The following is a 66,503-nucleotide window of genomic DNA, read 5'->3' on the forward strand; positions in this document are numbered from 1 at the left end:
TTATTTTTTTTTCATCCTATTTATTAATTAATTTATCAGAAACGATCGATTATATTTATTTCATTGTAATAAGTTTGATCCTTTTAGGAGGGACTTAAAGAAGTGAATATCTATTAACAACAATTTTTTGGAAAATGGTTCAAATGCCGTCATTAATATTTTCAACAAGGAAAAAAAATATTTGTATACCATCTTATTTATTGTTAGTGTACATGAGAAATTTACAAGTATTAATTCAGTTTCTTTTTTATTGCATATATGGATGTGTGAGGTTTTTTCGATATCACTCAGGATCGAATTCAGACATTTTCTCTATCGAAGAGATTTATTCAATAAATTTAGCAATGAGAGGAGCAAGCATACATACTTCTAGTTTTAGGAAAGGACTACAAGCATGTTAACGTGGGTTAATGAGATCCTACGACGATGGTATTGTCTTAACTACAAATCAAATAGTCATCATAGGCCCAAACATGTGATGTCTATGCTTCATCCCACATAAAAACATTTTTTTACCCAATGGTAGGTTGAATTAAACCATTAGCGTGCATAACTATGCACAAAAACTTCCTTAAAAAACAACACTTAAAAACCGATATCAGGAAAACGATCTTGCAACCTATAAGTTATGTATCCCAAATTGAGCCTTATCAATGACAAATTAGATCGATTATTCTGTGTGTGTGGGTGTGTGTGTATGTATGGTCGATTCGACCTATATATCATTAGATTCTAAATTTATTCTTACATGTGAGGTCCATGATTTTTTCATGAACACTACCGTGAGAATGGGTAAAGACTGTTGGATGCAAATACGTCTGGAAACTTCTTCGTATGATATCAATTTAAATTTAAATAAAAAAATAAGTATTATTTACAAAAATTATAAAATGTTCAATAAAAGTCATGTCTGGTTCGACCCTTTTCCAATAGGCTTGTCTGTCTGTATAAATGGAAAAAATTATTGCAATAGAATAGAAATTAGACAAAAACTTGTGTGAGACGGTCTTATGAGTCGTATTTTGTGAGACATATATTTTATTTGGGTCATCCATGAAAAAGAATTACTTTTTATGCTAATAATATTATTTTTTATTGTGAATATCGGTAAGATTAACCCGTCTCACAGATAAAGATTCGTGAGACCGTCTCACAAGAATCCTGCTCTAGAAATTATATATATGTGTGTGCAAAAATTTAAATTAGCTGTGGCCCGCCCTAGTTGTGCAAAAAACCTGGAAGCCGAAATATAAATAGATGAGAAGAAGATGACAACTTTGACTCACGGATCTTCAATCACCTTTGAATTCAAATTATTCACGAACCAAATTCAACTATCTTGCCTGCATATATGGACCACAACACGTGACCCAACCATGTAAGTTCAAATTTATTTTCTTGGATATTTCCGAGCGATTGGATCTCACATCAATCCTTGACAAATTTTCCGAGATTGAATTTATTTGAAATTCATTTATCAAGTATAATCTCAAACTAAGAGCATTCCCATCGGGAGCGGAGCTCCGGGGTGAGCTGTCAACGATGTCCTAAGTATCCGCAATATCCCATTCCTAGAGCTGCAACTTGCACGCAAAAGGGTTCACATGGCCGGCCTTTGTATATATAGATGATAAATGATTGTGAAAAACTTACACTTCAATTATCAGCTAACAGAGAGAGTCTAGATAGAGATGGGAATTTAGTTTCTTTTTCGATTTCTAACTACAAATCAACAATGTCTGAAATATCACCAGCTAGTACTTCTTGGCAGCTTAATTTCAAATCTTTGTTTCATGTTTTGATGGTCATATTGACATGGTCTTGTGTGGTTGGAGGTGATGAAATAGTGAGCACCAATGCAGCTAATCCCAGAGTGCAAGTTGGGAACATTTCAAAAGTGGAAGATGCTGCGTATCTGCGCATATACTATGGCCAAACTTTCAAAGTTATCAAGAACGGACTTGATGGCAGGAGTTACCTCCTCATCCAGGTACAACAATTCACGTTTTGATGGCGAAATTCGACGCTAAAACCGAACATTTTGATGTTATTTATGGTTTTGTGTAGAATAATTCGAGAATGGCTGCTAAAACAAAATATTGCACGCCACGGATAAACTCATTCGTCATTCCATTAGCTAACTTTTCAGTTGATACGCTAAATTTTCCAGGTATGCGATTTGATAATTTAATGGCATATATATCTTCCTTGATTACTAATTGTTTTTCTCTTCTTTTTTTCCCCCCTGCTATATGAGCAGTTTCTTTTTTCGAGGTGAGAATTTGCTATGCTGTTAAAGTAATTTTAAATTTTTTTTTGGGAAATTATTTTAGTTAACTTGGTTTATATTTGACACTGATTTAGCTGCTAGGCTTACTTGGAATTTTGAAGGGAATCACATCAGAATCTGTGGCTTCTGAATGCGTGCTGAAACTATACAACAATGGTCAACTTCAAATGATCAACAAAACTCAGCCTCTATCGCTCAACAAGTTTGTGGCTCACTTCATCAGCAACACCGATCAATCTCAATCTTGCAACTTCGCAACTTTTCTTCCAATGGGTGAGGAAACCCCTTTGCAGGTATGTGTGTGTGTGTGTGTGTTATGACCTTTATTTACATACACCATTTGATCAAGAAACACAGAAAACTTTCACTTAATGAAATGTGCAGCAAGCTGAGTGGATCAAGTACTTGGGAGTCTTTGCGAATTTAGAAACCAGGGCGAATCAAGTCTATGATGTGGTAATATATATGACTTGAATTTAATTTCCTGCAGGACTTGAAGAATATATTTATCATCAAAATCTTTAATTAATTTTACAGATCAAAAGCAATTACATGTGCCTGAGCAAAGCAGCAATGAACAAAAAAGCCTCGTTCAAACCCGTAGTCGCTTGGATGGACTACAACAACGTGAGCTCGTTGAATATATATGTTTTAATTATTTTTCTGTGAATTGGGTGTTATGTTTTATTTAATACTCGTTGTATTGGTGCAGGGCGTGTGGTCTTTTACAAGAGATAAATACAAGCTGAAGGTATATATAAATAATAAAATTGATATATATTGTATACTGTATGCATATTTTCATTTTATACTTATATTTCTAACTTGTTTTATTACTAATCTTCATGCATGCAGTATGTGGAGGATTCAGGAGGGGAGAATGTCGACGATTCGATCAATAAAGTTACATATAACATCTCTGTACCTGACGACTTAGACGTATTCAATGCCATCCTATGTGTCAGTAATTACATCAATGTCCTTGATTCTCATTTATTTTACTCAAATTACATATATTTGGAAATTAAAAATAATGCATATTATTTTGGAAGTTTTTTGAAATGAAAATTTAATTTTCTCTTTAAATCATTGATTAGACTATAGATGTGGTGTTAGATGAAACCAGTACGTCTGAAGCAGTGTCCTACACTGCCTCCACCTTTCTGCAAAATTTGAATGTGGAGGATCAATCTTGCTTCGCTTTCATGGCTTCACAAAGCCTGTGGAGATATGACAAAAGATATTATCAAAATTCCGTCGCGCTCGGTATTACCTACCTTCGACGACATTTTTTAGTATTTAGACGTCTCGATATATATATATGTGATAGTTGTTGATGTTTCGAATTTTCTACGCGCACGACGACGAAGATTGGTATGATGGAGCTATCTCTCAACCTCATCTAGTCTTGGCCGATCTCATTGAAGCTCTGTTTCCAACAGGAAATTACACTGGCACTTATTTCAGAAATATTGCCAAGGTAAGTGTTTCGGATATATGAGTTTTGGGTTAACTTATAAGTAACCTTAACTAGGAGGGAAGTTAATTTTTGAGGTTCATGATAAATTGTAACATTTTTCTGCAGGGAGAAGGAGTTGTCGACGTTGGCCCTGAAATGTGCAACAGAGAGAGCGATGTTGCGATGGAACCTGTGATTATAGATTGCGAATAGAAAAATAACGTTGATTCAAACTCGTGGATTCATCCTTCTTCAAACAACGTCCACCAACTTCTCCAAATGTATCGGTTTCTTAAATATGTGATATGTACATATTTGTAGAGTTTCCGACTATTTATTTTGTTCTTAAATGGTTTTAACCATCAATTATGATTCTTAAGAAAATATGCTTTTAGTCGTCGTAGATTTTTACTTATGATTAAAAGTATGTATAATCAATATATTCTTCAGCAACATAATTAATGAATAGCGTCACAACTTCTTCAAACATCGTGATATTTGTGATATCATTTTTATGTACTTTGTATCAATATTAGCAACCTATAGCTATAAGATAAATAATTTTTTTAGCAATTATTTTTCAATTACTATGAAGAAAAATACTTGAAAATCTCTTCAAATGACAATATCTTAGAACTATGTCATCGTTTAATTTGACGTAATTCAGGAAAGTCGTCTGGTTTATCATTTTTTTGAAGATTTGGAACAATAATTGCGTGCATCATACTATAAGGATGATATATTTTAATCTCATTTGTTGTCTCTCAGGCGTATAGTTTGTTTTATAATATTTTACATCTTGTGGAACGACATACAAAATTAATTATTGAATTTTAAAAATCTCGAGAATAGACAATGAATAACGTAGTTAAGGTATGCATATGAGATATCATTCAAATATATATCAAAGTATTTGTCTTATCCAATAGCTCGTCTAATAATACAATTGTTTAGATTTCACAAAAATTTTATGATAGTCAAAATTAATTTGATGAAATATTATATAATTATATTTGAATTTCACTATTTGGCTAAGTGAATTTATTTGGCGATGAGTTCTCTATGCTATTATACTATATCTTATGAATTAGCTAGTTAGTTACTTTAACCAAAAAAAGGACAAAAACAACCTCCACTTCGAAATATAACAAAATAATATTAGAGAAAATAAAGTGCAACTGACTCAATGTATCAATTTATTAAAAAATGCAAAAAATAGATTTATTGTGTCCACAAAGCTTTAGAATTGTTCTTGTGAAATTATAAATAGAATAAGAATTATGCACACATTGTATCTCATGTATTTCATTTATTTAAATGAGGAATTTTTTCTTTTGAAAAATAATTTTATTTTTTGAAAAATACAGACATTTTATATGACATCCATATGGCTCAAACCATGATTTCAAATATCTATAAATAATGTGTCTGAATTATATCATACACAAATGTGTCCGAGTCGTAATATTAATTTTTTAATGTATTATATTATGGTAGGGAATTTTGAAGACGTCAATGTATAAATTTAAGTAATTAAAAATAAATTTATAAAATTAAAACAATAATTTGCTTAATTGAGTTAAATACACTGTTAACAACTCTATTAAACTAACATAGAAAACGACTTAAATATATAAAACAAACCAAAAAGTAAAATATTAAGCTCACAAATAACCGATTCATCTCCCTTCATCTTCCAATTAGTACATTAATGTTATTGATATTAATATTTTTTTAATGTATAACATTATGATAGAGCTTTTTCATGAATTTTACTACAATATATCAATTTAAGTAATTAAAATTAAATTTAAAAAATAAAATTAAAATAATAATTAACTTGATTGAACTAATTATATTATTTAATAACCATATTAAACTAACATAAAAAAAATATAATGAACATGACAAATTAAAATACAAAAAAAAAAAAAATAACAAACTGACGTATAAAATTCATATATTTATAAGAGTAATAAAATAATAATAATTATATAGATATAATTATTGTCGCTCTACAACATAAATATATCGATTTTCAAAATAACAACATGTCATTGGGACATATGTTCTCTTGACCCTTGAGTCAATGATGACAGTTTCAGCTTAAGTTTATTAATTATTATCTATGCACATGGATTCGATGGCTATGTATGCACTAGCTTTTGGGCAAAATAACAATAAAAATTCATTTTCATACTATGTTCTTAACACAAATTGTTTTCTACTGTTTCCCTCACATTTCTGAACATGGCGAGTAAGGTGACAGTGGGCTATGGCAGAACCCAAGTTGGCATGTGGCCCATTGTGCCACTCCACTCATTATCCAGCCTTTTACCACTGTCATTTCTTGGTTCCAAGCGCATCGTCTTTCTGAAACTTTTCTGGTGTTGTGGGTCCATCGCTCCATGTGCTCCAGCTCCATTCTCAATGTTTATTTCCTTCTATCACGAGTTTTAATTCGCTTTCTTCGCTTGCTTCCTTCCACTAGAAGAATCCAATGCTCGTCTAAAATCTGCCAACTTTTGAAGCCTCCGCAGATTCTGCTTTTGTAGTGACAGAGTCGAGCGTCTGTGTTTTCCAAAAGAAGCCCAGAAAAGGCTCTCTCGTTCCTGTGTCCTTTAGTTTTCTCGAACGGAAAACAAAAGCCTGGATCTTTCAGAATGAAGCGCCTTTCTTGGCTAAAGATTCAAGGCTTTTCGTCAGTTCTATTTCTTGGTTTGCTTTCGTTTTCAGCATTTCTATGTACCGAGTCTCAAACCATTCCAGATGAAGCCTCAGCAATGTTGGCGCTCAAGAAAAGCCTCAACCCGCCCGATACGCTCGGGTGGTCCGATCCGAATTACTGCAAGTGGAAACACGTCGTGTGCTCTGAGAACCGGGTCACCCGGATTCAAATTGGGCACCAGAATCTCCAAGGTACACTACCTCCGGAGCTTTCTTCTCTAACTCATCTCGAACGCCTGGAGGTCCAGTGGAATAACATTTCTGGTCCTTTACCAAGCTTAAAAGGTTTGAGTTTACTGCAAGTCTTGATGCTTAGTAACAACCAGTTCAGTTTCATGCCTACGGAATTTTTCTCTGGCATGTCTTCTTTGCAGTCTGTTGAGATTGATGGCAATCCTTTTCTTGCTTGGGAAATCCCACAGACTCTTAGAAATGCCTCAACTCTTCAGAATTTCTCGGCTAATTCTGCTAATATTACTGGAAGGATTCCAGATTTTCTTGGCCCGGATGTGTTTCCGGGCTTGACAAACTTACATTTGGCTCTCAATAATTTGGAGGGTGAACTGCCGGTGGGTTTTAGTGGGTCCCAGATCGAGTCTTTGTGGGTAAATGGGCAGAAACTCAGTGGACAAATCGACGTTGTACAGAACATGACATTCTTGAAGGAGCTTTGGTTGCATTCTAATGTATTTTCCGGCCCCCTGCCTGATTTTTCGGGTTTGAAGAATCTGGAAACGTTGAGCTTGAGGGACAATTTGTTCACGGGGCCAGTTCCAATATCTTTGTTGAATCTCGAGTCATTAAAGGTTGTTAATTTGACAAATAACTTTCTGCAAGGGCCAACTCCACACTTTAACGAGTCTGTTTCTGTTGATATGTCGAATGATACTAATAGTTTTTGCTTACCAAAGCCCGGTGATTGTGATCCTAGAGTTGATTTGTTGCTCTCTATAGTGAAATCCATGGGTTACCCTGGAAAGTTTTCTGAGAATTGGAAAGGAAATAATCCATGCGCTGATTGGTTGGGTATCACTTGTAAGAAAGGGAACATCACCGTCATAAATTTTGAGAATATGGGGCTTACAGGTACCATTTCTCCAGATTATGCCGCGCTTAAATCGCTGCAGAGATTGGTTCTTGCTAAAAATAATCTTACTGGCGGTATCCCGGATCAGCTTGCCACTCTAACTGGGCTTATGGAATTTGACGTGTCTAATAATGAGCTTTCAGGCAAAATACCAGGTTTCAGAAGTAACGTGATTGTTAAAACTGATGGAAATCCAGATATCGGGAAGGATGAGAGAGATTTGAATTTAAATGGCTCAAGTTCCCCTGGTTCAGCTGGCTCATCAAATTCTGGATCTGACCGTGGGGGTAATTTGGAAAAGGGTCATGAGAGATCTCGAAATTGGATTGGAGTAGTTGTGTTTTCAGTGATTGGGGGAGTCTTTGTCATTTGTTTGGTTAGGTTAGCCACTTTCTGTCTGTACAAGAACAAACAGAAGCGATTCAGCAGAGTGCAAAGTCCAAATGCTACGGTGATACATCCTTGCCATTCAGGTTTGGATAACGAGAGTGTGAAGATCACAGTTGCTGGATCAAGTGTTGGTGACGGTGATAGTGAAATTCATACAGTTTCTGCCAGTGAAACGAGTGAGGTTCAAATGGTTGAAGCAGGAAACATGGTAATTTCCATTCAAGTACTGAAAAATGTGACAAACAATTTCAGTTCTGATAATATATTGGGTCAAGGAGGATTCGGAACAGTCTACAAAGGAGAACTACACGACGGGACAAAGATTGCAGTGAAAAGAATGGAGCATGGAGCGATCACTGGAAAAGGGTCTGCTGAGTTTAAGTCCGAAATTTCTGTTTTGTCTAAGGTTCGACACCGGCATCTTGTTGCCCTTCTTGGATACTGTCTTGATGGAAATGAAAAGCTTCTTGTTTATGAATACATGCCACAAGGCACACTAAGTGGGCATCTCTTCAACTGGGTTTGTGAAGGGTTGCAACCATTGGATTGGACGAGGAGATTGATTATTGCCTTAGATGTTGCTAGAGGTGTCGAATACCTCCATGGATTAGCCCATCAAAGCTTCATACACAGGGATCTGAAGCCTTCTAACATATTACTCGGGGATGATATGAGAGCTAAAGTTGCAGACTTTGGGCTTGTGCGTCTTGCTCCGGAAGGGAAGGCTTCCATTGAAACAAGAGTAGCTGGAACTTTCGGATACCTGGCACCAGAATATGCAGGTAAACTTGTTCCCCGTTTTATCCATGAAATTTCTAGCTTTGCAAAAATGTCGTCAGAATGTCTGACATGTGGACGATCGGAGATATTTTGAATCGACCTTGCATATTACTCAGTGATACATTGCATAAATCTCTAGATTTTAGTATTACCTTTGCCAGAATGTTTTCAAGAAGCTTAATCCCAATGAAATTGACCTAACACGAACTCAAGCACTCAACGCTTGCTCTCTGGCATTGTGAGTTGCAAACCAATCTTACTGTATATATCTTGTTTTTCTGTTGCATATCATTATTCTTACAATACAGGGTACTTTTTATCCCTCCCTACCAGATAATGAAATCCATCCCCCCTTCCTGTCTTATTCAAGAACTTAATTTGTAGCCATTTTTTCAAATATTCAAGCACAAGCCAAATGATTTCCTCTTGATATTTTCACATGTAACAGTGACGGGTAGGGTGACAACCAAAGTGGATGTATATAGTTTTGGTGTGATCTTGATGGAACTTATCTCGGGAAGGAAGGCACTAGACGAAAGCCAACCTGAAGAGAGCATGCACCTCGTAACATGGTTCCGCAGAATGCAACTCAACAAGGATATATTTCGTAAAGCCGTTGACCCCACAATCGACCTCACAGAGGAAACTCTAGCAAGCATCAGCACTGTCGCTGAGCTAGCCGGCCACTGCTGCGCAAGAGAGCCGTACCAGAGACCTGACATGGGCCATGCTGTAAATGTTCTTTCTCCTCTGGTTGAACTCTGGAAACCGTCGGATCAAAGCTCTGAAGATATACATGGGATCGACCTTGATATGTCACTTCCACAAGCACTTAAGATATGGCAGGCATTTGAGGGTAGAAGCCATATGGACTCCTCTTCTTCGTCCCATCTTCAGAGCTTGGATAACACGCAGACAAGCATACCTACGAGGCCATATGGATTTGCCGAGTCGTTCACATCTGCTGATGGCAGGTGAAAATTATAAAAACAAGGTTGGCTGGCTTTATCTCTGTTCTTTCTTGTGCAGTTCTTTGATGTAATTTAATTCTTGCCGACTCTCTGTGCCTTCATTCTTTTTGGTGCTCTAACTAATCGATCATGGAGTCTGGACTTTCTTTCAACTACTAGATGCAGATCAATGCTTGCAAAGGTTTCTTAAATCTTGATTAAATATGTGATATTAGTAGCTGCCATGAATGTACACGGTGATGTTGATCGGTTTCCAAATCTCGATTATGTGATATTAGTGTCAAATATATAAAGTAGCGTAGAAATAAATGCTAAAAAACCCCGAAAAACAAATTTAGGCTACAATACAGTAAAGACGTGTCTGTGTTGAGAATCAATTTATGATATTTCAATGGAGTCAATAATTTTGGAAATTTATAATTTTCAACAATGTGGCTAAGATCGTGCTAGTTAACAAGAGATTAATTTTGAAATTTTATAATAATCTTTTTTGAAATTTGAAGCTACGAAATTATTTGGTGTCACTAAATAGAAAAAAAAACATAAAAAATGGGTTTTAAAACTGTATAGGATTAAATCCCCCTATTTTCAAAGTAGTGTAAGCTGGATACCACAAAAGTCCTGCCTTTATACAAGACGGGAGTATTTGTCTGATGCTCTGTGAATTTGATTATCATTTAATTACCAAACAATCAAGTTTATTAAAACGAGTAAACAAAATTTATTTTTAATCCTACGGAAATTTCAACATGTCTTCTCTTTAAGTAGAAAATCCCAAAAATTACAACGATACAACAACATTTATATAATTAAAAATAAAGTCTAATACATCAAACCGAACTTCAATCACATGCAGAGCTAGTCAGGCTCGTTCACACCAAATAAAATCTAACACTCAAGTATACAAACATATAAATACACCATGTTCTCGGCAAATGACTCATTACATAATATAAATATCTAGAGAAAATATCTGGAGACTCCAAACTCAATGCAATTCAATTCACTGTGCTCAACTAGGAGATACTCTGCTAATTGTATCAAAACCACATGTATAACCTAATGTTGAATCACAAAATATACAACAGCAGGCCTGAAAGACTGGGTCAAACTCATGTACGAATATCAAACAAATTACAACACATATAAATAATATGTAATGTAATCAAAGCAATGCATTGCACTGGATCCAACAAATCAATATAAACAATTGTGGCCACATGTGCCTAGGATGTGACGTGTCAAATATGCCTTCGGCCCCGCACATATGAGTTAGGGGTGTCGGTATGTAGAACTGCTCGGTCCTTCCACTAGTCATCAGAGGTGTGACGCTAACACACACTCGGTTATGATGTCTAAATAACTCATCCAAGAGTAAACAGAAATCTCGGAAACAACGCAGTCGTGACTCGATATAAATGCGTGCTCAACTATGCATATAATCCACATCTTTTGCCAATATGTTTAAAAACCATGTTTTATTTTATGAAATGAAGAATAATCTTAAAATGCATTTCAATAACATAAAGAACACATAATTACATGATTCATAGAATCAGTCAATTCACATCATTAAATTATATCTTTGAGACGAAGTTATATGAAGTGGGGTTCGATGATCATATTCTTTAGTGTCCGGGTCTATGCCGTATGATAACACCCTGCTGAGCAAATCTGAATCACCTCTTGCAACCATAGAGCACAAGCAACTACCAGCATTAACTACTGCAATAACGCCCCTTCTCTGGAAAGCAAAGAAGCAACTCTGTCATGCCCGTTCTTGAAGGCTTCAAGTATTGGTGTACTTCAAAATTATCTATTCAGAAACAAACAAAAAATTAGTGTCTGCAGTATTCTGAGTACGAGTTTTACAAATATAATGCATCTGAAAAGTATCATTTCTGTAGTTTACCTGCAGAATTGATGTCCACACCTTCTTGCATGATGAATCTCTCAAGGAAAGCCTTATAAATTTTTTCAGCATTCGATAATGATCCGGAAAGAGATAAAGAACACAATTCAAAATCATACCAATGAGAAACAGGAAACAAGTTATTCTAAACATATTGTTTTTCTTTCAGCAATGAAAATCTTTATGTTCATTAACTATTGGAGTATATGAGAGTTTAATCTGCCTTGTGACAAAAGAATTTGCTGTTGACTAAGCGTTATACATCTGCGAACTAAATCGAGTAATTTACTCTAGAGAATAAATAAATCACAACAAATAATTTCCTTACCAAGGCTGATCTTCCATCATAATCTCTCTTGTTGGTATCAGCTCCAGCTCGTATCAGACTTTGTAGTTGATTCAGATCACCGAAATAAGCTGCACCATTGACTCTCCAAGCTAGCTCAGCCTCATGTTTTCCAACATGGAGTGTAATATCGGACTCCAGTTGCTTCACGCGAAGATTTGATTCTTTAAGCTGCATTAAAAAGAAATATCTTGTTGGACATTTTGGCTAAGTTCAAGCTTCTAAAGATATTTCTTCCCACGACATAAATGACAACAAAATGGAGAAAACATGTGTTGCTAGTGGGCAAGTGGACCAAGTTTAACTACCTCCAGCAAGTTCGTTAATATTTTTCGGCCATCATGAAAATATATCTCAAGAACACTCGAAAAAGATTGTTTATCAATACGCAAGAGTCTACACAGCTCACAAACTCGAACGGTATATGGCTGGGGGATGTTGCAAAGAATGGGAATCTCTCCGAACAAGCTGTCGGGCTTCAGAAGAGAGACTGAATCTTCTAACCCATCTGCTCCGATGCCAACTTCTACAGAGGAAATTTGGTATAGGGAAAAATTGGGAGGATTTCAAGAAATGTACCTGAACACCATCACAAACACAATATAGTTAGTTGATCAACAACATTTCCCTGTCTCATTATCACTTCAATACACGTGACTAAATTTATCAATATCAAAGTTACTCTTATTTTATTTAAATTGTTATTAAAAATATATATTATTGTAAATTTATAGACATACAAATCTATTTGAATCTTATACAAGTCTTGTCCAAATTCAAATTATATGTCATATATCATTTAAATAGAGTAAGTCTCCTTGTAAAACACTATATAAACGATGAAAAATGATATTTTTTCGAGAATCAAAAAATAATATTGTTTACCTTCATTGATATTTTTGATATAAAACCTACTATTTTTTACTGCTTCAAGAGCACCACGAGAGATTCTCGAATTTGAGGGGAAAAAGAAAAAAAGAAAGCCATCCGTGCATCATCCTCCGAATAGAAACGCTTCTCTTTTCCACCTCCCTGCACCGGCGTCAGCGATTCCAAGCATCACCACTCCTATGCAGGTGGCGCAATTCTATTCCTCCCTGTTGTTACCTCGTTTAAATCCCAACAATTTCCGCCACGACATTCATCTCCACCACCTCACTTCATCCTCCGCAATCATATTTTCAGTGCGCATATTTTCGATTAACAGACAAATGACCACCACTAGTCGTGCTGCTACTACTTATTCCTCCTCTAAACCTACCAATAACCCTGTTGGAGGTGCATTCACCACCCTTAAAGAGAGAGTCACATTCGAGAAAGAAATCAAGAAAAGCAAATTCATTGCCATTGCCGGGCCAGTTTCCGATGAACGATCCTCTTTCTCTTTTCTGTCCGAGGTAACTTCCCTTGTCTCTGGGTTTGGAACCTTCCCCCTTTTATGAGTAGGAGTGTAGGACGCTTAAATTTGATCTGTGGTGTTTGATACGTCTCCTGAAACTTGCTTAATCATTCTTCCCACGTTTCTCTTTGATGGGATATTTCTGTGTAGGTTCGCGATCCACGTGCTACTCATAATTGTTGGGCTTACCAGGTATTTAATTTCTTTGTATCTATATACATGGATAATAATTTCCAACACCTTTTGTGTAATTAGTGTAGTTGTGGAGCTTTTGCTTGTTAAAGGCCTTCAGTGCAACCCCAATGTGAATTATTCAAATAGTCTAATCTAGATTCAAATAAAGGAGGAAAGATCAAGACTTGAGACAGAGTTTGGTCATGAGTAATGAGTAGTGCGGAATGTGGTGGTTCACTCTTGGCACAGTTAGCTCACTCCTTTAATTTGATCGTCCTACTTTGCATCGGAATAAATTTTATGACTGGTTTCGCATCTTTTAGTGAATGCAATGGAAGATATATATTCTCATCAAAATGCAGAGATTTAATTGCAACACGAGAATTCTTCTTTGATTAATCATATTTTCATGCCTAGTTGTTCTCTCTCAATTTTTTTGTTTTTGGGTTTACAATTCCATTTTGCTAGATAATTGCTAGATAGCTTATACTTATCATCATTTTTATTTTCATGTACTTAAAATTTGTTAACTTGTTTGTGGAAAGCATAAAGTCTACTGAATCATTACGTGAAGGATAGATAATACGTTTGTTGGGGATATTAGCTGACGACTAACGTTTATTGTTATATTTCTTTTCTCGATTGACAATTCTTATGGTCTTAATTCTAGATTGGAGATCAATTTCGGAGTAATGACGATGGTGAACCATCTGGTACTGCTGGAAAGCCAATACAGTCCGCAATTGCCTCTTCAGGGATAGATAGAATTATGGTTGTTGTCATCAGGTATGAAATTATATTTTGCTCTGTCATTTTCTTTTCTATTTGAGTTCCATTTTTTAAAAGATGTCCTGGAACTGCTTTTGCATGTTTTGCCTGGCATTTAGACCCTATTTAAACTTCTTCTTGTTTTTTTTAAATATATATAAACAGCTGGCACTTCTACTTTGTCAGTTATTGGTTCCATAAAATCCTCTGGGATATAGGAGGAAGTCTGTCATATTGAATTTTTTATAAAAAAATTGATTATTGTTCTGATGGAGTATCTGCTGATTCTTGATTCAGATCATTTTCTCTCTGTACATTTAGGTATTTTGGAGGAATCAAACTAGGAACTGGAGGACTAGTTAGAGCTTATGGAGGGGTTGCTTCAGAATGCTTGAGAAATGCCCCAACTTGTGCAGTAAAATGCAAAGTATTTAACTATCCCTTTTTACTTTTGCACCTTAAATTTTCTGAAAAGTTATTGATGTTAGTATAATTTGCACATATCCATGCTTGTGGTTCAGTTTTTCAAGGATTCTTAAGAGGGTTGCATGTGTATGCAAAATCAAACTTCTTTTTCTTTTTTTATCTTTCTGTAGGTTCCAATGGGATTGGAGGTTTCGTTTGATCTTTTGGGAGTTCTGTACCATCAAGTAAGACCTGATCCATTGACTACTTTTTATAACTTGTTTTGCATTGTTTAGTTTTATTTTCCATCCATGTAAATCAAATCAAACATTAGCATCTCATTTCTACTCTTTTTCCTCCAAAACATATTTTCATCTTATTTTCACATTATGCAACATAATTTTAATTTGTAATTTAGCTTTTTCATCATGCCAAGAATGTTATATTAGATTCTAACTTAACTCTCCATGGTGTAAAAGTTTTAAAGAGACCCACTATTAAAATAACTGTGTTTATGATGTGGTATTACTTATTCATTAAATTCTTCAATGAGATTACATTTACATTAAAAGTATCTATTTTAGGAAAACAACACCTAACATATATCCATTATATAATACAATATCTCGAAGCATACTTTTGAAAATAATGTTCAGATATGTTGGATATGAAACCCAACCTTATCACAAGGAGATTTTGTAGTTTTGCAATAGTTAAAAAGGAAATGAAAGCACTAACTTCGCTCGAATAGCTGAGGCATGGACAAGAAGAAAATGTCATCTTTTACTGAGTAGATTTTCAATTTTTTTCATTTGTCCAGTTTTCTGATACTTTTGAACTTCTATGCGCTTACCTCTCCGTGAATGACTTTTTAAAATCTTCTTTAATTTGACTTGGCGATGCATGAGTGTGATATATGCCATCTAATTTGTGTTCTTCCAAGAAAACAGCAATTTTCTTGTTTTTGTGGGAGAATCCGCAACAGTGCCCATCATCCCTTGCTTTGAATTTGACTATTGATTACCTTTTTTGAATAAGAGCTTGATTCAAAATCTTTTAATTTTTCAAAAACCAACCTTCCATTAAGTTGTCATGTGCCTGCGCCTGCATTTTTATGATTCCCTGCAAAAGTTAGCCTTTAGATTTATCGACGACCTTATGAACATTCCGCTCCCTTCCCTTGCAGCTTCAGTTATTTCAAGTTGAGGACATCACGCAGGATTACGATACTGGAAAAGATAACATTACGATGGTAACTTTCAAGGTGGATTTTGACCGTGTACACAGTTTGGAAGAAGCTATAAAGTCCAGTTGTAGCCGTGACATTGTGTTCTACAAGAATTGAAATTTGAATCATACATGGCATACTAACATTTATATGGTACAGACAAAAGCTAATGCTATTTGTATTGTATATTGAGAAAGTAATACTTTTATTTTATTAAAAAAGTTCAGAGTCCATATGACATAAGATGATTGCTATTTGCAAATGATGTATCAAAATAGCACATTTATTCTCTCTCTGAACACGCAACAAAATTATATAATTAATAATAATATAAAATCCTACAAGTTTTAAAATTTTCCTATATACCAATACAGCCAAAGCATACTGTATAGATCACCAGCATTTATATTCTCGAATCTTCTTCTCTCACTGTTTTTTTAATTCTATCACGACTATTACAATATTGCAGTCATGAAAATAACTAATCATTCAAATGCATGATCAATATCCATCCGCAAGAAGGAAAGAGATCATCAGAAGTGATAGAAACGAGGTCTTTTATTCCCCGGCAGTATCTGATCCGAACCCGCCAACAAAGTGGACTTCTCAACCACCATTTTCAGCACTTGTCTTAATTTTCGCAAGCCTAAATCCCTTTCACTTCCGACATTTGATGAAACCAATTCCACCCACAAAATACTTTTGGTTCTACCTCCAATAGTGCACATTTCTGCTCGCATTACCTTCGCTTTGACCGAGTTCAGGGCCTGGATCAAGTCAAGTACCATCTCGGGCCTGTCTTCGCAGCATAATGTTGCCTTTATCAAGCCCGAGGCATCCTCGCAGGAACATACTTTGAGCTCGTCTGTTTCAGTGGGGAACATGGCGAAATCTAAGGTTGTTTTGTGTTTGGACTTAACGTCGTCGTTTGTGCGATCCATGGCCGTTAATTCTGCGGTTGCTTGTCTCAACTCCTTCACGCGACGGACTGCTTCTCCAAGCAAAGAAGCCTTGTCTGTCTACAATAAAAAGATTAAAGATGCATAGATACAATGCAGGCTTAATTTTATTTCATGAACTGAGAATTCATATCACCTTGTGAACATTTGGAAGAATGGCTTTGAGGGTGGCGATGTGGCCATTGATCCGCTTTCTTCTTCTTCTTTCAGCTTCCTTGTGGCTATTGCTTGCTGCAACTGCTTTCGCCTCGGCCATGGATTTTGGGCTAAGATTTTCATTCAGGTGATTGCCTTCTGTTAATGGTGTCGAAATACACAATGGTCTTTGAAGAATGTCGTAGGAATCCGAACAGTTTCCCAGTTCATAAAGACTTGGACTAACAGAAAACATCTCTACCCTTACAGGTTCAAGAAAATAGAATAAAACACGTACATTCACACACACTAACAAGAAACTAGCACCAATCACAAAGAGGAAGAGATCATCGAGGGACTTGTGTGTGTGCAAATTGCAATATATGCCGAATCTTGGGTTTTAAGAATATTTATATGGGCATTTAATGGATCAATAACTTAAAGGAATATGAAATACGTGGGTGAAGTTAAGGAGGATCGATTTGCTGATATGTTTGCATTATTTCTTAATTCTGAGCTTCTTGGGATTGTGTGTGACCAGCAAAATCAATTCACAGACGAGGAATCACTCAGATAAAGTCTTTCCTTTTATTTAACCATTTGCATACTGGGCTGCATGCCCTTTTATAGTACTGGCATGTATCCCTTGTTTATTTTCTAATACTGGTAGGACCTTTTTTAATAAAGCTGATGTATACATACACACACACACACACACATATATATACCAAATGTCATCTTGCATGTAAGGGAAGAAATTCTACGAATCTTGGTGTACATAATCAGGACTGTTGGTTATTGTTGATGATATGGGTTTTTAGAATATGTTAAAAATATTTATCTAAAGTTCTGATTTAACTTTTTATCACTGCTAACTAGAATCATACGTAACATTTTGATTTCACCCTTTTATTTCATAGAGTCGATTACCTTGTTAAATTTTTAGAAAACCTTAGCTTTTAAACTGAACAAGAAGCAATTAAATCAAAGGATAAAGAACAGAATCTATGTCTGTTTGACAAGAAAGAAGGAAAGCTTTTGGCAGTTGAATTTTAGTGGAGAAATTCAAAAGCGCAATCATTTTCCGGCTGGTGGACAAGACACCGTAATTTGTTTTAATAACAAGCACGGTTTGTTTTTCGGTTGTTTCTTCAGGATTCAGTATAGATTGAATCAGATAAACAATAGTTACATGCAATTAGATTTTTTATGCTAGCCTAGCTAGATGTTCAAGCTTGCTCGATTCGACGGTCGTCGCTTGGTTAACCCCTACGTGCCAATTGTCACAATCCTGTGTGTAGGCTCGTTAAAGGAGCATGCAATCCTGAAAAATTAGCGTCGCAGCGACTGTCTCACCTCATTTGGTTCAACACAAAACGGACCCCAGGCCTCATTCGTGCATCGAAAGTAACATATAACATACATAATCATTATTGTAAAAGTGTATTACTCTGCCTTGAAATTTGCATGCAGAAACAAGCCAAGGTCCCATGCCAAGAATGTTATTTAGATGAATATACACAGGGCGTTCCATGTTCTTTTGTTTGACGGAAAAATTCGAGTGTGTCGCATCCATCCGCCGGAAAATGATTGCGCCTTTTGAATTTCTCCACTAAAATTCTACTGCCAAAAGCTTCAACTCCTTGTATTCAAACACACACAGATTCCATTCTCTCACCTTTATTGTCCCCTCCTTCAGTTTGGGTTCCACTCTCCAGTATTCGTCAGGCTCTTTTAAATAAATTAAAATTAAAATTGTATATGATTATATATAGTGTTTACACTTTCAGCCATGACTACATGGAACATGATCGAGCTTTCATTTTTTTGTGTTTTCCATGCAATATTTACACGTTTTTTCATTTTTTGTTATGTTAGCATGCAGTTCACGTATTCTTGATCAACTAATGTGCACTTATTTTTCTCCAATTTCAGTCATTTCTCATTGACATGTTTACTTGACGTCGTAAAATGATGACATGATATCGAAAATTGCTAACATATCTCTATATATTGTTGACGTAAAATGAAAGAAACCTAAATTTGAAAACAAAATCAAATTTGATGACTAAATTGATGAAAAACAACAAAGTTACAAGGTTACAAATATGATCATCCCATCGATGCACCATATGAAAGTTTCATTTAACTAGTCATTGCTATCTTGCAGAGTTATAGGAGATAATATATTTTCCTTTAATTGTGTACATGGTGATCATGGTGCTGGTGCATCTGAGAGATTCCTCGTCTGTCAATTGATCATTTGGTTGATTTGTCGTCCACAATCCCAAGAAGCTCAGAACGAATATAGTTTTCATGAAACATATCTGCAAATGTAATAAAGAAAACATATGTAAAAATTAATTAATGCTCCTTAATTTCATCTCATTTGTCTCATATTCCTTAGAGTTGTTGATAAATGTCCGTATATTTTCCCCTTGGTTGGTAAAAAGAAACATTTTTCTCCTCTTCATATACATATAATTGAATTTATGGCCATTATGTTTGATCTTACTATCGTAACACTATACGAGCATTTTTTTATATGACGTTTACATATTGAATGCATAATTTTATGTCAATATCACATATGATTTGTCAAAAATAATTTATTTGATTATCGTGATTTGCAGTTAGTGTGTTATTCTGAAAGGTTATTTTATGTATACCAAATAGTAACGATTTGATTGTCTTTTAAAAAAAAAATATTAAACAAATTTGACGATTCTCAACTTATTAGTTTAAAAAACTAATGCCATTTTCCAGACCACAAATTTACATGAATTACCTTAATTAAACAACAAAAAAGCAGTGGGCTAGCTTAGCTCGGATTTGGGGAACCCTAGCCATGGACTCCACCACGATCCATTCCTCCGCTTCGAAACTTCCCATCAAACGCAAAACCCCACTCGACCCTAATCCAACGCTACTCCACCCCAATGAAAGCAGGGTGACGCCGTTCAAATTCCACCGCATTTGGACCGAACCGGATGAGATCCGGTTCTTGCAGGGCCTCGTAGACTGCTCCTCTCACAACTTAGCCTTTCCCAGAGACCTTGAGATCTTTTACTCCCGCTTCTCCAACACCATGTCGCAGCCTTACACCAAGTCCCAGCTTTCCGAGAAGCTCCGCCGGCTACGGAAGAAGTTTCGGGTCATCTCCACCAGGCTGTCTAAAGGTCTCCACCAATCGCAGTTGTCTCTCCACGATCGGTCTCTTTACGACTTGTCCAAGCAGTTATGGCATCCGGATTTTGCCTCCATTTCACCCTTCAAGGGATCAAGGGATTTGGGCTTCAATGATAGTGGCAGTAATAAGAATGACGACGGGATGGTTAAAAAATCCAATCTTGTCGGCGTTAAAGTCGACTTTTCACCTAATTTACCCGTCATTTCTCCCAGTGTCAATGATCAAGAGTTTGATTATAATCTGGAATTGGAGAGTTTCGATGATGAGAATGTGGATGAAGACAAACGTGGGGATGCTTTTCTTGGTAGTGAAAATGGCGAGGAGGTTAAATTAAGTGAGGTGAATGTGAAGTTTGAAGGGGAAGATGGGGTAATGGACAATAATGAGATTCACAGGCGCAACGTCGAGCTCGGGCATGTGAACTTTGGCCGTGAGGATACATTAGGTGAAGTGGTGGTGAAGGTGGTGCTGAATGTGTTTGATGAGTGTTGCAATGACTTGAGGACGATGTTCCTTGCAGGTGGGAGTGACGAAGTGCGGAATACGAGTTATCAGAGTTTACAATCACGCTGGCAGAAGCAAAGGATTGCTGAATTGGATGTGTTGGGACGCCGATTGAGGTTAGTTCTTGAGCATTCTCTTCAAAAGCAATGAATAAAAGTTTTAAGTTTTGTAGGTGGTTAACTAGTAGAGTAGATAGTTTGCAGTGTTACTTGGACAAATGTACAATTGAGAATGAAATATAAAGAATTTTTTGGTCTCACGTCTATATTTTTTTTCTAGTTTCTCTTTTATGTCGAGTGTCCTGGATTAAAGTTATATATTATCGAATATTTCTTTTCTTCGTTGCTTGTTTGATCTTTTGGCCTTATGGGATTGCATGGGAAGCGCAGTTTGAATATATTTTTGGTTTTGAGGATATATTTTATGTGGTCAACCTGTCTGTCATATGCATGTGTTGCTGTAGATATATAATGGTTTCCAGATCAATTACCAGAAGGCGGGCTTGGTCAATTGAAATGTGGTAGCAAACAAGTTTTGATGAAAACCCGAAAAACAGTTTATTGAATATGGCCGCAGCGTTATGTTACATTTAGCAGTAATAGAGAGCCTATAAAGAAACGAGAAAACGAAAATTTGAAGATCTCCTGTTATCATATTTATTTTGAAAATGCATTAAATGTACCAAAACTTTAAGAGTACATAGTGCCCGCTCAACGAATATGTTTAGAGGTGAAATATGCCAATGATGCAATATTATATTTTCAATTCAACTAAACTCCATCGCACCCCCGTAATACAAAGTACGAATTACAAAGGACAAAGCATTAACATGGTAACCTCAGATGATAGAATCCTATCATTTCTCTAAAAAGCAAAAAAAAAAAAAAGAAGAAGAAAATGGCTGCAAATAATCCTTGATAACTGAATACCTGCCCCTACAAGTCGTTACCATTAGCCTGAGAAAGAGACGTCATCTAAGGTAAAACTAGACAGATATCTCTTGTTCAGTATGAAACAAATGAGGGTAAAGGCGAACAACTAGACCCAAAAAGGCAAGTTCATCATTGACAAAAATCACATGAAGAGTAAGAAATTGCAACTCCTACCGCTGTGACATCCTTTGTGGTTCATGTTTAGATATAGCAGGTTCTAGGCTTCTTGGAGCTCAACAAGATTAAAAGTAACATTTTCCCGGTATAAATACCATTTGAGAACCAAAATGCTTGATGATCTCCATGGTAAATCCTCCGCATATCCTTCTCATTTTGGTATATGGGTGGTACCAGAACCAAATTCTCGATTTTAACAGATCTTCTCAGTACCATTTACCGACAAAAAGAATCATCTTGCTTGGAAGTCAAACAACTACATGGTTCTCAGGTTGCAACATATACATGAAGATGCCACCAGCTACTGAAACATTCAAAGACTCGAATTCTCCAGCCATTGGAATGCTCACAAGCTCACACGAACTCTTACTGGTTTCAGAAAGGCCAATTCCTTCACTGCCTAACACCAGGCAAAGAGGCAATTCTGCTAAAGAATCTGCCAACTCATTGGAAAGTTTAAGCACTGGATTCAGTTTATCACCAATTGAAGGATGGCCAGCCAACATTTTCATTTGAAATTCTTTTCTTAGAGTTTCTATGTGTGTCCAATTACCAGTAATAATTTGGATATGAAAGCAGGCTCCTCGACTGGCTCGAAGTGCTTTCTCGTTGAATGGATCACAACAACCAGGAAGCAGCAACACACCACCCTGTTGAAATTATGAATTTGTAAGGAGGTCAAGGAGGCAAAGAGTATGAAATGAAAATGAAGAAAATATTTAACCCCGCAAATCTGATATAACATTGGAAATGAAACCAACCAAAGCATTAATATGTGCCACAAACTCGAGTTCCAAATTTCCAATAATATTAGGCATCACTTTTTATCATAACAGAAGCGTGAAATGTTTGCAATTCACTTTTATCATAACAGAAACGACAAATATTTTTCCTCGGTCAAACTGGTACCTTCGGAAAAACCAAAAATGAAATTCTGCAGTTTTTTCTCAGAGTCCCAACATAACAAACCTTGCTTTTTAACGGCCTAAATTACTCTTGAAACACCTCTCATCTTGGATAATCTACGACTTTTAAGCTTGTGAAAAATCATAGCTTCATCAAAAGTAAGATGATCCTTCGGCATGCCAATACCAAAATCTGCCTCTAGTATTCATCCAACATAATCATTAGATACAGCAAGTCCACAAATTCTTTCTTGACTGTAGTTGCATCTCTTGAGCTACACATTGTGCCCTTTGTGAATGAACGATAGTGCTACTTGAGCAAACTTTCCTAAAACCTCGAACTAGAGGGAAGTCGGCCCACAACACTTTCTAATTTTTATATGAACACTCCCTTCATGTGCAGGTCAGATACTTAGCTGATTGTTCTTTGTTGGTTAAATATATCTCCCGCTCCTATTGAGTGACATGTATGATTAACATAAACTTGAACGTTGTGCCATGTCGTAATACAGCCATTTGTACTTCATATTACGAAAATAGTAAAATTAATTTCTGATATAATGATTGCCAGGAAAAAAAGGCGCTGCAATAATTGGCTTCTCCAACTTCTTCAAATTCCTTTAACTGAAAAATTAACAGTTGAATTCAATTATTCCAAGAAATAATACTTTCCATAAGGATATGCAACAACTAACAAGACTATTCTTTATAGGAGCAACCATCCTTCGGATAACAGATGTAACCACCCATTCCAGAACAAGAAATTTGGGATCCAAAAGCTAGACATATGGATCCACCAAGGATGAAGTTTTAAATGTTATCATTTAAATAATTTTAAACCAATAAAATTTCTAATCGAAAAGGAAAATGAAATCTAGCTCAAGCATTCACCGATGGCTAAAAAATGCTAACAATCGCCGCAAAGAAGTAAATGAAAAGAGGCTACTCAAACATTATATGTAACTCCACTTAGTTCTTCAAAAAGGGGGTCAGGCAAGAATACAAAACCAAATATTTCAAACTAGAAGCATGAAAAACCATTGCAGATTTACATGGAAATTAATTTCTCACCCATCTAAAAGCTGTAGCAGATCTAAGTAGTGTACCAAGGTTGCCAGGGTCCTGAAATAAACAGTCATATTTGTTCAGAGACGCTGCTCAAAAACAGAAATGCAGTCATTTAATGGCTAAATTTTCCCCAGTATTCTTAGCATAGATACTTTATTCAAAACTAATTGAATGTCAAGGTTAGACTTTGCCAAAGTTTAAGCAAGAATAGAATAAAAAATGTGGATTTCCAAAGTGTTGCTGCATAAAATAGCATTCGATGTCAGTTCATTTTATCTTCAAAAACACTAACATAAAATCAACGAGCTAAACATTTCATACATGATGCAACAAGCAACTTGATATTCTACTAAAGTAACCCTATTTATGACATCAGCATCCATCTGAAATATAGAAGTAGATAGAACTATTCTAATCTTCATGAGGTATTATCTCTTATTGCATGAGAACCTTCAAAGAATTTTCCTAGCAGCAACCTCTTGCTTAGCCTTTTAAGAGGTGATGTAAAATCTGGTGTTGGCACAAATAAGCAACGATGGAAGTAAAAATCATCAAGAGTTCATTCAAGTCAAAAACATATGCCTATAAATTATAATCAACAAGTTTAGGGGCTCAAATCAAGAAAAAATTAGATGAAATGTTCTTGCCCAAAATTTTCAAATTTAAGAACAGTAACTTAACAGTGCCAGTTAGTTTGGGACTAAGTTTTGTGTTGTGATGATGACATTACTCAGATATCATTTACCTGAGTCTTAAATCATAGGGAAGTAGCTGAGGCATATAAACCAACAATTATGAATAAGAAAGATATAAGGGTACCTGTATTCCATCAAGAACCAGTATTCTATGTGGAAAAGAAAACCATTTCCGGCAATCTTCTTCATGTAGGTTGTTGCTGGCAACATGAAATGTTGTAGGAAATCTCACCAAGGCAATGAAATCAACAGAATCAGTCGACTGAACACCGGAAAGTTTACTCATAACCACCGAGTTGACTCGGATTATATGGACAGAAGGATCATCAATTTCTTCAGGAATACGAGAGTCATCAAGTACCAGCAAGCACTCTATTATAGGCCTGTCCTGCAACATTTTATAAAAGCTGTAAATTTCCCTGCGAGAAGGAAACTTCACATTATGTTTTGGCAGTCAATAACCAAATCAACTCATAATTACATATGATCAAAATTATAAAATTTTGCAGAAATTCAACATATGATGCATTAAAAATTATATAGACAAAAAGACTAACAAAGTAAACAAATCTTGGACAAGATACGGAAATGAGCCATCTGGCAGATATGAACACAATCCTATCAAACAATGGGCAAATCCTGATTAGGATCCTAATTAAGTTCAAAATATATTGTGGTAATAAAGTTCAAGTTAAGCATCAAATATCATATGATTTCAGTTTTGATAAAAGAACGAAAAAATCCGATAATAGTAATGTTGACATGCATGGGCGGATTGGCCAAAACTAAGACACAAGAAGTGTCTTTAACAACAAAATTATGGAACATGTGGTTATAGCAAGTAAAATAAATGATAGGGGATAGGACGGTCAAACACAAACCCTGAAAATAATGGTTTCACTTGCGGACAATGGCACGAAAGTAAACATCAGTGAATTAGTTTATGATGTAATATAGTGTCACGGTGAGATGTCTTTCTATGATGATATGGAACTCCACTTTATTCTGGTTGATACATATTTCATTCACATGTTCCGACCTTCAATCCACACTCATTCAATGTCCAATAGGTAATGTTTCTAAACATCAATTCACCATATCACTATGGCGCCTTCTTTCAATGTTTCAAACTAATTATTAGTAATTAATCTAAATTATCACTGAACATATCTAAAATCAATATTGCTAAAGACAGCGGTCATTAATTATGAGTCTCTCTCATACAAAATTCACGGCTGAAAAGATCGTTCAAATCCGTAAATTATTTTGCTGTTCCATTGTGATAACAACAGATAGACTCAATTGATGCAAAATAGGCGGACCATTACAAACCCAACTCATTTTAGAATTCTGAATTGTCAATTGATGCAAAATAGCATGTGGACCATTACAAACCCAATCATTTTAGAATTCTTTTGGTTAGTGCTGTGTCTTTAAATAAAAAAGAGTGTGACTGCGGCTCCAAGAGAAACCATCACGAAAGGCTACTTCGAGACTTCTCTATACATCTATATATGTAAAAAGGTCTGCAACAAAAACTTAAGTCAGTAGTTCCTCACTCGCTTTGATCAAGTTTTCCGATATAACGTTTAATCCACCACCACAACCATAAATCTCCATCCCCACTGATATATTCATAAAACCAAAAGGTAGCAAAATAAGAATCACGGTCAAAACTATGTGTAGTTTAGTTGCATAACATCATCAGAAAGTGAATACATGTCATTTCCAATTTCGCACAAAAACAAAGAAAAAGAAAGGCTCTCAAACACCGACTCAGAAGTTTAAACCTTTCAACAAACACGTAGACATCTTTATTCCAATACAAGATGGGGATCATTTTGTTCCATTAAACAACCAAAAAGCAGATTCTTATATTCATTCATGATGAGCAAGTGCACCATTTTCTCACAAAAAAGTTATAAAGTAAATCCCAAACAGAAACTAGGAAGGCAGGAAGAGAAGAAACACCTTACTAGAATAGCACCAACAACAAGAACTGAGCCGTGCAAGTGGCGATAGGAAGAACTGAGTCGAAGCTTGACACAGTGTTTCACAAAAGAGTTCGATGTGCTCGTTATATTTTTCACTTTTGGAGGAAAAGATGGCATCTTTTCAGATGCATTTTCACCGTAAAAGCTGTGATTGGCTTTTGGGCCACAATGAATTTTCTGGGTTCTATTCCAGGGACAAAAAGATGAAGACTTGGTTTGAAAATCAGGAAAATTCATCAGTGAATAAGGGGTTGCCGACATCAAGAATTTGTTTGGGCATTGCATCGTTGAACACTCTAATTATCCTCCGTCCGTCATACGACCGTGTGAGTGTAAAGTTTACGTGCTCTCGCCATCTTCATTCATCCGTGCTAGTTATCTTCTCTTCTCCTGTCCGCGCGTGCGGTATATTTATTTTATTTTTATGAAAAATATGTTAATTTTAAGATTTACCTTAATAAAATTTGATTAACTCCTTAAAAAAAATTGATTTACAGAGAAAATAATACAGAATAAGGAGTATATAATATAGGATTTTAATATGAAAAATAAATTTAAATTGAAATAAATAATTTTAATTTCTAAGACATCATTTGTTACAATTGTAATATATACAAACATCTCACGATAATATAAATTATATATTCTTCGAAGGATCTTTGAATTTAGAAATAAAAATAGTTCATCGTTTTACCTACCAAGACCTCCACTGGACTACTTTGTTACAGAGGAAAAATCTAATCTTCTCCCTCCGTTGCTTCCGTTTCCTTGTCTCGTTTCCCATTTAAATTTTTCACGCAAAACAGGGGCCGGAAGATCGACTGAGAGCAGAAGTGGAAATGGCTAGTGGCGCATATGGCGATGCGAGCCAGAAAATTGATTACGTTTTCAAGGTGGTGCTGATCGGTGATTCCGCGGTGGGCAAGTCTCAAATGCTGTCGCGTTTTGCTCGAAATGAGTTCAGTTTGGATTCGAAGGCTACAATCGGCGTCGAATTTCAGACGCGAACTCTCGTCATCCAGCATAAGTCTGTTAAAGCTCAGATCTGGGACACAGCTGGCCAGGAAAGGTAAAACTTTATATGTCTACCGAATGGTCGTGTGTGTCGAATGAAAATTATTTCTCGTACAGTTGATTACTAGCATGTGTGTTACACATGATGTAACTGATCTTGGCTGGGTCTTTTTTTTTTACTCTTGATATAATCCTTTTCAGTTAATTCTTTTACTTTCCAAAATAAAATAATATTTGACTTTCATTTTATGTGTTGTTTCCTACTTTTTGATGTGCAGATTTTTAATCAAACTATCATTCAAAGGGTAGCTATATTACGATAACACTTCATTCAATTTGTACTCGAATCAGACTTAAAGATTTTGATTGCAGCTGTAATAGGAAGTCTACAAGGTTATTTTGGAGTTCACTTACTTGTTCAATACCAATATGTTTTACTTATTTTGGCTTCTATATAACCTTTAGTTTGTTGAATTAGCTAAAACCATGTGCTGAGAATGTTTGTTTTTTGGTGATTAGTGGTTAACAGTTAGAGAGAATGTACAACTGCTAACATGTATAACTTATGGTGTATAGAATCAAAAAGTAAATATCTAGTCCATTGACCCATTTAGCTTTATGTGACTTTTCATATTTTTTGACCCGTCCAGATTGCTACAGGATTGGTCAGTCTGTGGTCCTTTAAATAATTCATCAGAAACAATTATACAGTTTCCTTATTTCATGTAGAATTATTGCTCATCGAAGCTACTTCCATTCTAATTTCTCATAATGTACTTCATTTTGATCATGACATCGATCTTTTTCTTCAATCTATTCTTTGTGGCTGTTTTTGTAGCATCCAAATTACCTTCTTTATTATTTGTCGTCATAATACCGAATGTAAGACTGTAACAATACCCTAAATGATCTTGCTTATCTATGATATATCAAAGAATCCATTTCGCTGAAAGATGCTCGCAATTTTGAGCTATGAATCCATTTGGATTCTATCTTAAGATTATATGTATGGATTTAATTCTGGATGTTTTCTATTCCGGCAAATGAAATCAAGTTATGGATGATTCTTGTCCAGTTATGATCGCCATTTGTTGCATTCCTCCTTGTCAACATGTCTGCAAATTATATGATTCATGCTTGTACCCATTGGGTAGGTTGTGACGTTTTGCAACTTTTTGACATCACCCACTGACATAATCCTTTCATCATCTTCCTTTGTATTGCGAATTTCATGGCAAATACCAAAAGCACGCAGACTTCGAGATCAAATAGTTGAGTAATCTTTTGTAGTGCCACTATGAGTATAAGAGCTTCTTTGATGTTGACTCTGACATAACTAAATTGCTGGTTATTGGATTATTATCTTGGAGTTTGCAACAATACCGTAATGCAGAATATATGCACCCAATAAATGGTTTATTAATTCTAGATATCATTTTTGGCCCTTTTTCCAAAAAAATTGGGTTGCGTTCAGTTAATGCAAACAAGTAAATAAAACCCCGATGCCAAAGCTTAAAAGTTTTCTTTTGTAAAGAATCTACTTCTCCGGCGCCAAAGCTCTAGGTTTCCCTCTTGTGTTGCATTCTATTTCAAGTGGTGTTACCCAAACTTGTAGAATCATCTTCTTAGATAACTATTATTAAAATTGTTCACAAGAAAGATGAAATGAATTAGCAAGAACTTTACTGTGGCACATAATATTGTCTTTCTTGATAATTGTGAACAGATATCGAGCAGTCACAAGTGCATATTACAGAGGTGCCATGGGGGCTATGTTGGTGTATGACATAACGAAAAGACAGACCTTTGACCACATACCACGTTGGCTAGAAGAGTTGCGTGCTCATGCTGACAAGAATATCGTAATAATTCTGATCGGAAATAAATCTGATCTGGAAGACCAGCGAGCCGTGCCGACCGAGGATGCCAAGGAGTTTGCTCAAAAGGAAGAACTATTCTTCTTGGAAACATCAGCACTTGGAGCAACAAACGTGGAGGAAGCATTCATGACTGTGTTGAGCGAGATATTTAACATTGTGACTAAGAAAACTCTTGCTGCTGGTGAAGATCGAGGTAGTGACAATCCTACGTCTTTGGCTGGGAAAAAGATCATCATCCCTGGACCTGCGCAGATAGTCCCAGAAAGGAACAGGATGTGCTGTAGATCATCTTGATTTATTCGAAGCTAGTTTTGGATCCTGGTTCTTTCGCTCTAAAGCCCTCAGTGGTAATTTTTGAACATTTGGTGGTATATTCAGAGTTGTATTTCTTACATTTTGTGATATTGATGTCGAGAAAAAGATGAATGAACATAGTCATTGTTGCTATGAATTCGGTTGCCCCTTTCTGTGAGTTGAATATCTATTGTTTCTTGTAATTTGTAATGAAATCATCATTCTTGGTTTGAGGTAATGTTCCAAAACTACACTTAATTGTGGAACAATGGTTCGATATCCGAGTAATAATAAACAAAAAATTGGAATAAATTCTTGAAAGAGACGACCCAAAATCATTTGCTAAAGAAATCAAAATTGGGTTAGTTTCTTACCTGTCATCGTCGCACACAAACAAACAAGTAGCCCATTTTTCTTATCTTAGGAACAACTATATTTCCTACCATGCTACGAAAATCAGGAAGCCTTGTAAAGTTGGAAAATCAGTCAGTCCAAAATCGTTCCCGTTCATATTTTCTCTCAACAATTCGATCTCCATCCCCAAATCTGGATGGTGTCTCCACGCGAGGAGAACGTGTACATGGCCAAGCTGGCGGAGCAGGCTGAGCGCTACGAGGAGATGGTTGATTTCATGGAGAAGGTCGTCGACGACGCCGAGGAGCTGTCCGTTGAGGAGAGCAACCTCCTCTCCGTCGCATAAAAGAACGTTATCGGCGCGCGGCGCGCCTCCTGGCGGATCATTTCCTCTATCGAGTAGGATGAGAGCCACGTCTCAACCATCACAGGCCGTTTGGGACGGCATTCTCAAGCTCCTAGACACCAAGCTCATCGGATCTGCATCCTCTGGTGAATCTAAAGTGTTTTACTTGAAGATGAAGGATGATTATCATCGCTACCTGTCTGAATTCAAGACTGGTGCCAAGCGCAAGGAAGCGGCCGAGAACACCCTCTATGCATACAAGTCAGCTCAGGTTTGGTTTCATTTTTTCCTTTTCTGTTGGTGGTTTGGATGTTTTGTGATCTATCTATCTAGATTCTAGGATACAAACTTGGAAAAGGTTTTGTAAGAATCACAAAAATTTATGTTTCGCTGTTTGGTTATTTCGGTGGTTGGAATCCATCCAAATTTTCAAGTTCCTGATGCTTAACCTGTTAAATGGGGAATGTGCTGAGAAATGTTGGTGCATTACTTGAATAATTTTTTTAACATTTCTATAGTTTCGTTGGGGGTCAATAATTTTGATAATCTGAGGTCTCGTGTGGCTTCTATTACGTGTATTACATTATCGAATCTTTGATATGCTTGGTTTCGATTGGATGTATCAGTGAGGTCTGAGGTAGAAATCAATGTTTCTTTTGTCATGAATATGATTGAGGGAAGTGTGGAAGAATATTGATGTCAATGCATCATGGTACTTGGGATTTCATGCTTTTAATTGGGATTTCTTGGGGAAAAGATTGTGTTTTGATGCCTGCAGGACATTGCTAATGCTGAACTGGCTCCAACTCATCCGATCCGCCTTGGCCTGGCTCTCAACTTCTGTGTTCTACTATGAGATTTTGAATTCCCCTGATCGAGCTTGTAATCTAGTATAACAGGTGCGCGTGAAAGCCAACCTAGAAACCTTAATTATTATTTTTCTTAAAAGTAGAACATATCTATCTACTCCTTGTTTAAGAGGTGTATTTCATTTTGTCTTGGCATGGAGGTGGGCGCCATTGCTCTTGAAAAAACGAAAATGAAAATCAAGGGTTTAGCTGTTTATTAGCAAAATAAAATTAGGTTTTGTTTTGGTTTGAATTTGATGGGGTCCTATTAATTTTCCTTTAACCAATTTAGGCATTCGATGAGGCTATTGCTGAGTTAGTTAGATACACTCGGTGAGGAATCATGCAAGGATAGTACTTTGGTCATGCAGCTTCTCCGCGACAACCTCACTTTGTGGACTTCGGACATGCAGGTAGATTCATATGGTTAATTTTTGGTGAACATCTACCTTCATGATCTATGGGTATCAAGTGACTGATCGAAATGGTTTATTCGTCTCATGTAGTATGATAATTCTGAGGAGACCAAGGAAGCCCCGAAGCCCGATAACGAGGAACTGGTTTACTATTCTGGTGGTCTGCTATTCTCTATACAGAAGTTTGCTGCTTGTACCAATTGTTTAGCTCTATCTATAGTCTTGATTCCCTACTCGCGTACCCTTCCAATATGAGATGTCTCATCACATTTCTCGTCTCATTAAATATCTGGAAAACTATTTGTCTACGTGGAAAGGTTTTAGTTGCATGCGATATATTTTTCTATTTAGGATTTAAGATTTCTGGTCGAAACACTTGGGTGTTAACCAGAAATCCTAAATAGAAAAAGCATGCAACTAAAACCTTTCAACATAGACAAATATTTTATTAAAATATTGTTTTTATATGCAATTCACTTATTTATTTGGACGGAATCTTTAAAAGTTTTTCATGATACCTACTCTTAAATCAATTTTAAAAAATTAAGAATCGATTTAATCAAATTATTGAAATTACACTTTATCATCAACCATACAAGACTGCATCCAACACAAGGCAAAAGGCATCATGAAATTTTCAAAAGTTATCCATAGAAACTTATCTTAAAGATTTTCTTAACGTCCATTTCAAATGCACTAAATTTATATACCGAAACACGATTAACTAGGCTTGTAAAAGTATTCATCAACGGAGGTGTTAAACAAAACAAGATTCAACCAAAACAGTTGCCCCGACTCCCAACACAGAACAATTATAATGACATTTAATGCACATATGCCCAACGTACCGGAACTATAACTAATGCTAGAGTAAAAGTATCTTACTTCCCCAACATTTCTTAACAGAACGCAAACAAAAGAACACCACCATCCCACACCAACATTACCACTGTTAAGACAACAAAGGAAGATCACGCACGTTCGCCCCTAATCCTGCGAGCAAGCTGGATATCCTTTGGCATGATTGTCACTCGCTTCGCATGAATGGCACACAAGTTAGTGTCCTCAAATAGACCCACAAGGTAGGCTTCGGCAGCTTCCTGAAGCGCCAAAACAGCATGGCTCTGAAACCGCAGATCAGTCTGCAACCACAGAAACAAATACCAATCAACAAAATTCATACAATGCGTCACCACTGCAATGATCCAACATATAAACACAAAATAACAGGTGGTGGAAAAACTAACCTTGAAATCCTGAGCAATTTCACGAACAAGCCTCTGGAAAGGAAGCTTCCTGATCAAGAGCTCAGTACTCTTTTGGTACTTCCGGATTTCACTGCAAGAAATATCAGTTTGATTGTCAAACATTACCCTCACACAACAGATAGTGCTGAATTACCCGGAAGAAAGGGATGACTCACCGAAGAGCAACAGTACCAGGACGGTATCGATGTGGCTTCTTCACTCCACCTGTGGTTGGAGCAGACTTACGGGCAGCCTGGTCCAGAAAATTATACCAAATCAAAACACAAAGATCCATATACAAAACAATGCATCACTAATACGGAGCAATGGATGAGGGACAGAAACCTTTGTAGCGAGTTGCTTCCTAGGAGCCTTTCCTCCAGTAGACTTACGAGCAGTTTGCTTAGTACGTGCCATCTACAGTTATTAGCAAACAAAATTACCGTCAGAGATCAGTGAGATCACATAATTAACTATTCATAAAGTTGGTTAAATATCAGCAGGCATGTACACGTACAAATGCTGCTAAAATGCAATGCATGCATCGAATATCCCAAAAACTCGGGCAACAAACTTGCCCAAACCGAACAAAAATACAGGCAGAAATAAAATCGATTCGTGAAATGTCTTCTTCCGAATTAGTATCTGTAAACAACTCTGATCCTGACTTTCAAAATATGAAAAATCCCTAATTTAATTAGAACAAGGAACGGTAAGGTAAAAGCGGCAAATAACAACATTAAAAAAACGCACAACACATACAAAAATCAATAAATTGTCAATATAAACATAATGTAATAAGCCAAGAGTAACAAGAACTTCTGAAGAAAACCCAGTTTCCCGAATTGAAAGAACAAAAAAACGATAAAAAAACAGAGCATATAAACATGGTTCTTTCTCAATATAGAATACAAAAACGAACAGTCAAGATAAACCTAATCCTAGAATCCAAACCCTAATTTCGTAATAAATCATAAATCAACTTCAATCAAAATAAATATCCAAATTGTAGCCAGATTTCATAGATGAACACGAAAAAACACAATCAATAAACAAATAGTAACTGAAAAGAGAAAGAAAGACGGAAAAATCACCTATCGCTAGAAAACCTCTACTCTGGTATTCTTCCTCTGCACAGCAAACGCAGCAAACCCTCGAACTGTATTCGGTTGACGTATATTTATAGCTTGGAAGTTTTGGGATTTCGCTGAATATTCATCCAACGGTCAAGAAATTTAGATCAAATCTTTCATCGGACGGCAATCAATGAGGTGAATTGTGTTTTCTCCTCTCAAATGGACGGCTATTATGTGAAGTTGAATATATGGCACGGATCGAGAGATCATAATTCTCTTTCCCTATTGGTTGAAAATTGGCACGAAGCCCATCCGAAGCCCAACACAATAATATCTGTTTCTTAAATAAATAATTAAAAAAAAAACAATAATAAAATTAAAAAGTGTAAATATAAATTTGATATAAACTTGAGAATATGTATATATAATTTTTAAGTTAGTTGATTTTTTTTATAATTATGATAGAAGTATATATGTAATTAACTCGATTAAAAGATATTACTTCTAACCAATCCCAGCCCCTCATTCAAGTCTTATCGATTTTTTCAATTTTTATTTAAATATATCATGAAATTTTAAATTTTTTAAATACTATTATTAATTTATACACGTTAGTTAATAAATCAATTAAATTATAAATATTAATAAAAAGAAAATATTAATATTAATATTGATAATACAAACATGACAATAAAAATGTATAATAAATCAAAAATATTACTAGACATATTAAAACAATTTAAAGGATATATTTTGTTTTAATTAAAAAAAATTAATTTAAAGAAAATTTAAAAAGATGGGCGGGGGTGCACTTAAACGAAAGAGGGTTAAATCGCTGGAGGGCGAATTTCGTAATCATCAAAGGAGATAGATACATATTGAGCGTATACGAATTAAAGCATTTGTATTGCATATTTGATATTACCTAGTAAACGAGTCAAATTACTCCTGAATTCTTGGCTCAAAACTCGAAGTTTTGATTTGATCCACCTCCAGTAACTCGTCTATTTACTCGAAATCAAGTTTGAGTTTTAATTGTTTTTATTTGCGTGACTCACGAACTGAAATGTTATTTTATTTTTTAAAATTGATATATAATTTAAGGATATATTTGTCCATATAGATATAAAAGTTAAAATTCTTATTAATACTTTCAAGCTCGATATTGAATAACTCGATATTTTTACGATTCGAGCTTGAATTTTAACATCCAATCGAGTTTGAACCTACAAAATTGAAGTCATGCTACTCGAGCTCGACTCGAGTGCACTCGTATTATGGACTACTTACACACAGTCCTTTCCGAAAAAGGTGGGATTCACTTTGTATTTCATCTCATACAAACTAATAAGCGAGTTTTATGATAAAACACGAAGTTAAATTCATTCTGCACCCAACATAAAAAGCAAGCAACTTTCAAATGTCTATGCAGAGCAATTGACATATAAATATCAAGAGTAACATAAATGGGCAAAAAAACATAGATACAAAGGAGGGAAACACATCATCTTTCTCTCGGTTCTAATATATACAAAAGGCATGAATTCTATAACATCCTACAAAACCATCCCCAGTATGCGACTAAACCCAACTAACCTAGATGCATTGGAACTATGAACAAAAAACCCAGTATCAGAATAGTCGAACAAGCAGCCGTAAAAAAAGCTGAATTTTGTACACTGAACCATACACGCAGCCGATTCATGAACTAGAAGAAAGCCATTCCAACTATCACCACAGTCCATAATGTTTGTGATCTGATACTACTGCTTCTGCAAATCTTCTGTCTCTACTGAAATGTTGGGCATGCATATCGGGACAGACTCTAAATTTCATTATATAAATTTCTTGTCGCCTTCCCACGATATTTATGAAAAGCTAAAACAATCTGCAACCTTGAAATGATCTGCAAGTCGGTTTATTGCAGGTTGGACGGCTTTCGAATTGACAGCCACAGCATCAGGAAGTTCGGGTATGCAAACTGGTAGATACTGTTTACCATTTTCTCGTAAACAAAATAGAGATAGAACAGCACGGCAGAAAATGAATCTGGAGATACCCAAACATAGCTCAATCATCAGCTAAAGCCAGCATTATTAAGTACTTTTCAGTGGTAATGAATAAATTGTTTTAGCCCCCTATACCATGAAAATTTCAACAATTTCTCGTCTTAGGCTAGTCAATTGGTTTTCAAGAACCCCTCAAAGGCTGCAAGGCGAGGGGTTTTCATATTGTTTTCCAGATTCTATTTCAAATATTGATAATTTGGATAATTAAATCAAACTCAAGTGCATACCTAATAATAAGCCGTCGCAGAAATGGATCAGTCAGAAGTTGTGCCCAAACCAGATCGAGGCTAGTCGACGTACAGAGGATCTCCTCCCATTCAGAGAAAGCTGAGATGAGAATGCTTTCTGCGCTGTTGTACATGTCCTAAATGAAAATCAGTCAAAAGAAGTTAACATAATTATGTTCACAAGAGCTTGATTAGGTTACAGTTTACGCACCATGCTGTCTGTAGCTAAGTTATAATTAACTAATTGACAGAAAGACTGCAAAGGAGCTGTGAGGAACAAGGTGAATTGACTTCCATTCTGTGCAATACTAAAGCCACTCGGATCCCTGAATGAAGGCCGCAGAGGCGACAGAAATAAAGCAGCAGGTTCACCCCTTTCTGCTCCGTGCAAAACCTGAAAAGAGTCCACGGATCAGAAAATTCAACAGGAAAAAATAACCTAACTGAATTTCCATGCAACCGTAAACTGCCCTCAAATATACGTAGGTAATTAAACGAATCTAAAACAAGGCTATTCCGGGGAAAGACAATTGTCATAATGAGGACTAAAAAAATCCGATTCTTTCTGGTTCTATTTAATGTGCTGGAACTCGTGTACTCAAGATTAAGTATTATTCAAGGTATACAGATTTTTTAAAGTAATTATCCTAGTAACAACATACTACAAATGGAAAACCAATTAGACAGCCTTTAGGTATCAGAAACATCTGTAGAGTCACCGAGGGGTACACACACTTCAATTGTGAGATACACTAGTAAACACCTAGAACTCAGTGGAGAAGACTGAAGAAAAAGGACCAGGAGAGGCAGCTCAAAAGCCCAAAACTTCAATTTTCAATTTTTTTCAAGAAGTTCCACCGGTGATCATCCTTTCACATTTTAAATCAACAATTATAAGAACAATTATTGCAAAAGCATAATTTTTCTAACAATTCTTTTTAACCAGTCATTGCACTATTTCATCTTTAGTTTTGATTATAGATAATATCAACCCAGTCGCTATTCTGTAAACTCTCCCTAAATTTAGTACAAAGTAGGTAAAAGCTCACCAGAACCGACCAAGTTATTGGTAGTTTCACAAGTTAATGATTTTTAACGCAGATAATTGTATATAAACACCAATTAAAAACAAGGACAATCTAGTGGTAATTGAACTTTCGAACAACTATCTTTCTTATACGGCTGTATGTACCGCACCTTTGTTACAACTTTAATTGTTTAAAGCACTACACATCTGACTATCACAAACAAGGTACATAAAACTGTGAGAATAAGAGTCAAACTATGGACTGCATAAAATACAACTTCAATTGAAATTCTGATACAAAATTAACATCATCAAAAGTACTGGAGTTCAACTCCTCCAACAGTAACAACTGACCAATGAACCTGACATGCTCGAATAACTAACTCTACAAAGTTTTGACAAACCTGCCTTGAATGCATTGCTGTTGTCACTATCAATTATCAAAAAAAGAGGTCTTCTAGTGAAAGGAATTATATCACCAGGGAAGAGAATATTTGAACCTGAAAATAATATGTAGCTCATAAGCAAGCAGTAGAGAACCGAACCACCTTGTATTTCTTGGTGGTATCAAAATAAGTAAATGTTATCGTGCGTGATATATCTCACAGTATGGAGCCAAACTACAAGTTTATTTACTATTCCTACCTCCGTTTCTGCTTGGTCCCAACAACAAATAGTTCTCAAAGTAACTGGGGTCCCCCTTTGCACTCATATGATTTTCACACAACCCATTCATCTGCCCATGATTATTATCGGATGAGGCACTCTTCATGGAATATTTTCCTGATATTCCAGAGTTTCCCATTTGCGAAGTGCTACAATGACCAGAATTTCCTGCATCCGGAACATGATCTGAGTTGAAAGGATGACGTATAATATCCAGCTCATGTAAACAATCAATTTTATCTGAAAGCTAACCTGGGGCTGACATGTATATTAACACAACACTATCTGGAGGAAGTTCCTCGCAAACTTTTGCAATCACCTGTCAGTATGTGTGAAGCAATTGTAAATGTGTGTTGTTAGAACTCTGTATGGAATTATGTGCCAATTCGCATGTTAATAGTTATCATGATTAAACTTTTTTTAGTGATCAAATGCACCCTAGCTTTTAGAACATGCTTGAAACTTCCTAATGCAATTATAGAACAGTAAATGATAACATCAAGATCCAACAACTCACAGCTATCAATTGTGGCAGAGATGGACGATAGAGAACAGCTTTTTTGGGATTTGGAGGTAACGTTGGATCTGTCATATCTGCAACCAAACTTATATCTATCAATCCTGAAGAGGCTGAATGATCAGCCAGTAAACCATTTTGTCTCGATTCAAAAGTATGCTTCTGATAAAAAGAACCACTAGGTTCCCATTCCAAACATTGCAGCATTCTGAAAGTATCTAAAGTGAGTTCTGCAAATTTCACCTGCAGAAAAGTCGAAGCATAATTGGAAGCATTAGTTAGATTATTGTTGAAAGATATATATTAATTTGTAATTTATTGTGTGATTCATAACAGAAATCAGGAAGATTGTGATTTTTTTTTTATTTTGTTAGGATATCCTATAAGTAATGGGATTTGACAGATTTGATAGACTCATTTAATTCTAGGACTTTATCTTAAGATTTCTATAACCATGTAGTCGTATCTTTTCTGAATAATAAAAAATATATATAATTTATATTCTGCATGATTATAATATATCAAGAGCTAACAATATTCAATTTCAAATACATAAATTTACAACCTCATTTTTGTGATAGCTTGTCAACACTGCGTCTCTAAACTTCAGAAGTCTCTTTGCATGAAATTTAGCCACGAATGGGAGAGACACTGGATGTGAATCAAACAGGGCAGTATAACGAAAAGGCCTAGCACTCAGGATTGCTGAATCAGCCTTTGTAAACCGAACAGTTTCTTTCACCACCAGCTTCCATTCTTTGAAGTTAGTATCCTGAAGGAAAAGCTCGCAGTGTTAGCTATACTTAACAACAAAAAAGGTAATCTGTTTACAAGAGAAACCATATGGCTAAGCAACGGATAGAGATATAGAAACTCAAAAAACGAGAGATTAAAAATAACTTAAGGAATGATGAGATACGAGGATCTATCATGAGATAGGTGATCATTGTTTGCAATAAATGCCACTTACAAAACAAACAACATAGTCAAACTATTTCTCATAGGATGAGAAGTACCTAAACTAAAGATCATTGTGTTTCTCAAAATGATAAATATTGTTTCGACAATTTATTCTTGAGTGCAACTAAAAAAACGTCTTGGAACATTAATATAACTAATTTTACAGAACGATAAGAGAAAAATTCAAACAAGTTAATTTATACATTGGACTAAGGGGAAGCTCTGATATGAGAACAAGACTAGCATGCAAAAGGAAGTTATCTCCATTCCATTCTCATCGCCACCCCTTTTATCTAACTTCTTCCATCATTTTACATTTTCTTTTTCAATTTTTATGAGCACTCGCCCTTTTGAAGAGTAGATTATCTATACAATCTTTCAATCCCTACAACTATCCACAAAGATCCAACAATAGCTGCTCTCATTGACCAAGATGTAATAAATGCAAACGAAGTAACAAAGGTTCTCAAAGCTATAAAATGCAAATTGAAGGTCCATTCTTCACGATACAACAAAATCTGAAACAATTTATGCAATCAATTCATGCCAAGAAGGAAGATCTAATATGTCAGTTGCCAAATCTTATAAAATCAGATTACAACAGGGGTTCACATAAGATATCACAGTTTCAAAATGACATAATCCAACATCAATTGTGTGGCATTTGTTGTTTGGGAGGAAGGTTTGACCGAGTATTTGCAATTTTGCTATCCGATGCACTAGATTGTTAAGTAGTAAATTGCGAATGAATTTTAGTGTTACTCCCAGAAAAACTAATTACCTAACTGCCAAAACCAATTTAACTCTCCCAAGTAAGACAAATCAAAAGTAGATGATCGTTTACCATGACTAACTTATTAGAGACTCAATATGGGTTTCGAAGGAAATGAACAACTCAACGGCATAAAATATAAAATCAATTATTGTAAAAACAACTAAGATACATGTAGATACCTAACTGAGTAGATCACGTAATTATAAATAATCAAATTCAAGCTTTGCATCAAGTCACATTCTCTAAGTCACCCCTCTCTAAAATCTTCTGGAGGTTACATGCATCTAGTTCTGCCTAAGACTTCGATACTAGTTCGATCTATTCAAGATTTAGCACTGTATTGAGCATTAATGTAATTGAGTGCTTCCTAGTAAAGTCTGAAATTTTGAAAAATATTACACGCTTATTGGAGACACTTTTTATGGTTGTATGGAGCTGAACGGACATGGTGCTTAAATACCATCAATCATTTGCTCAATGTCCAGTTAAGAAACCAAGATTCCTGCCATGTAGTAGTAGTAAATAGAAAAAATGCAACCAATTTCATGCAAGACTAGTGAACATTATGTCTGAAATTCATATTGATTTTATCATGCCAACCTAAAGTGACAATGCCATACAGACCCGAACAAACAATAATAGATAAAAATCCAAGCTTTTGTGCAAATGAATTTATAATAAGGATATGAAATGAAGGGAAGAAATCTTGAAACACCATATCATTTGCATAGGTGTCTCTGTCAAGCCTGGTAATTTCTCTGGTAAAACGAGCTACTAAAGTCTAGATAACGTAATGGATCAGTACTCGTGTTTAACATTATCATATATGTATCTCAACAATCATTATCTTTTTTCAACCAATCCAAAAAATAATAATAACCGATCAAAAAATTCATTATCTCTTGCATAGTTAGCACAAGATTTTGACCAACTGGAATTTTCTTATTCCAACCAGCCAATTAAGTTCAATGTCATCGAAAAATCTATTGTTGTAAGTGGAAATAAAAGGTATTCACACACACACACACACACACACACTCATTCTCTTTTAGAAACTTAACACATCCTCAACAATAAGCATGTAATCTCAGGCGGAAAGATTAAAAGAAAAAACCTTTGAATCCCTGAACAAAAAGAATCAATTCAAACAAGTAAACGATGAACTCGAGATGTACACAGAAAAAAAAATACACTACACGTAAGTAAACAACCGCAACAATTGATCCAGGAATTCAAGAGAAAAGTAAAAAAGAAAAACATACCTGAAAATTAAACTTACTCTCATCAACAAGCTCCTTAAACTTTTCGACGAGCAACTTCACCATATCAACGCGATTCAAAATTAAAGAAACCATGAAAAACCTTGCGTAAAACCTCAGCTCCTTGAACCTAACCCCTCGATCCTTCCTTGAACCCTCAAAATAGTTCCTATTAAAAATGGCTTCGTAAAATATATACGCCTCGAGAAGAAACCTAGCCTCGCTGGTTCTCAAGTACTGGTTGAAATAGAGCTGCCCAATCCTGGAAGCGATCTCCCCAATCTCCCATCTCTGTAGCCCGCACTCCACCAACTTTGCCCGATTTTCCTGCTGATACTTCCACAGGCGCATGTAAGCTTTGAAAACTTTGTGGAAAAACTGACCGTGGTGCAGCCCAATCCCGCCGTAGGGATGCAGCGGCGCGTCTCGCACACTCGCGAATTTCCGCTCGGCTCTCTCCACCAAATCGCGAAACGTCCTCGGAACTAAATCCTCCCTCGACATCAGGAGTCAAAGCGGAAAGAAAAATGGAAATACCAGTTTCTTGAGCTTTATTTATATGATTTTCCTCGACATTTCCTCAAATCATCTGGGTTTGAATCACCAAAAATCGAATGATTCAACAACGATTAGCGCTTGCATTAATCAATGAATTAGGTAGCAGAGAAGATGTGTACGTGCGACTTGTTTTTTGATTTTTTCTTTTTTGACTTTTGTTGTTATTTGTTTTCTAATTCTCAAGGATATTCACTTTTAAACTACATATGATGATTTTCTTTTTGGTAATGATAATGGCCAAATATGTATGATGGGGTCCTACACCTTGATTTATTCATACTTGAATGCTTTTTTTGAAATCAATGCTTATAATTTATTTATGACATACATTATATTTGAAGGAATTTACAAATGTATAAAAAAAATTGTGTACGGTTCCTTAATCTCGAATTTATATAAGAACAAAATTGTGGGTTATCACTTTACCAAATCAATGATATCAGACATGATTTTTTTTAATTAATAATTTATGAGTTGAATTTTTTTTTTTTTTGGGGGGCAAATTCATGTATGTGAATTGTGTCTTTTTTTGGTCATGAGCGATCCAAGAATATATTATATTAAAAACTGTCAAAACGACGACATGTGGGAGTGCGACGCTAGCTATTCGACAAGGTTGTGGCGTTTAAATATTCCAAATAAAATCAAGATACATATGTGAAGAGCAATGTATGATACTATTTTGCTTGTGTACAGCTCGCTGCAACAGGCAGATATGAATCTAATGAGTCAGGTTTAAATTTGTCTGGCTCGATGCATATTAGACTTGGTGTGATGGGTTTATAATTGGGTGATCTCTTGAGAAGTTTTTGTACGTTAAGTTACTGACATTGCAACGCTTGATTTTGTTGGCTAAGTGAATTGTAAAAAAATTATGTCATATCTTAACGGGTAATAATGTTTCCGTTGGGTGACAGAACCGACAGTAGGAAAATTGTAAAACTGATATTTAAGAATATGAGACAACAATATAAATACGAACCTCCCCGAACTTACGGACCTACCAGCCCGATCTATTAGCACTTAAGTAGATGTAATATACGTTGTAATAATTATATGAAAATAAAATTACGTCTTGGCTAATAATTATGGGTTTTTGACTCAATGATAAGCGTTTGATCATAACATATAACTTTCACGTGCACTGTGATTTTGCAAGGTAGCAAAATGTGTGTGGCATCTCTCGACTCTTTGGCCTTTACTTTCAAGTTTCCGTGGTCATACATTTATGGATTTAGTGTGTTGAGTTGTTGACGATGGACGAGGCGATGCTCTTGGGAGTTTGGCTATGATATCATGAAGCCCGTGCGTGTCAAGAAATAAATGTTTTTGAACATCAACTGGCATATTATATCTACAAATTATATATTGAATATAATTTTATTATTCTTATCCAAATAAAGATTTAAAAAATATAAATAAATCAAATCAATTTATTAATGATCATTATCTTTATTTATATACGTAATAGTAATTATTTTACACATATCATGTGTGTTGTTCACTAATTTGATATAATAAATCATAGGTGTAGAATAATAAATCACTTCGATGGTATGCTATGATCTAAATAAACAAATAAATATATAAAATACCATAAATTTTAAAAGTACCAAAAAACTTTCTACTTAAATAATTATCTTAATCAATTATCAAGAAATATGATATAAAAAATAGCATATTAAAATTATATTTTTTTACATAAAAATTCGATGATGTATCAAAAGATATCGTCCATAAAAAATAATATATTTACACACAAGGCTTGCGCGACTTGTGATTATATGACATAGGCATCGATGCATATAAAAATGTGAACCAAACTCACAATAAAGGAAGCAAAAGCAGTCAAAAAAATGGGGGAGGATTTATGAAGTATATGCGGATATTTAATTTTAAATATCCCTCTTAATTATTTCGAGACAGAAATTTTAGATTTTTGAAAAATTCTATATATAATATTAAAATATTTTTGCATATTAAAATATTTTTGCGCCGTTGAGGATAATATAATATCAAATATAGCACATGATAAAACCTATAGAAAGATTAATTTGAGGTAGCTTTAATTAATTTACAAAATCATACTTAGTTCCAAAAAAAAAAAAAAAAAGGAGCAAGTTTTCAAGTAGGGTATGATTTGTAATTAAATACTCGAAAACCTTTGACGTGCCTTTAAGCCAAAAGTATTAGCATTAAACTTTAAATATGAATTGAATTGATCTGCCTAACAAAAATACTCATGAGATCGTCTAACAAAAAATCTATTATTATTTTATATATGTTATTTAGTATCTGTATTTTTTTTTTTTTTTTATAATTTAGTGGACAAATGTAGATATTATTTTCGACCAGTACTGCATAGAAAATCATGAACTATTGATGCAAGGTGACAAAGTATCAAAGTTCTTATGAATATCGAACCTAGATCAAAGCTAAATGTAATATGTTTTTTTTTTTTTTTTTTATAAAAAAAGTAAGTATTTATTATATGAATTCGATATATTATAACTTTAACTTTGTCCACAATTTGAAAGGCTTTTAGAAAATGATACAACACAATTTGGTTATGATTATTTATCTGATATTATTGAATTACATTTAAAAATTCTATATAGATATCGACAGCTCTAATCATCGGTCTCACGGATTTTTATTCGAGAGACTGATCAACTCTGTTATAAATATATTCGTGAGACGAGTCAACTCTACTCATATTTATAATAAAAAAATAATATTTTTAACATAAAAAAATTTTCAAAAATGACTCAAATAAAATATCTGTCTGACAAAATTGCCCCATGAAACCGTAGTCTTCACGTGATGCATTTCCATATCCTAGCATTAACGCGTTCATTTTATCGATTTTTATACAACAATCTAATACTAGCTAGCTTTAAATTTGATAATGGAAAATAAATACCTAGTAAAATTTTGCAATCTGAAAACATTCATCATCAACTCAAAGATCAAGAGAAGTAGCAATGGTAAAGACATAAAACATAAATATATATATTAGCCACTCTTTTAAACTTGCACCATGTGGAGTGGATTTCTTGAAACCGAATAATTAAAGCATGATAGTGAAACATTATTCCCTTGCCATACCTACACGCTTATGCCTCTCCCTTGTTCCCCACACCCCACGTGAAGTCTGAGCACCATCCTCTGGACCTCTACAATTTCCGACAGTGCTTAAAATTACATGTGCTAAGTCCAAGAATCATATCACTATACAAAATTGTCTTGGCTTTGGGTGACTATGGCCTGATCTTGTTTGATATATATCTTCTTTTTCAACTTTTGCCTTATTATGAGCTGCTTCTTTTTTTATTTTTTCCTGGTGAAATGATTTTCAATTCCATTCATCAGGGCAGTACCAATGGAGGGTTGGAGCTTGGGCATCAGAAAACAGAGAACCGCAAGATTCCTCGTCAAGAAAATTGTGTTCTACGATCTTGACAAACTGTGGTTGGGATTGGGGATTGTGGGCATCTCCAAGAACACTTGCACTCGCTTTAAAATCTGAAAAGTTGAAACTTAGATCCATAGAAGAGGTGGATCCATTTCGAGAATCTAAGAATTGATGTGGGCTATTGTCCTCGTTCAAGATTGCACTCGAATCTGTACTATCAGAGCATCCGATGTTTCCATTATGATTCAAATGGTTATGCTCACAAGGGACTGTTTCATGTCCAAGTTTACCTTTTTCTTCGTCAGAAACCATTGTTGCCTCTACTTTCCCAGAAACTTTGCTCTCACTTTTACCGTCTTCATCATCCTTCGAGTTTAGTTCTTGGATCTACAAAACGATATAAGAAGATTGAAGAAAAATGGAATCAAGAGGTCATGCTAATCGACATAGTTTTATAACGTTGAAAATTACATATTTTTTTCTCAAGAGAAGAGAGGCAAGAAATAATCAAGATTCCGCTTTTATGCTCTTTCTAATAAATTATTACCTCCTTCGTCAAAATATCATTATCACGCTGCAGAGTTTCATAGTCGTGCTTAAGGGCGTCATAACTGGCTTTGAGGATGCCATAATCTCTTTCCAGTTGCTTGGTTTTCCACCGTGCACGGCGGTTTTGGAACCAAATAGCCACCTGTCTTGGCTGCAAGCCAAGTTCTTGTGCAAGCTTCACTTTCCTGTCAGGTTCAAGTTTGTTTTCAACTTCAAAATTCTTCTCCAATGCCTTCACTTGTTCAACCCCCAATCTTCTTTTCTTCTCCATAACATGCTTAGATTCTTCAACTAACCCTTCAACAAAGGTCCCAAACTCCCCCGAGTACATGGGATTGTTCTCTTCATCACGTTCATCTGCACAAGTCGGAAAATCAGCACCACCAGAAGTAAACTTCATGTAATTATTATATTGTCCCACGGGAAGAAAGAAGAGATCCCGAAATGGTTAAAACAAGGGAAACGAAAATTCTTACCAATTAAATTAAAGGAAACAAAAGATTGAACCTTTGATTAGAAAACCTCACAAATCATGAATGGAAATAGTGCAGGGACAAGAAAACATAATGAGGGAATGTTGGAATTTATTGGATAACAAATCAGATCCATTAAAACTGAAACCAAGAGTAAAAAATAAAGAAGGGAATATTTGATGCTAATCACCTGTAGACTCTGGACAGATGGACATCAAATCACCCAAGGAATCAGAACTATTTGATCTCTTCATGCTCGATGATCGATCAAATTGGAAAATGGCATTCTATATCTACAATTAGTTAGCAATATTTTGTTGTAAACCAACAACTCAAGGATGAATTTATAAGTTTAATTTCATTCGTTTCAGCAGAAAATCTTTTCATTTGGAATGAGGTGACATGGTAGTCAATATCCCATCACCCCAAACTTTCCCAAAAGGTGCAGTTTCGTATGCACGTAAATTCAATACGCGTCTTTTGTTCTTTGATACTCATCCTTTCTTTTTCATCACTTCCTATAACTCTGCACCCATCGGAAAGAAGAAAAAAAAAAAGCAACGAAAACCCAAAACCCAAGAAAGAAAAATAAAGATTTCGAAGCCAATTACAATCCACCAAAAGCAAAACAAACTAAAAGATGGAAATATTCCCAATCTTCATTTACACGATTACTCAATAAAATTCGAGAGGCATTTAATGTTCAGGGGCTAGAAAAGTTCGCCAGAAGAAGTTGAGGTGTGGTAGGGAGAAGATCGGTGAAACCATCAGATCAGATGAGATCACTGCTAGGCTAGTCTTACAAGTTGCAACCTTTCTGTATCTATAAATAAAACCAACTACGGTTACACATGTGGTCAGAATCTGACTGGGGTTAGGTGCATTTTGCAACTTTGGGTCAGATGAAATGAACTCCAAATTCAAAGCAAATGAAGAATGCTTGGCCCACCACAAGAAATTTTCAACTATTCGATGACATTTTTAAATATTTTAAATATAATATATTGTATAACACAATCAATACATTAATTATATCGTATTATAATTTGATATTAAAATTAATCATTAAATTGGAAGGAGAAAAATATGATGAAACGAGCTAGTTATAAAGGAAAATATTTATTTCTTCCGCTATGATATGATTAAATATTAATCTCTGTATCATCAATATAAATATTAATGTTTATAAAAATATAAAAACTCACGTGATCTAATAATATAAAAATTGAAAAAACACTCTCGATTGAACATACAATACCATTTAAATTCACTTGCAGTGTGACAAGTTCCAACACTTGCAATTAAAAAAAAAAAAAAATTGGTTGGTACGCATCAAATTCAAAGGATACGTACGTGTGAAAAATATCTCCTTGTTATTTGGACATTTCTAATCTACAAAAAATGGAACTAAATCGAGAGGTCAGTGATTGATAACAAGTAACCATCGGGCATTTGTGCGTGGACACAAGGTAAATGTTTTAATCGCGTGTGATGTTCTCTAAAACAATCGTTGATACGTTGTATGAATTTATCATCATATATTATCGCATAATCATATTTTTATTATTCATTTTACGGATGACTCGATATCCACACGTCTAAGACACTTTGTGTCAACTAAAAAAGATAAGATAAAGTCGTGCGATTATCGTTTTATCAAAAATTATATTGTATAACAGCTCAAATGTCATGTATCTATGTTTTCTTAAGTAGAGAAAATTATCATATCCCAATATGTACAATATCTCAATAATTGTACTATCACAATTTATGATAATCGAACATATGAAATTGACTCTGATATCAATTATAATATATAACGTTTGTCATTGTACCAAGATTTATAATTGATGGTAATGATAAAATTTTAATTGTTTAAATTATACACCAGTCCAAAAACTTCATTTCGATCGCTCTGATGACAAGGATAATATTGCACCGCAATAAAATGAGTATAAAAAAAGGGATAAAGAGGGAAAAAATTGTATTTTATTTAATAAAAAAAATTTATAACTTTTATTACATATTCATTTATGGTACCATACGAACACTTCTTTACTTCACTCTCCTCCCCATTTACATAGCATCAGATAGAGTCACCCAGAACCAAATTGTCTATTGCTTTCTGCCGATTTTGGAAGAGTTGGACTATCAAGAACTGACCTCCACGGATATAGAGGTGGCACGGTAGGACCTCTCTAGTAATCCTTTGCTCAATTTTCGTCTTGATAAGAAATCTAAATTTTTTTTTCTCTATCTAGTACACGACAAGTGTTTGGATCCGAATATTCGAAATCCCTTATGGTAGAGAGATTATATTCTGATAAATTGTATTTGAATAAAACAGGTCAATTTTTAAGTTCTTATGAGCACGAGCACGACAAACAATGTACATAACCATTAAAAATTAAATCATCTTTCATATAACATTACATATAAACTGGAACATTTTCTTAATTAATCAAACAAGATTCTAAACAATACTGAATCACTATCTCGTTAAATCACAAATCGTTTAGCTGAAGGGGAGAAAATATGATATACTTTATTTTATTTTGTATAAATTTATTTGTTTTTATAATTATAATATTTACTTATATAAATTTCTTTATTTAGATTAATTAGTTAACCATTTAATTTAAGCCCTAAACTTGTCATAAGTGGGCTAACCCTTTAAAATGTGTTGGCCAATTTTTGTCTAGGCTTCGGCTCAATAATATTCTATTTAAATAATAATCATCCATCCAATGTGTTAATAATATAATAATATTTTTTGAAAAAAATTATTATTAATATAATCGGGTCGGGATGAGAATATATTGGGAAAAATATTATATACCCCGATCCCTCATCTGACATTGATCAAGATGGGAAAAATCCCGAAAATTCGGGCCGGGGAAAGTGCATGTATATGTAACATTTTTTTAAAAAAAAAGGATAAAAAAAAGGGTAAAGGGGAGAATTTTGTAAAACATGATAGTCTTTAAGAGTAATAAGCTATTGATGTGGTGGAACCAATCAAGCAATAGTAAGTGCATATTCCATTGAAAATAAAGAATATNATTTTTTTATATACATTGAATCTGGATAAAACATGTCAATTTTTAAGTTCTTATGAGCACGAGCACGACAAACAATGTACATAACAATTAAAAATTAAATCATCTTTATATAATATTACACATAAACTGGAACATTTTCTTGATTAATCCAACAAAATCCTAAACGATATTGAATCACTGTCTCGTTAAACCACAACACATTTAGCTGAAGGGGAGAAAATGGTAATAAACTTTATTTTATTTTGTATAAATTTATTTGTTTTATTTATAATTATAATAATATTTACTTGTATAAATTTCTTTATTTAGATTAATTAGTTAACCATTTAATTTAAGCCCTTGTCATAAGTGGGCTAACCCTTTTAAATGTGTTGGCCAATTTTTGTCTAGACTTCCGCTCAATAATATTCTACTTAAATAATAATCTCAATCCAATGTGTTGATACTATAATAATAATTTTTGTTAAAAAAATTATTATTAGTATAATCGGGTCGGGACGAGAATATATTCGGGAATATATTATATACCCTGATCCCTCTTCTGATATTGATCAAGATGAGAAAAATCCCGAAAATTCGGGCCGGGAAAAGTGCTGATATATGTAACATTTTTTTTAAAAAAAATGAGGGAGAATTTTGTAAAACATGATAGCCTTTAAGAGTAATAAGCTATTGATGTGCAATCAAGCAATAGTAAGTGCATATTCCATTGAAAATAAAGAATATATAATAAGCCATGAATATACATACACCAATCACAAATTATAGCTCACACTATGTTAGCAACATTTGATTTGATAAATGCACAATTATCCTCTTCACTCCACAATCGAATTATTAGCATCTCCCTCCTGTCATATTAAAACCAAAACAAATTAAAAATAAAATTAACTATATTTAAACACATTGTTTGATGACAATCTGTTGCAATAAGGTAAACATTTCTATTACATAATGTCGAATTAAAATATACATTTATTTCGTGTAATAAATATGGCCGACGGTAATCCGATATCAAGATCCCAAGTTCGGGATATGGTGTGAAAGACCAAAAAAAAAAAAACAAAAAGTGCAGAAAAAAGAGCATAAGAAAAAATGTAACGAGAATGCTAACCTGCTAGTTGGGAACTCAATACAGGCCTATGACTTTCCACCAAGCAGCTCCGAACAATGCCCATATCACAATATTGATCAGAGCTATTGCTAAACCCAATATAAACACGTCTCGAAGATCGACGTAACCGCCTGGGAACCGAGAAAATAAAGAACAATGAATCAAAAATATTTCAAGATCATAATTCTCAAAGGTTCAAATGTTTAAGGTTGATGTAAAAGAAATATCCAAATTCAATCCAAAGTACCTCCATAGTAGACAGCGGCCTGACCACTGCTATAATGTGTAATTGCACCGAAAAGATTGGTGTTGTATGCCAAAGCAAGCGCAGACAACAAACCGGGAACTTTAGATGCCAAATGCATAGAAAGAAACGCAGAGTACAAAGCTCCAACGTGTGCGGTTTGACTTGCGAATAAATAATGGATGAAGAAGTACGTCGTCTGAAGTATACAAAACGCACCAAACCAGCCAACTGAGAGAGATTTAAGAAAATCTGCCACACAGCTAGACATCCAAGGTATGACACCGAGAGTATTTAACTGTCCCGCCATTCCGACTAGTACACCAAACCAAGCCAATGTATCCCATGCTTGTTTCTCGCTTAAGCAGTCGTCCCAATTGAGGACTCCAGACAGCAGAAGTAATGATAAACCGAGCATAGCGGCGATGACGCTTGTGATTTTGAGAGCTTCTCTGTACAACATTTTGTGTTGCGTTAATATACTTCAACGACCAGAGAATAAGAGGGTAACTAGCTAAATGGAAGCAATAATCAGGACTAATTATTATGTCAACCAATAAAAGGCATCCAAATGCTCCTCACATTTATACAGTGATCGAATACTAATTTAGAGGAACATTTTAAGTCAGAAAAATCACACACAGAAATGTCTAAAACCAGCCGGAAAAATCAGTTAAACGGAAGTAAAATAGCCTCAGAAGATATTGAAATTCAACTGTGAAGCTCTCAGGTTTACATAGTGCCATATGAAGCAAATGAAGTTTGTTCACTCAACTAATTTGTAGGTAAAGTATGGTTTTTAAACTGTACCTTACAGTTACAACCAGCTTTGTTTAAAATTGATGCTTCTTGCTCATTTCAAATAATAAACTTCACTCAATGACGTCGACTGTTCTATTTATCCGCGGACATAACTAATTTTTATCAAGTGACGGTGGGACAAATATATGTACATGTGGGTATTTGTTCTTCTAGAGCAAGATGATGGAACCACTAGTTCTAGATGTTATTGTGATCATATCATGCGTAATAAGAAACCGACGCTTCTTCAAGATTTCCAAAGAATATACTCTCTGGATTTGTTAAAACTTAGTATGTAGACATACCCTGCAATCCACAAAGCAACTGTGAGAAGCATTATTCCCATCAACACCCATTCATCACTCTTGATGCGACCCATCTGCTCTAACTTCCGTCTGGCCATAGCAGGAGCATCTGGGGTGGCCTTTATTTCTGGAGGATATATCTTATACACAATGATCGGAGTCGATAAAAGAGATATCAGAGCAGGTATGACAGCCGCCTTAAGCCAGGTGATCCATCGATTTGGAACGATAACGCCAAGACTCTCGGCTAGTTTGATACACAACAGGTTTTGAGCTGCAGCCGTCAGGAAAAGAGCACTTGAGCTACTACTGCACTGTCACATATCAAAAACTAAAAATGCTCAATCACTTGAGTCACCCATTAAACAGAAAAGCAGAAGCCCATAAACACCCAGTGATCCGATTCACATTTCCGGAGAAATGCACCCAGTTTTGCTTAGTGAGAAATTTTTTGCCAGGCTTAAGCTATCTTAAAAAAAGCACGCGCGCACATACACAAAATTTTCATCATATTTCTTTTTCAAGTCTTAATATTTTTTCTTTAATTTCATGTATAATTTATAGTTACCACGTAAAAAAATATAACGGACATCGCTAGGCCTACTCCACTAATTCTTGAATCCTTTCTCTCTATGGTTCATGATTCGAACCTTGTTTGTTCCGCACAAGGGATAATTATTTAACCAAGTGAACTCATCAAACTATAGGCAAAGTCAAATTTGAATGTAACCGGATGATCTAAGACAGTGGGCACTTGTGGTCGTGCGATGTATTCGGCATGAAAACATGAAGAAAGGAAGGAAAGACTTCTTCTCATCAAATTGGATTGATTCGGTTTATTTTATTCAGGAAAAAAATATTCGAACGAAATAAACTAAACTCAGCATATATTTTTTATGAAACAATTATTGGTCTCCACAAAACGGCAGATTTACTTCATTCTTACCTGAATCTGAGATTGAACGAGAAACGCACCAAGCTTCCTGGACGAGACATCCTTGGGATTACTATCGGCGGCCATGGCCAAAGACTTGATGATGGGCAAGAAAATCCCGCCAGCTCTAGCAGTAGAGCTCGGCATTGCGGGGCTAATCGCCGCTTCACCCAGAATCAGCCCATAAGACAAACCCAGTGTGCTCCTTCCTAGCCATCTCACGAAGATCATGGCTATCCTATCCCCCAAACCAGTCTTCACGAACCCTCTTGAGAAAAAATAAGAGACGACGATCAGCCATATGACCTCATTCGTAAAGGCAGTGAACGCGGCGGAGAAAGTTAGTGTTTTGGTGACGACGGTGGCGGTGAGGCAGACAAACGCCCAGGCGCCGACTGGCAATGGGCTTAGTATGAGGCCGGAGATGGTGGTGGTGAATATGGCTAGGAGAGACCAAGCTTTATGGGTGACGGCGTGAGGTTTGGGAACGGCGAAGCGTAGTATAAGGCCGAGGGTGATGGAGATCAGGAAGGGCAGTGGCCTTACGCCTTTCCAGCTGAGTTTGAGAATTCGGCGGCGTAGGGTGGTGTTGACTACGGCGGAGGTGGTGATGGGGAGGTGGTGGTGGGAGGGGGAGGATGATGCTGACATTGGAATATTTGTTGAGAAGAATGAATGGGGAGGTGTGTGTATATATATATTGGTGGATATTTGAATTAGCATGCAATCAGGCATGTTGACCTGTTGTCAAGTTGACCTGTGGTGGAGACAATCGGTTGACTTATGTTTTTATAAAAAAAACTAAAAAAGGAAAATTAATTAATTATTTTTCAAAATTTGAATCAATTCAATATAAACTATAATGTAATTATATTCTAATATGAAACTGAATGATCATATAAAAACTTTAAAAAAACTTTTTATTTGGATATTTGATTTCAAATTCATCGAGACATATTATTTCATGATCCGGATGGCAGTATTTGGCTTTGCAAAAATGTTGTTTTAATATTATATTTTTGGAAAGATACAGCTAACCAAAATCAATATATATATAGGATGAACTCATGAACTACATATCTTTCTAAAATATGCTTAAAAATCATTTAACAAAACTGCGTGATTTAATCGACAAAATAGGAAATTACGAGTTAACGTACACCGTTTCGAGCAAGATCCACAATATTTATGGACTTTGATTTGGTGAAATTCAATCTCTTTCTAAAATCTTTTTTAAAATTGTGATCTACTTTATCCCAAAATATTATGTAATAATTCATTTTGATTTTGATTTTTTTTGGGTGGGGTTAGTAAACAAATATATATGATTGCCATTAAGTCGCCATCTATGATTTTTAGTGAATCAACGAAATAATATAATCGGAAAACCATTTAATTAAGTATCTTGCTTTAAAGAAATCGACTGAAATGTGTATTTAAATATAGGGGGGTAGTAGAGGGGAAAAATCATAGTGGAAGGACCAAAACGAGAGATTCAGAAAAGTTTAGGAACTCCGAATAATAATTTTGTGTCTTTAAAAGGTAAAATTAGCGGTTTACAGTTCATCTAACATCAATGTTTCAAGTTTGGGACGAACCATCGGATTGTCGGATTCCCGAATTCCAGACTGAGTGGTAGAGGATTACTTGACTCCATCTGATGTTAAGCATTTACAACCAAGCACATTAAAAACGGGACAGCTTTACTACTGGAAATCTTATTGGTCTCATTTTAATGTGGCAGAAGCAACGCTTATTTAATTTGATGATTTGTATGAGTGCAAAACAAATTCTAAAAACCTTTAATTTGTCTCCTCGTGTAATATAAAGGGAAAGTTGGTGAAAAATCCTCAATCAAAATATTTCTTTGGGTTCACTCCCTACCCACAAAATTGTGGTACTATGTCATACAAAATGTGATACACTTCATGTAGAAATGTGGTACTAAAAAAGTACCCATGGACTGAACACAAAAAAAATCGACGGCCGGGGACTGAAGGCCAATTTCCCGTAATAAAAAAACACCCATTGATTTTAATACAGAATTTACATGAATAAAAAAACATTTAATTGATTTTTGACATTGAACCATAAATTATAAATGGTAATGCTATACAATTCAAATAGTTTAAATCTTTCAATTTTCAAATGCAAAAATTACAAATTGACTCCAATTTATATGATAGTAAACTAAAATTTTTAGTAGGAAAAGAATTATATTACAAATTCACAACCCGGTGGTTGGTCCATTCAATATAAGATTTTGATCAGAAGAGTTTTTGGCTCTAAAATTGGGTGGATTGAGTTTTCGAAACAAGAAGTTGTTTCATAGATATATGCAAAAGAAAAAATTAAAATTGATTTCTTCTCATTATTTTTCGCAACTCCAACAGTGACTCTATATGCTTTTGAGGTGAACATCTACTCATGTTTTACACAAGATGTCCGCGCCAACATCTGAATAGAAAAAAATACAAAATCAATTAGTATTTTTTTGTACAAAATGTTTGTGTGAACATCTGAACAGGATACACATTGAGAGTAACATAAAATCATTCATGCTTTTGGCAGTTTTATTAATGGAATCTAGTGGCTAGCAGTAGCCTAGTTGCTTAAATCATACTGAACACGCACTTGGTCAAAAAGAGAAGAAAGTGGATAATCTCGTAGTGGCACTCATTTTCACAAGTTGTACAGATGCGATGGACCTCAATTTCGTTCACTTTTAATTTCACTTCTTTTTATTTTTTTTAAATGTTTCTGTGTATCTTGCAGCATGTCATGGAATTCGACGATACGAATATTATGATTAACAAATATTATTTTAAAAAAAGTTGCGTGTTATGTTGGGAATTCATCACATAAGTTATATTTGGTCCATCGTTCGTCGTAGGAAGTAAAAGCCAAAATCAGAACACGCGATCCATCGATAATGAAGAAGACGACTGATCATAAAATAGGCTAAGAAGTCGAGGGGAAAACAGGTCCTACGTTCATTTCCCCTCTTCATATTCACGTTTCTGAATGTACTATCTTAAAACAAATCACACAGTGTGTACCATTCTGAAGATATTGTAAAACTATTTACAATTTATATACAAAAATAGGAATAACACTGAAGTTTAAAACCAATCAATATTTACTTTTAATAATACATAGCAACGTTGCCTTTATGCATCCATAAGTTGGTATGAAGCACAGAGAGCAACCGCGGTTAAATGAAAAGATTATATAAATATTCCTACTGATCTGAAACTCGTTTTGGTCTTAAATTAACGCCAATACTGCGCCCAACGATGGATGGTTTCAACCATTTGGGGGAATAACGCATTGACACTCTCGTTGATAAGATCCTGGAAAAAATGAATCGACTCCTCATCATCTAAGTCCAGGCGGAACTTTTCTTGAAGCTACATAAACATGAAAGACATAGTTACTAAGGGAAAAACATAATGGAAAATTGTATTTTTGATTCTCAATGTTTGCTTTTTTGCTATTTAGGTCATCTATGTAACCAAATTTCAACATTATTCATGTATCTTTCGATTTTGACGATTTTAGTCTTTTTTTTTATTAAGAATACTGACATTAGTGTCACATCAGCTAAGCATCAGTGGCATATCAGCGCCACGTCAGATAAATAACTAAAATTGCCAAAAAAATAAATTTAATGGACGAACTCAATTTGACAACGTATAAGACTCAAATCACAAAGAAGAAACATAAAGGACAAAAAAAAAATTTTCCAAAAACATAAATGCTGTTCAGTTCGTAAGCATAAAAATTATGAAAAAGAAAATATCACCTTAAGAATGCCTTTTTCAGGATCAGAAGCTATGTCAGGAATGTTTGAACCAGCCATCAAGTGAAACAGATTTAAAGTTAGGTTGCTCGACTTCCTGAGAATGTTGTATGCTTCACAACAGTAGGATTTGAACCTCGTATAATACTGACTGCAAAGGGGAAGGAGATGACTGAAAAAATTTGAGGAAAAAAAGCAATTGATTTGGTAGTCTTAAATTTTTGGACAAATACCTTTCTGCCCCACCCATTGCTTCAACCATTTCTTTACAAAGTTTCATAGGTGGTGGAAAGGGCTTTGGATCTCTACCAAGAATAAAACCAAAATCCACGTGAAAAAGTCGGCCATCATCTTGGAGAAGTAAATTATCGAGGTGCCTGTTAATCAAGAACATACATAACATTAATAACATGAAAAACTCAAGATGCTAGAAATATAGGCACGGAATATAGTCACATAATGTAAGCTATATTAAAATTACCTGTCACCAATGCCTAGAATATATGTGATAACTGAGTAGCCAGCACAGCTTTTAATAAATGTTTCAAGACAAGAGGCAGTGATTCCAAATGGTCCATCTGGATCAGGGTGAAATTTTTGCAGATAGCTTGTAATACTTCGATGTTCCGATAGAATCTGGAAGAGTGAGGAAGAATAGTTCAGAAATAATAATTAATACCGTTAAATGATGCATGCATTTTGAGAAAGGTAATACGGTATCACCAATAGAATGCTAAATCAGAAAATTGTAATATAATCACCAATTTATACTCTATATATCAACTTAATTGAACTTGCAAATTCTGATGCAATTAAATCCAAGTTTATAAAGCTCATGAATCAAGATGGCTCAGCGGCATCAACGTAATGTACATGAAATTTAAGCCTTGAACTTATATAATCAAGAGCTTTTGTCAAATTATTTACCTGTGCCAAAGATTTGGATGGAATAAATTCAAGCATGCCTTCATCATGCCCCGTCGCCAACACTCTATATGGAGTCAAATGCAGGTCGAGATTCTCCAATTTAAGCAACCGATCCATTAATGATACCATTTGAATAACCTGATATTAACTTTGATTCATTACACACAATCACAAAGAAATCACCTTTCAAGTCACAAAGTGCAGTTACAATTTGGTACCACCTACCAATTGGTCTTGCCTGAGATCATCCCCCTTTTTAAATATAATCTTACAGCTTCCTCCACTTGCAGTTCGAAAAGCCAGCCGCAAAGGATGCAATGCACTTTTAAAAATTGATGATTCTGATGGTATGATTCCTGTTATAAGGACCCCAGGTGCCAGAGGTGATCGTATAGGCTGACAAAACGAAATTACATCTTTAATTCCAAATACTTATGGTGAGACTATATTTGTGGTCCCGGAACTGACATTGGAAAGTAACACGTATCACATGTTTTGAGCTGGTAAGAAGCACATGTATGTTGGACAAGCCACTAAGGGCAGTACCTCATCAAAGTATGTGAGCTCATTCAGAAGGCCTGACAAGAGATGCCGAAGTTTTTCAATCTTCTTCTGAGTTCCACCCTTCACATTTCTCACGTCTCTCATGATAGAACACAACTGAGCAGTCAATTCGGTCTCACGCACCATACTTTGCCACAACTTCAAACCATATTCATCACCATTCGCAGCAGGACCCAACTGATAAAATGTACAACAGTCAGCCAACAAATAACTGGACCAAAGGGAGAGGCAAAAGACATCAGAACCATGTATCCAACGATCATGTTCAAGTATTTGTCAGATATTGGTTGCTTTCTTTCATCATAATACACGCTTCAATCATATTAAAAGTTCTCTTCGATACCTGGCCACATCAAGTCACAAATGATAGATGAATTAAGACGTATCCACATATTTTATTACTATTAGAAACAATGGCATGATGTCCAAATCAAGCTTCCAATCTAGCTACTGATACTATTTGTCAGAAACCAAAGACACATGGATGGAAACATAATCCACATTTTCCTCGAAACATTTTAAACAGTCAATAATCATGCAAATCTCTTTCCTACTATGGGTGATCAAACCTCAAATACAATTCAGCAAAACTAGAATTACAATAATGAAGAAGCCTGCCAAATGCTTCAGCAGGAACCAATCCTGAATCCACACACCCCCTAACCCCCAGAACAAAAACATACATGTAGAGAGAGAGAAAATTTCATACCTTCAACACACTCTCTTCCAGAATCTCATAGGCACAATAGAAACGTCTTGCATATGCAGGATCATGGAGTTCTACCGCAATGTACCACCGGAAAAAGCTAGCCAATTCAATATTGCGTAGTGCTGAATAATGATTCCCATGGACCTCAAAATGAGCTTGGAAACATCTCAAATCCGTACAAATTTATGATATTTATAACAAAAAACTTACACCGTTGCACAAGGAAGTGACAAAGGCAAGACTTATCAGAACGTTCAAACCGAAGAGCTTGAACAAGTTGAAGTAGGTAGCACTGAAGCTCTTCATCACCAGCCCTCTCAAGTACACTCACAGCATACGCTCGGACCTATTGAAGAGTTCAGATTAGTATTATGATATTTAGTTTCGTACTTAATATAAAGACAAAGATTAAAAATCTAAAAATGCCACAATGTTGTTGATCGGAACAATCATCACAAAGTTGGACAAAAAGACAAAATCGTCACAACTTCAGAGTCACTTAGCACCTAAGCAGTTCTTTTTCTTGAAGAGATGTCAGCGAACTAATTCAATCCACAAAATAAAAGAATAGATTAATCAAATTCACCAATGTATCCCTGAGATTGTGAGGCCAGACAATCCTTGTGCAAAGTGTCTCATCATGAGTCTTTCGTATTACTAGAACCAAATAATAGATAACCGCTTACTGGAACTCATATTTCCAAATTACAGGTAAAAACAAGTATCGTGGATTCGTCACCTGAATGTTGCTTTCCATTAAACCCCCCAAAAAAGAGGTTTGACGAGGCACCAACCAGAAGAGTCTAATGTTCCCTGAGCTTCAGCCAAATCAACCAATATGATTCAGATAACTATGCTACTCAAACCACTGCCTTGCAGTGAGGTTTACCAACTACACATCTTCCCCTTACCTTATCCTGAGATTGCACTAATTTATCAACATTTAAAATGTGAGTGCTCCCCTATGGTAAACCTATTCTTCATAATAAAGCTGCAAATAATCATTTTCAACAAAAACCAAAGCGCTTTATGTTACAGTGAGGAGTGAAACAATAATTCACAAATCAAACCGGACACAGTGCCCAAATTTTTAAAACACGATGAGAATGAAGTAATACAAAAATTTCTTAAACAACAAGACTTGCTCTACAGAGAGAAAAAAAAGGCCAAAAATAGTTATTCCAGCCTAGCATACAATACTTTATGGAACTGGTTTTGTCAAACGTCATCTTTACAATAGTCTACACATATCACAACAGCATAAAAGAGTACACCAGTAAAATGCAAACAAGTCACACGATTAACCTCTTCACTCTCAAAAACAGGAGATAGAAGTTCTAGTGCATCCGAAACGTCAATTGTCTCCCACTTTCCCATCAGTTCCAAGGCCTGCTTTGCTTCCTGAAACCAACACTCACATTTCTCATCAAGAGGAAAAGCGGAAAAAACCAGATTAACCCACCAACCAACCTAACCAATGAAAATAAATGGAGGACACAAAGTGCAAATTTCATCGATTTAAATTTCTCCAATAACAAGTTAGTTCAAAAACTTACAACATCCTACCTCTTCCCATGTGCTGAATACTCAACTATTGTCATGGTTGTACGATGAAACGAGTTTCAAAGTACATTTCAAGAATTTCTCTACTAGTTACCTTGAGGAAGGGGTTTGTGAGTGTATCCAATAAATCTATAACATAGAATACAACTTTAACCTAATGATAGCATTAAAAACCAGCTGAATTTTTATTACATAAACATATGTTTCAAAACAAATTACCTAAGAGATTTACGGTAACAATACCTGAATATCACTCCATTCAACACATCGTAAAAACTTTGTCAGAGCTCTCTTTTCAGACATCAATGAAAAACGGAATTTCCAGAGAAATTGCTTCTCTTCTCCACTTAAAGTCCTTGTAGGTGGATATTTTAGTATCTTTTGTATAGACCTAAATATTTACACGGTAGTTTATTAGCAACAGCAGAGAAAGTCAATGATGAAAAAAAGTAACAGTGCCTCCAATTGTGGCGGAATTAGGTCATACATAATTTTTATAAAGTTCAAAAACGTGACTATTGACTAAAAGTTGAGGACGTGGACGGTCACACGATGCAAATAGATGCATCAAAATTCTAACAGACAGATTAAGTGAAATGGCATACTATGAACCAAGATATAGGCTCTTTAAACCACAAATCTATCTTTACTCCCTCAAAAAGGCATATAAGACTTTCCCAGATGCACAAAAAATAGTACAGAATAATTAAGAACCATATAAGCATAGAACTAATGGAGATAACATTATGTCAAGCGATAGGGATATTTTGGAGCCAGGCCCCGTGAAATACACATTATTTATATTCTTCCTTCAGACAGTTATCAAGCTTGCACAATATATCATATAGATAGAGATCCTTTTAGCGGAAACATAAAGCACAAAGACAGATTAAACAATGAAAGAAAGAAAAAAGGAATCAAGTTCTCCGATTAGAAAAACTTTCTTTCTTTCTGTAGAGCTTGGTTTAAGATCTCTGTCAATGATGCCACGATTTAAACTTCTTGCCAGCTTTAGCTGCTTGTGCTCGGAAAGATTCATTTTTCCCAGTTCAGGATCCCAAACTGTGACAAGCTCATTTGTTGAAGTTAATGGAGAAGGCATTAAAAAATTTGCTCCGGATTCCTACAAATCAAAGTAATTGAAGGTCAAAACTATAAGCACATAATCAGCAATTAAATCAAATTTATAATAGTTCAGCGTACTTCAAAAACAGTACCTGGATAATGCAAGATAGGAATCAAACATTATAAAAGTTGACATACTTCAAGACCTTAGTTGCTAAAGCGGTCAAGTGCCATAAGGTTTCTAAAATAAACTGAAGCAAACCAAATTTGTATGTCATGCTTAATTAAGTTAGTATCTTCTTTTACCATTCACTGGATATCATGACATAGATTATGCAAAGCAGCAAACTGGCTTGAGAACTTGTCAAAACTATACTGAAATGAAACTTTAAGCCTTAAATTGGTCACACACTATACTGCTTAACTAAATATAAGCACTGCTCAGCTTTTAATGCCAGCTTTCCATGAAATTAACCCTTTCTGCACAATGATTTACCGATCAATTAATTTAGTGGAGCAGAAATTGGTTTCCAAACTCTTGAATTCTGGGTTCCAATCGCCCTGTGTGCAATTTTGACAGATAAAAAGAGATGCAATTTTGACAGATAAAAAGAGATGCAAACAAACCCTGGGCCAAGGGTATATTTGGAAAGATTAAACAGGACTCCAGCATTTGAGATGTTAGACACGAGCACATAGGCTTTCTTGTTTGAGTAGCTAGAAATGATGGTACAATCTTCATGAAATCTTGCTCTTTTAATTCTTCAACAGTTTTGTGTTGTCTTGTTTCTAGTTACACATTAGCTCCAACATTTTGGTCTGGCTCCTGTTGTGAAACTTTATCAGCTATGATAGAATGAAGGGCCTTAACAAAGACTGGATATTTAACTAGCATGCCACAGCTTTTTAAAGACTGGATATCGTGCATTTTATTATATTAATAAATTTTGGTTCTGATATAAAGAACAAGTAAAACAAGAGTCCATGCCATAAACCCAACCTTTAGACACAAGTTTTATTTTTTTTAAAAAAGAACATTATGAAGAGTCGCTCTATTGCACTTGTAATTCAAGGACATCATAGAGCAACAAAAGATTCAAGAAACATTCACGAATACAGAAATTACCTGGAAAACCACTCGATGTTCAAAGCTGCAAAATTCGACAACAACATATAAACGAGAACTTCCATTTTTACTATTTTCATGGTCCTTAATTTTCTCCATGGATTTGAATGCAAGGCGGTCCAGCCAATCAACTCTTTGAATTTGACCTCTCTCGTACTTATTTACAAGCTTTTCCAAGCGCTCTAATTCTCCTCTCTCATCTTTTGGAACCTGTCATCCTCCCAAACAAGGCAATTAACAAAAACAACTCATGAAAAATATTATTTCATTTAAAGGACATAATCACCATGACTTGTAAAAAGGTGAAACCTTTCCAGGAGTAGTTGTGTTTAAGGAGCCATTTGCTTCAATTCCCGGCCAAAGCATGAGTTTATGCTTCCCGGTCTTGAACTGTTTCTTCAGGTTAAACAGCCTAATGGTTGCTCCACCGACCACTTCCTCATTTTCATTACACGAAACGTCAAAGACCTACATATGAAATATCATGGATTGTTTAAAGAAGTTTTAAAAAGGCAATATGCAAATATTAAACTGTGAAATCTTCCTGTGGAGTTCGACGCATAAATTCACCAATTAAGAACTAAAAATCACAGTTACAAATTAATTTTGAGAAAAAATTGAACACCGCAAACATATTAACTTTGAGGGGGTTCATAGTGACTAAAATTGAAGACTTACAGTTATACCAAGCTGCGAATTTGCTGTCAAATCCCTATATTTCGTACTCAGAGTGATCAGTTCATTCCACGAAAATGATGGACCTGAGGTTTCCAACCTACAGTTTTCAAAAAAAGCCCAATTGGGGTGGGGGGACATCTTCGACCCAAAAAAAAAAAAATCAAAATTTTACACGCAGGATACGAACCTCGTCCTCATGGGGAGCCCAAAAGGTGCGCCATCAACGTACAACATGCACTCAACGTATAACTCCGGTTTCCTCTCTTCTACCGTAGAAGCACCGTCAGCTGTATAATTCAATTTATCCTATTACAATCAGTACCTCAAATTAAAGTTAACTAAAATCGAAGATGCCTCAAACAGAACTAGCAATACCACAATCCAATGTACAGCACAACATGCAGCCAGCCCATTTAATTTAATATTAACAAAAACCGCACTTCAATACTCACACAAAGGAGGAAAAGGAACACTAAACATCATTCTATACTAACACTTCAAATCCATACTCACCAAATTGATTAAACCTTTTGAATATACATATATATAAATTCGAATTTTGGATAATTACCCGAATCAGGAGGCTTAAGAGGATATAGTTTCCCTTCCAAACGTTCGATTTTGAAAGTGAGAGGAAGATTAATGTCGCATGACAAGAAGAATCGGAATTCGTTTGCACCCATCGCCCTTCTTCACTGCGATGATTCACGGAAAAGTGCACGAACTCAGAAAGGAACTCTTCACACTCCCACGTAACCCGAACCGAATACCTGACATTAATTCCTCTGACCTCTATTGGGCCTACATATATCAGTACACTTCAAATACTTTTAAGGCCCAAACTAAAATGATTTAAAAATATTAAAAAAAATTCATAAAATAACTGTTCTCTCTCTATATTAAAAATAAAAAAAAAATTCATAAAAAAAATCCACCTGCAAGTCCAAGACAGTGAAATACTCCAACAGACAAGAGGAAACTGTTCTCTCTCTATATTTATATACCCTAACTAAAAGCCCTCGCCTGATTCGCGATCACCCATCGATTTTGGAGTTCCCATTCCACAGATAAATATAGTAATCGATCACCATGAGTTCGAATGGAGCTTCTCTTGTGAGTTCACTATCCCTTGGATTTGTTTGTTTGTAGGTTGTTTGTTATGGTCGGATCTTCACTTCTGTATTCAGGGAGATGCTGATACAAAGACGAGTTTGGAGAAGATCAAAAGACAGTTGGCGACCAGCTCAGGCAGAAATTTACTGCAAGGGCCTCTCCTTAAACGATCCGAGACGGTACTTTTCATTTATTTGTTGTAGTTACATGGCTTGTACGGGGATGCTAATTACTTTTTAATATAGTTTCATGGTTGATGGTATTTTATGCCTAATCATAAACTTTTTTTTTGTATAATATTTAAAAATTTGGCTGATTGTGTTCTAAAATTGAAGGAAACATTTATATATTTTTTGTCAACTGATTTGATCTTTTTAATTTTTCAATCATGGGCTGGGCCGTGAGAGATTTACAATGGCTTACCTGGCATTTTAGTTAGGTTTCATTTCGTTCTTGGTGAGACATGATAAGGAGCATTTTTAGGTGAATATGGTGTTGGACTCAAAGGAACAATATTTGAGCATGGTTGTTGGGGAAGGTGCGTGGAGATTGAAAAACATTGTCAATTGCCACGTTGAATGCTTGTCATCTTTCGTTATTTTGGCTATCATTTAGTCATTATGTTTCTTGTTTGATTGATGTTTATTCATGTCAATGTAAGAGCAAACTTTCAGCATGAGGTCAGTTCGATCAGACTAGGGGTGTTTTAAATGTCTTCTAGTACTATAACCACTAGTTGTCGCCTTCACCTCTCATACTGTCATCCTCATCCATATGGTAATATTAAATCTAGATTTCCTATGGTTTACCATATATATATATTTTTGCTAGTACAATGTGGCTTCTAGAGCAGTCAGCATCTGTATCTTTAATCATTACAGAAATACATTAAACGAGGAACAAAGGATTTTCAATCTGTCAGCATGGATACAGGGAACGGGAATGTTAATTGATAGTTTGAGATAGTGTGTGGCTAAGCAACAGAGAGGCTCCATATAATTGAAAATTTATGGCTATTGATGTAGTTTATGAAGAAAAGCGAACTTTTTTTGTAAAAAAAAAGTCTTTGATTTCGATTGGAATCTGTACTATTTCTCGTCAAATTAATGGACATGATTAAATTATGCCGTTTAACAGCTGAGGAAATGGAATGAGAGGTGGGTGACTTTAGATCCAACAACTGGGAAAATGGAGTACAAGTAAGACACTGCAGATAAATCTCTATCTGTTATCGGTTTTTCTAAAGTAAAGATGTACTGCTTACTTAAGTTTCTATTGGTTTGCATGTACAGGGTGAGAAGAAATGAGCCAACAGTCAAAGGAACCATAAAATTTGATGCAAACAGCACTATAACTGTATCTCCTGTGAATTTCCAGTAATATTCTTATTTTTGTTAAGTTTTAAAATTTTTGACATGTTATTTTAAATTTTGAGAAGATATGTTTTCTTCATTTGGCGAATAGTCTTACTAACATCGTTCTCCTTTTTTCCTTGTTTCAGAGGACTACCAAAGTATGATGGATGCTGTTTCTGTATCCATACTAATATGATGAATATTTTCTTTTCTTTACCTGGTTTCTTTGTTCTTTTTCTGGGAGTTGAATAAATTAAGTTATTTGTGGTGGTGATGGTGAGTATTGGAATTCAGAATTTCTGAATATAATCGTGTTACATTTGTATTCCATTTTTTTTTGCCTTAATGATTGAACTTCATAGCACTTGCATTCTTAACTTGCTTATCAGATATTGGCACACCACAGAAAAGCGATTATTTTCTTTGTGCAGAAACTCCTGCGGCTGCTAAAGCTTGGGTGTCTACTTTACAGTGAGTGTTGAGTTCTTTCTCCTATCGTATGTAGGTGTAGATCGTACCTTTAATATGCGAGGAACACGCAACATGTATGCTATAATGTGAAGGATGTTGGTTAAAATGAGATACAAATAACCCCATCTAGCACAAATAATCCTCCGCTAAAAGTTTATACCAGGGGAACCCAATGGGAGAAATGGTGAGATTTTACTTTTGTAAT

The 66,503-nt window shown here is 35.2% G+C and overlaps 14 protein-coding genes, 1 long non-coding RNA gene and 1 pseudogene across 20 annotated transcripts in view; 8 read left to right on the plus strand and 8 right to left on the minus strand.

Annotated features, from left to right (window-relative positions):
* The first annotated feature begins 1,410 nt into the window (after window positions 1–1,410).
* LOC140964046 (uncharacterized) lies at window positions 1,411–4,234 on the plus strand. Its single transcript, XM_073423538.1, has 11 exons — window positions 1,411–1,990; window positions 2,068–2,170; window positions 2,261–2,274; window positions 2,365–2,583; window positions 2,675–2,746; window positions 2,828–2,917; window positions 3,003–3,041; window positions 3,146–3,250; window positions 3,388–3,556; window positions 3,661–3,770; window positions 3,876–4,234. Exons 1-11 carry the CDS (start codon window positions 1,628–1,630, stop codon window positions 3,960–3,962), a joined length of 1,371 nt encoding a protein of 456 aa, XP_073279639.1. The 5' UTR covers window positions 1,411–1,627; the 3' UTR covers window positions 3,963–4,234.
* Window positions 4,235–6,071: 1,837 nt separating this feature from the next.
* On the plus strand, window positions 6,072–9,856 carry LOC140964380 (receptor protein kinase TMK1-like). Its single transcript, XM_073424094.1, has 2 exons — window positions 6,072–8,735; window positions 9,182–9,856. Exons 1-2 carry the CDS (start codon window positions 6,413–6,415, stop codon window positions 9,709–9,711), a joined length of 2,853 nt encoding a protein of 950 aa, XP_073280195.1. The 5' UTR covers window positions 6,072–6,412; the 3' UTR covers window positions 9,712–9,856.
* A 1,388-nt stretch (window positions 9,857–11,244) lies between these two features.
* On the minus strand, window positions 11,245–12,510 carry LOC140964591 (potassium channel SKOR-like; the record flags this gene model as incomplete). The annotated part of the gene is made up of 4 exons (XM_073424456.1): window positions 11,245–11,520; window positions 11,617–11,668; window positions 11,945–12,133; window positions 12,271–12,510. Coding segments are annotated over 4 exons (579 nt in total), but the record flags the coding sequence as incomplete, so codon positions are not given.
* A 387-nt stretch (window positions 12,511–12,897) lies between these two features.
* LOC140964034 (uncharacterized) lies at window positions 12,898–16,146 on the plus strand. Its single transcript, XM_073423518.1, has 6 exons — window positions 12,898–13,359; window positions 13,512–13,553; window positions 14,206–14,321; window positions 14,625–14,730; window positions 14,900–14,953; window positions 15,895–16,146. The coding sequence occupies exons 1-6, from the start codon at window positions 13,033–13,035 to the stop codon at window positions 16,051–16,053; spliced, it is 804 nt and encodes a 267-aa protein (XP_073279619.1). The 5' UTR covers window positions 12,898–13,032; the 3' UTR covers window positions 16,054–16,146.
* Window positions 16,147–16,281: 135 nt separating this feature from the next.
* Window positions 16,282–17,634, minus strand: LOC140964036 (transcription factor bHLH30-like). Its single transcript, XM_073423519.1, has 2 exons — window positions 17,032–17,634; window positions 16,282–16,955 (listed from the first exon to the last, which is right to left on the minus strand). Exons 1-2 carry the CDS (start codon window positions 17,284–17,286, stop codon window positions 16,470–16,472), a joined length of 741 nt encoding a protein of 246 aa, XP_073279620.1. The 5' UTR covers window positions 17,287–17,634; the 3' UTR covers window positions 16,282–16,469.
* A 2,244-nt stretch (window positions 17,635–19,878) lies between these two features.
* Window positions 19,879–20,874, plus strand: LOC140964592 (probable transcription factor At5g28040). Its single transcript, XM_073424457.1, has one exon. The coding sequence runs from the start codon at window positions 19,879–19,881 to the stop codon at window positions 20,872–20,874; it is 996 nt and encodes a 331-aa protein (XP_073280558.1).
* Window positions 20,875–21,459: 585 nt separating this feature from the next.
* On the minus strand, window positions 21,460–26,879 carry LOC140965043 (uncharacterized). 3 transcript variants are annotated; one of them, XM_073425088.1, is made up of 4 exons: window positions 26,478–26,879; window positions 24,626–24,889; window positions 23,810–23,860; window positions 21,460–22,483 (listed from the first exon to the last, which is right to left on the minus strand). In XM_073425088.1, the coding sequence occupies exons 1-4, from the start codon at window positions 26,778–26,780 to the stop codon at window positions 22,082–22,084; spliced, it is 1,020 nt and encodes a 339-aa protein (XP_073281189.1). In that variant the 5' UTR covers window positions 26,781–26,879; the 3' UTR covers window positions 21,460–22,081. The 3 variants fall into 3 exon arrangements, with proteins under 3 accessions (XP_073281189.1, XP_073281188.1, XP_073281187.1); XM_073425087.1 differs by having other exon boundaries at window positions 24,626–24,884; window positions 26,473–26,879; XM_073425086.1 differs by having other exon boundaries at window positions 24,626–24,920; window positions 26,473–26,879.
* Window positions 26,880–27,171: 292 nt separating this feature from the next.
* Window positions 27,172–29,916, plus strand: LOC140965046 (ras-related protein Rab11D-like). Its single transcript, XM_073425090.1, has 2 exons — window positions 27,172–27,564; window positions 29,236–29,916. Exons 1-2 carry the CDS (start codon window positions 27,335–27,337, stop codon window positions 29,681–29,683), a joined length of 678 nt encoding a protein of 225 aa, XP_073281191.1. The 5' UTR covers window positions 27,172–27,334; the 3' UTR covers window positions 29,684–29,916.
* LOC140965048 (uncharacterized) lies at window positions 27,571–28,921 on the plus strand. Its single transcript, XR_012172956.1, has 2 exons — window positions 27,571–28,079; window positions 28,509–28,921. It is a non-coding gene; the product is annotated as an uncharacterized lncRNA (long non-coding RNA).
* Window positions 29,917–30,233: 317 nt separating the features above from the next.
* Window positions 30,234–32,044, plus strand: LOC140965045 (14-3-3-like protein 16R; annotated as a pseudogene).
* A 323-nt stretch (window positions 32,045–32,367) lies between these two features.
* LOC140965047 (histone H3.3) lies at window positions 32,368–34,112 on the minus strand. Its single transcript, XM_073425091.1, has 5 exons — window positions 33,989–34,112; window positions 33,240–33,311; window positions 33,071–33,147; window positions 32,895–32,985; window positions 32,368–32,789 (listed from the first exon to the last, which is right to left on the minus strand). The coding sequence occupies exons 2-5, from the start codon at window positions 33,309–33,311 to the stop codon at window positions 32,619–32,621; spliced, it is 411 nt and encodes a 136-aa protein (XP_073281192.1). The 5' UTR covers window positions 33,989–34,112; the 3' UTR covers window positions 32,368–32,618.
* A 1,309-nt stretch (window positions 34,113–35,421) lies between these two features.
* LOC140965042 (uncharacterized) lies at window positions 35,422–42,169 on the minus strand. 2 transcript variants are annotated; one of them, XR_012172955.1, is made up of 9 exons: window positions 41,474–42,169; window positions 39,042–39,248; window positions 38,477–38,719; window positions 38,212–38,278; window positions 37,939–38,127; window positions 37,702–37,793; window positions 36,478–36,660; window positions 36,267–36,389; window positions 35,422–36,019 (listed from the first exon to the last, which is right to left on the minus strand). XR_012172955.1 is itself a non-coding variant. In XM_073425085.1 (9 exons), the coding sequence occupies exons 1-9, from the start codon at window positions 41,972–41,974 to the stop codon at window positions 35,839–35,841; spliced, it is 1,800 nt and encodes a 599-aa protein (XP_073281186.1). In that variant the 5' UTR covers window positions 41,975–42,169; the 3' UTR covers window positions 35,422–35,838. The 2 variants fall into 2 exon arrangements, 1 of the variants encoding a protein (XP_073281186.1); XM_073425085.1 differs by having other exon boundaries at window positions 36,267–36,403.
* A 3,180-nt stretch (window positions 42,170–45,349) lies between these two features.
* LOC140964429 (homeobox-leucine zipper protein ATHB-6-like) lies at window positions 45,350–47,277 on the minus strand. Its single transcript, XM_073424213.1, has 3 exons — window positions 46,656–47,277; window positions 45,991–46,349; window positions 45,350–45,830 (listed from the first exon to the last, which is right to left on the minus strand). The coding sequence occupies exons 1-3, from the start codon at window positions 46,717–46,719 to the stop codon at window positions 45,384–45,386; spliced, it is 870 nt and encodes a 289-aa protein (XP_073280314.1). The 5' UTR covers window positions 46,720–47,277; the 3' UTR covers window positions 45,350–45,383.
* A 2,979-nt stretch (window positions 47,278–50,256) lies between these two features.
* On the minus strand, window positions 50,257–53,585 carry LOC140965289 (dicarboxylate transporter 2.1, chloroplastic-like). Of its 2 annotated transcripts, XM_073425456.1 has the most exons (5): window positions 52,938–53,585; window positions 51,992–52,305; window positions 50,889–51,337; window positions 50,642–50,772; window positions 50,257–50,378 (listed from the first exon to the last, which is right to left on the minus strand). In XM_073425456.1, exons 1-4 carry the CDS (start codon window positions 53,574–53,576, stop codon window positions 50,657–50,659), a joined length of 1,518 nt encoding a protein of 505 aa, XP_073281557.1. In that variant the 5' UTR covers window positions 53,577–53,585; the 3' UTR covers window positions 50,257–50,378; window positions 50,642–50,656. The 2 variants fall into 2 exon arrangements, with proteins under 2 accessions (XP_073281557.1, XP_073281556.1); XM_073425455.1 differs by lacking the exon at window positions 50,257–50,378 and having other exon boundaries at window positions 50,583–50,772.
* Window positions 53,586–55,855: 2,270 nt separating this feature from the next.
* LOC140965068 (phosphatidylinositol 3-kinase, root isoform-like) lies at window positions 55,856–64,135 on the minus strand. Its single transcript, XM_073425118.1, has 17 exons — window positions 63,931–64,135; window positions 63,547–63,646; window positions 63,360–63,456; window positions 62,991–63,149; window positions 62,682–62,891; window positions 61,434–61,613; window positions 60,734–60,880; window positions 60,233–60,328; window positions 59,138–59,273; window positions 58,928–59,049; window positions 58,201–58,395; window positions 57,880–58,050; window positions 57,655–57,792; window positions 57,209–57,363; window positions 56,961–57,104; window positions 56,731–56,878; window positions 55,856–56,335 (listed from the first exon to the last, which is right to left on the minus strand). The coding sequence occupies exons 1-17, from the start codon at window positions 64,040–64,042 to the stop codon at window positions 56,198–56,200; spliced, it is 2,448 nt and encodes an 815-aa protein (XP_073281219.1). The 5' UTR covers window positions 64,043–64,135; the 3' UTR covers window positions 55,856–56,197.
* Window positions 64,136–64,295: 160 nt separating this feature from the next.
* The window catches only part of LOC140964481 (uncharacterized), a 5,372-nt gene continuing 3,164 nt past the window's right edge, over window positions 64,296–66,503 (plus strand). For both annotated transcript variants that reach the window (XM_073424313.1, XM_073424314.1), the window contains exons 1-6: window positions 64,296–64,472; window positions 64,547–64,651; window positions 65,610–65,671; window positions 65,765–65,848; window positions 65,974–66,005; window positions 66,217–66,298. In XM_073424313.1, the coding sequence (XP_073280414.1) occupies window positions 64,449–64,472; window positions 64,547–64,651; window positions 65,610–65,671; window positions 65,765–65,848; window positions 65,974–66,005; window positions 66,217–66,298 (389 nt within the window). In that variant the 5' untranslated portion in view covers window positions 64,296–64,448. The remainder of the gene's footprint in view (window positions 64,473–64,546; window positions 64,652–65,609; window positions 65,672–65,764; window positions 65,849–65,973; window positions 66,006–66,216; window positions 66,299–66,503) is intronic.

Source organism: Primulina huaijiensis, chromosome 18 (genome assembly GCF_012295235.1).
Source record: "Primulina huaijiensis isolate GDHJ02 chromosome 18, ASM1229523v2, whole genome shotgun sequence".
Lineage (NCBI taxonomy): Eukaryota > Viridiplantae > Streptophyta > Magnoliopsida > Lamiales > Gesneriaceae > Primulina > Primulina huaijiensis.

What these genes read in the sequence shown, in the direction of transcription:
- LOC140964036 (XM_073423519.1), bottom strand. Translation starts at nt 17,286, where the DNA reads ATGTTTTCTGTTAGTCCAAGTCTTTATGAACTGGGAAACTGTTCGGAT. An exon ending in TTCTTCCAAATGTTCACAAG is followed by an intron (nt 16,956 to 17,031) that starts GTGATATGAATT and finishes TTTTTATTGTAG; the next exon opens with ACAGACAAGGCTTCTTTGCT.
- LOC140965042 (XM_073425085.1), bottom strand. Translation starts at nt 41,974, where the DNA reads ATGTCGAGGGAGGATTTAGTTCCGAGGACGTTTCGCGATTTGGTGGAG. An exon ending in GGGACCAAGCAGAAACGGAG is followed by an intron (nt 37,794 to 37,938) that starts GTAGGAATAGTA and finishes TATTATTTTCAG; the next exon opens with GTTCAAATATTCTCTTCCCT. An exon ending in CTGCGACGGCTTATTATTAG is followed by an intron (nt 36,020 to 36,266) that starts GTATGCACTTGA and finishes GGGTATCTCCAG; the next exon opens with ATTCATTTTCTGCCGTGCTG.
- LOC140964592 (XM_073424457.1), top strand. Translation starts at nt 19,879, where the DNA reads ATGGACTCCACCACGATCCATTCCTCCGCTTCGAAACTTCCCATCAAA.
- LOC140964380 (XM_073424094.1), top strand. Translation starts at nt 6,413, where the DNA reads ATGAAGCGCCTTTCTTGGCTAAAGATTCAAGGCTTTTCGTCAGTTCTA. An exon ending in CCTGGCACCAGAATATGCAG is followed by an intron (nt 8,736 to 9,181) that starts GTAAACTTGTTC and finishes CACATGTAACAG; the next exon opens with TGACGGGTAGGGTGACAACC.
- LOC140964034 (XM_073423518.1), top strand. Translation starts at nt 13,033, where the DNA reads ATGCAGGTGGCGCAATTCTATTCCTCCCTGTTGTTACCTCGTTTAAAT. An exon ending in ATTATGGTTGTTGTCATCAG is followed by an intron (nt 14,322 to 14,624) that starts GTATGAAATTAT and finishes CTGTACATTTAG; the next exon opens with GTATTTTGGAGGAATCAAAC. An exon ending in CTTGTGCAGTAAAATGCAAA is followed by an intron (nt 14,731 to 14,899) that starts GTATTTAACTAT and finishes ATCTTTCTGTAG; the next exon opens with GTTCCAATGGGATTGGAGGT.
- LOC140965046 (XM_073425090.1), top strand. Translation starts at nt 27,335, where the DNA reads ATGGCTAGTGGCGCATATGGCGATGCGAGCCAGAAAATTGATTACGTT. An exon ending in GACACAGCTGGCCAGGAAAG is followed by an intron (nt 27,565 to 29,235) that starts GTAAAACTTTAT and finishes AATTGTGAACAG; the next exon opens with ATATCGAGCAGTCACAAGTG.
- LOC140965289 (XM_073425456.1), bottom strand. Translation starts at nt 53,576, where the DNA reads ATGTCAGCATCATCCTCCCCCTCCCACCACCACCTCCCCATCACCACC. An exon ending in TCGTTCAATCTCAGATTCAG is followed by an intron (nt 52,306 to 52,937) that starts GTAAGAATGAAG and finishes GATATGTGACAG; the next exon opens with TGCAGTAGTAGCTCAAGTGC. An exon ending in GGCCGCTGTCTACTATGGAG is followed by an intron (nt 50,773 to 50,888) that starts GTACTTTGGATT and finishes CTCGGTTCCCAG; the next exon opens with GCGGTTACGTCGATCTTCGA.
- LOC140965043 (XM_073425086.1), bottom strand. Translation starts at nt 26,780, where the DNA reads ATGCAATGCCCAAACAAATTCTTGATGTCGGCAACCCCTTATTCACTG. An exon ending in GTTGGTGCTATTCTAGTAAG is followed by an intron (nt 24,921 to 26,472) that starts GTGTTTCTTCTC and finishes TCCTTCTCGCAG; the next exon opens with GGAAATTTACAGCTTTTATA. An exon ending in CTGCTACAGCTTTTAGATGG is followed by an intron (nt 22,484 to 23,809) that starts GTGAGAAATTAA and finishes TAATTTCAACAG; the next exon opens with GGTGGTGTGTTGCTGCTTCC.
- LOC140965068 (XM_073425118.1), bottom strand. Translation starts at nt 64,042, where the DNA reads ATGGGTGCAAACGAATTCCGATTCTTCTTGTCATGCGACATTAATCTT. An exon ending in TTGAATGGAGTGATATTCAG is followed by an intron (nt 60,329 to 60,733) that starts GTATTGTTACCG and finishes TGTTGGTTTCAG; the next exon opens with GAAGCAAAGCAGGCCTTGGA. An exon ending in AGCTCACATACTTTGATGAG is followed by an intron (nt 58,051 to 58,200) that starts GTACTGCCCTTA and finishes TCGTTTTGTCAG; the next exon opens with CCTATACGATCACCTCTGGC.
- LOC140964046 (XM_073423538.1), top strand. Translation starts at nt 1,628, where the DNA reads ATGATAAATGATTGTGAAAAACTTACACTTCAATTATCAGCTAACAGA. An exon ending in GTGAGGAAACCCCTTTGCAG is followed by an intron (nt 2,584 to 2,674) that starts GTATGTGTGTGT and finishes TGAAATGTGCAG; the next exon opens with CAAGCTGAGTGGATCAAGTA. An exon ending in TATTCAATGCCATCCTATGT is followed by an intron (nt 3,251 to 3,387) that starts GTCAGTAATTAC and finishes ATCATTGATTAG; the next exon opens with ACTATAGATGTGGTGTTAGA.
- LOC140965047 (XM_073425091.1), bottom strand. Translation starts at nt 33,311, where the DNA reads ATGGCACGTACTAAGCAAACTGCTCGTAAGTCTACTGGAGGAAAGGCT. An exon ending in GGAAGCAACTCGCTACAAAG is followed by an intron (nt 33,148 to 33,239) that starts GTTTCTGTCCCT and finishes TTTCTGGACCAG; the next exon opens with GCTGCCCGTAAGTCTGCTCC. An exon ending in AAATTGCTCAGGATTTCAAG is followed by an intron (nt 32,790 to 32,894) that starts GTTAGTTTTTCC and finishes CTGTGGTTGCAG; the next exon opens with ACTGATCTGCGGTTTCAGAG.
- LOC140964429 (XM_073424213.1), bottom strand. Translation starts at nt 46,719, where the DNA reads ATGAAGAGATCAAATAGTTCTGATTCCTTGGGTGATTTGATGTCCATC. An exon ending in CATCTGTCCAGAGTCTACAG is followed by an intron (nt 46,350 to 46,655) that starts GTGATTAGCATC and finishes CGACTTGTGCAG; the next exon opens with ATGAACGTGATGAAGAGAAC. An exon ending in ATGATATTTTGACGAAGGAG is followed by an intron (nt 45,831 to 45,990) that starts GTAATAATTTAT and finishes ATCGTTTTGTAG; the next exon opens with ATCCAAGAACTAAACTCGAA.